This window comes from Anser brachyrhynchus (genome assembly GCF_964034855.1).
Source record: "Anser brachyrhynchus genome assembly, chromosome: 2".
NCBI lineage: Eukaryota > Metazoa > Chordata > Aves > Anseriformes > Anatidae > Anser > Anser brachyrhynchus.
Genome location: NC_137695.1, coordinates 154,743,316 through 154,815,404, shown reverse-complemented (window position 1 = coordinate 154,815,404; position 72,089 = coordinate 154,743,316). Strand labels below are relative to the sequence as shown.

General features: G+C 38.3%; 1 long non-coding RNA gene across 3 annotated transcripts; it reads left to right on the top strand.

Moving 5' to 3' along the window:
- Window positions 1–49,846: 49,846 nt before the first annotated feature.
- LOC308189093 lies at window positions 49,847–64,535 on the top strand. 3 transcript variants are annotated; one of them, XR_013946009.1, is made up of 5 exons: window positions 49,847–52,172; window positions 54,797–54,902; window positions 56,762–56,885; window positions 59,274–59,481; window positions 63,293–64,535. It is a non-coding gene; the product is annotated as an uncharacterized lncRNA (long non-coding RNA). The 3 variants fall into 3 exon arrangements; XR_013946010.1 differs by lacking the exon at window positions 63,293–64,535 and having other exon boundaries at window positions 49,876–52,172; window positions 59,274–59,574; XR_013946011.1 differs by lacking the exons at window positions 59,274–59,481; window positions 63,293–64,535 and having other exon boundaries at window positions 49,881–52,172; window positions 56,762–56,886.
- Window positions 64,536–72,089: the final 7,554 nt, after the last annotated feature.

Here is a 72,089-nt window from a genome sequence, read left to right as displayed (position 1 = left end):
CAGATGCAACAGCCGTGGAGAAATCAGATCATTAAAAGGATAATTTTCCACTGACTTGGACTGTTATCCATAACAGGGAATACTGAAAATATCATGCCAAAATATAATGCAGCTCCACCAGAAAACAAAGCACAAAGCAATCGGGCCCAGTCAGCATGGGTTTATGACAGGCAGGCCCTGCTTGACGAACCTGATCTCCTTCTATGACAAAGTGACACTCTTAGTGGATGAGGGAAAGGCTGTGGATGTGGTCTACCTTGACTTCAGTAAGGCTTTTGATACTGTTTCCCACAACATTCTCCTCAAGAAACTGGCTGCTCGTGGCTTGGGCTGGCGTACGCTTCGCTGGGTTGAACACTGTCTGTATAGCCGGGCCCAAAGAGTGGTGGTGAATGGAGTCAAATCCAGTTGGAGGCTGGTCACTAGTGGAGTCCCCCAGGGCTCAGTACTGGGGCCAGTCCTCTTCAATATCTTTATCGATGACCTGAATGAGGGGATTGAGTGCACCCTCAGTAAGTTTGCAGATGACACCAAGTTAGGTGCGTGTGTTGATCTGCTTGAGGGTAGGAAGGCTCTGCAGGAGGATCTGGATAGGCTGGATCGATGGGCTGAGGTCAACTGTATGAAGTTCAACAAGGCCAAGTGCCGGGTCCTGCACCTGGGGCGCAACAACTCCAAGCAGAGCTACAGGCTGGGAGATGAGTGGTTGGAAAGCTGCCTGGCCGAGAAGGACCTTGGAGTATTGGTTGATAGTCAGCTGAATATGAGCCAGCAGTGTGCTCAGGTGGCCAAGAAGGCCAACAGCATCCTGGCTTGTATAAGAAGTAGTGTGGCCAGCAGGGCTAGGGAAGTGATTGTCCCCCTGTACTCGGCTCTGGTGAGGCTGCACCTCAAGTACTGTGTTCAGTTTTGGGCCCCTCGCTACAGGAAGGACATGGAGGTGCTCGAGAGAGTCCAGAGAAGGGCGATGAAGCTGGTGAGGGGTCTGGAGAACAAGTCTTACGAGGAGCGGCTGAGGGAGCTGGGCTTGTTCAGCCTGGAGAAGAGGAGGCTCAGGGGCGACCTTATTGCTCTCTATAGGTACCTTAAAGGAGGCTGTAGCGAGGTAGGGGTTGGTCTGTTCTCCCACGTGCCTGGTGACAGGACGAGGAGGAATGGGCTAAAGTTGCGCCAGGGGAGGTTTAGGTTGGATGTTAGGAAGAACTTCTTTACTGAAAGGGTTGTTAGGCATTGGAATGGGCTGCCCAGGGAAGTGGTTGAGTCACCATCCCTGGAGGTCTTTAAGAAACATTTAGATGTTGAACTTAGTGATATGGTTTAGTGGAGGACTTGTTAGTGTTAGGTCAGAGGTTGGACTGGGTGATCTTGGAGGTCTCTTCCAACCTAGACGATTCTGTGATTCTGTGATTCTGTGATTCTGTAATTAGAGCTCAAGGAGCTAATTATTCACCAGCTATCTGTCTGTGAACCAAGGATAAAATTCTTGCTGGAAAACTATCGAGAGACCTAGAAAATCTGCCAATTGTTTTTTGTCCAGATTAAAGGGAAATAAAATGTTCTTCAGAACTTGTTACAAATTACTTCCTCAGTTCTATTTTTAATCCTTACTGTTCAGAAAGAAGCTTATGCATTTTAAGGTTTATACTTTGCTGTACCCTTTGTTAGGTTAACCAGACTTTGTATGACTCACTGCTAAACTACTTCAGTATTTAAATTTGTAGCTGTCTATTCTCTTGGCATCCTACACAGAGTAAAACATATAATGATAATCTGAGATGATCACCATATTTCAAATGAGGGAGGCAGCAAAGAAGGAGGAAAGGTTAACTGACATACACAATTACTTTTTTCTTTATGTTTTCTTGTCTTCTGTCAGTGCCAGCAGATGAAATTATTATCATTTTGTGGCTCTCAACTCTCCTACTGTCATTACTTTGCAGCTTCAGGTGTTTTTCATCAATACCTGACTGTATGTGTCTTCATATGTACTTCTAGATCTTAAAGTGCATCCTTCAGCCAACAAGTTTTACAGTTCCATCATTCTGCATTGCCTCATCAGTGACACTTATGGTATACACAGTCACCAATCCTGTTGTATTTACTTTTTGTGTGTGCATGTAAAAAAATTTTGTGAAGTAAATGGACTCTATCGGATGCAATTTGTCCAAGATTTTATTCTTCAGTTAGATTCTGTTACCTATTATTCATGCAAAGGTAGGGTATGCTCAATACTGGACATCTCCCCTGAAAATTACTGGGCCATTTACTTCAGGGGAAAAAAAAAAAAAGATTAAAAAGAAAAAAATCATAATCCCATATTTGTATCATCGTACTTTTAGGTACTTTTGAGATGCAACTGTACATTTGTTTCAATCTTCTTCCAAAAGGAAAGGTTTTAAAAAGGGAAATACTTAGTACCTTGATGCACAGCTTCCTTTAGATGGATTGGTCTTCACAGACTGTATTCCGTAGAAATTCAATCATTCTTAATACTTCAAGATCTCCTTCTCTGTCACTTAATCTCTATCAGATTGCTTTAACATGACAAAGTATTATTGAAGAATTCCAAAACACAAAATGGTAGAGACTGGTTTTTTGGTTTTTGGTTTTTGTTTTCTTTCCTATAAAATGTCAATATCTTACTTTAGTATACAATAGGAACAAAAGAAAATGGAAAGACTAAGCAGACTGCTTAGTCCTCCCACCCAGAACAGGTCTATCTCTACCCACAGAGCCCTGCTTTAACTTTACGTAAAATATATCGGCTGCAAAACATTCTAGATAAACAGAGAAGTTCATAGTTGACCAACTACTCAGAGGGAAGCTCGAATCAGTCTGATGAACAAAATTTCAATGAAAAACTTTCAAGGTTGTATCTGTCTATATTTCATATTTATAGGGTTTGTATTGTGTGCCCATGCCCTGGTGCTGGCTGGGTGCAGCCCCGTGCTAGACTCAGATGGTTCCAGTTAGCTCCAACGGCCTCATGGCAGGGCCCAGCTGAGCCCAGCACCAAGCTGGCAGCACCTCGGGGAGAACAGATTTCGAAAAGGGCAGAGCGGGCACAGGCCGAGGAGGAGGCCCAGGGTGAGGGAGAAGCAGCAGAGGGCCCAGGCCCCAGGAGGAGGAGGGCAGGAGGGGCTCCAGGCCCACAGGCAGCAGGGATTCCCCGGCAGCCCTGCAGAGCCCCCGCTGGAGCAGATCTCCACCCTGCAGCCCGGGGAGGGCCCACGCCGCAGCAGGGGGACATTTCCTGAGGGAGCTGCGGCCGTGGGGAACCCGTTTGGGAGCAGGGTGTTCCTGAAGGGCTGCAGCCCGGGGCAGGGCCCATGCTGGACCAGGGCCACCGGTGAGGAGGAAGGGGAGGCCAAGAGGGGCTGGGGGGACTGAGCACAGCCCCCATCCCATCCCATCCCATCCCATCCCATCCCATCCCATCCCATCCCATCCCATCCCATCCCATCCCATCCCATCCCATCCCATCCCATCCCATCCCATCCCATCCCATCCCATCCCCTGCGCTGCTGGGAGAAAGGGGGTGGGAGTGAAGGGGGACATTGGGCATAGGAATAAAAGCTGTGGGGCGATGCTCTTCCAGTGTTTTGTCTTTTATTTCCTGCTATTCTTATTACTCTTTTTTATTATTATTACTATTTTGTCAATAAAGTAAATTTTCACCAAGGCTCTTTTTGAGGGTAACTGATAAATCATCTCCCTGTATTTATCTTGACCCAGGGGCTCTTGCATCCTATTTTCTCTCCCTATATTGTTGAGGAGGAGGAATGAGAGAGCAGTTAGTTGGCATCTGGCAGTCAGCCAAAGTCAGCCCAGAACAGGAGAGAAACAGTTCTGTATGTTTGCACTGGGTTTTCATGGCAAGGCTTTTGTAGTGGCAGGAGCTGCAGGAGTGGCCCAGAAGCTGCCCCGTATCACAGAAGAGTCAGCTCCAGATGGCTCCAAAAGGGACACACTGCTGGCCAGGGCCGAGCCAATGAGCAATGCTGGTTAGTCCTCTGGGAGAGCAGATTACTGCTGTGCATCGGCAGCAGGGAGAGAGGAGTGAGAAAATGTAGAGAGGGACAACCCTGCAGCCCCCAAGGTGAGTGCAGCAGGAGGGCAGGAGGTGCTCCAGGCACGCAGCAGCAGTTCCCCTGCGGCCTGTGGAGAGGCCCCTGGTGGAGCAGGCTGTCCCCCTGCAGCCCACGGGTCCCACACGGAGCAGATCTCCACGCTGCAGCCCGTGGAGGAGCCCCCGGTGGAGCAGGTGGATGTGGCCTGGAGGAGGCTGCGGCCCATGGAGAGCCCCCGCAAGAGCAGGCCCCGGGCTGGAGCTGCAGCCCGTGGGGAGGAACCCACAGTGGAGCAGTGGCAGAGAGTGACAATGAAGAAATGGCAGAGATTAAGTGTTATGGTCTGACCACAACCCCTAATTCCCCCGTGACTCTCAGGGTGAAGAGATAGTACAGGGTTGACAGAGGGGGAAAGTAGTTTTCTACTATTTCTACTATTTTCTACTAGTATTTCTACTATCTACCTAAAAAAACTATTTTGCTCTAGTGTGTTGGCAGTTGGCAACAAAATTATATTAATCGTCCCCAAGCTGAGCTTGTTTTGCCTGTAACAGTAATTGAGTGAGTGATCACCCCACAAGCTTTTTTTCGTGGTATGTTTGTTTTAGGAAGAATGAGTGTACGACATGGTGGTGCTTAGGTGCCACTCAGTGTTGAAACACCACAACGCTTGATTAAGAAAAAGAATAAAAAGATGTTTATCTGCATCAGAACATTTTAGGAAGCCTTTGAAAAACTTTTAAAATGAAAAAAAAAAAAAAGAATATAAAAGAATATTGCTAACAAGATGCAAGGTGTTGTGGATAAGAATGCACACATATATGTATTCTACACTGAAAATCTGTCTGTGTTACTTACCATGTTTTTTATCAGAGATCTCTGCTCCTAAATTATGCAAAAAATACCTTTTAATTACCCCTTGAAGGACAAACACATTAGTCTTAAGAAAAAACAAAGTCTTTAAATGCTTTTAAATATGGATACATTCTGTTGGAATGAAAATATTTGTTTTCTCAATGAATAAAAAAGCAAAATAACAGCAGCACTTAAAAATAACTTAGAACCACACTTTCTTTGGCTAGAAGAAGACAGTGCAGATTTCTGATGTTCCTGTCACTTAAAAATTTGCTAATGTTTTACATTAAAAATGGAAATGAATATTTATTCTATCAAGAGTAAGTGTTGGGGTTGTAAAAACAGACATGTCTGAAGAAATCCAGTTTTAGAAGATCTCATCCAATATTTCCAACTTCTGTCAGCCTTGCAAATTAGCTGCTTCCCTCAGGTAGCTGTTCCTTGAGGAACTCATCCAACCAAAGACCAAAGATATCTGCAATACAGATCCACTTTTGTCATTGACCTGTTCCAAGGTCAGACAAGTTGACCTCCTCTTTTGCCTTTCCTCGTCCTTGATCAGTTTTACCTGAAGGAAAATGCATTATCAAATTACTGGGATATCAGGTTACATCAGGTAACAAACAGCAACTTTAGCCTTTTTGCTGCTGCTGTCAGACCACATGCACAGATAAGCACACATATATACCATACATCTGCTTGAAGTTAAGCCAGTGAACCCAGTTGTGAAATTATATCTAGTTTACAAGGGAAACAACATTTCACATATTTGAAACTGTAAGAATAGAAAGCGGAAATTAGTGGAGTTTAGTAGATTTATGCCTGTTAATATTCTAATAGAATGCAGTAGAAACAAAACAAAAACAAACAAACAAACAAAAATGCTGGAGAAAATGTCAATATTTAATTTATTCAAATAAACTGCTTCAGTCACGTCATGTTCTGAGAGTTTCTCCTACTAGCTCCAGTTAAAAGCTACAAATTAGACAGCATGCTTAAAGCATCAGTCAAAATGTTCCAAAATTTATTTTAATAAACTGATCTGGACTGAAAGACTTTCATTTTCCCCCCTAAACTGAGAGTTAGCAAAATGCTTTTATAAAAATTACAAAGTAATACCATCAAATGAACCAGGATAGTTTCTCTGTTGATTTCCCACAAGAATGAATTGACTTACTATGAATGTGTGATGGTGGAAAAACCATCGCTTAGAAATCTAATTTGTGTCATTAATTTTGACATAAAATTTAAGATTGTAGAGTCATAAAGCATAAATTAGGTGAGTGTCACCCTGCATCAATCCTTTAAAGAAAAGGAAGTTGGTCATTCTTGGTTTACCTCACTAGGAAATTATTTGCCTGGATTACTTCAATGTTTAATTAAATTGTCATATAACACATACAAAATAGCAAATAAAAAAGTCTTTTGCTGTGCCACTACATTAATTTTCTGTCATCAAAAATATTTGTCTTGTTAGCTAACTTCAACTTGCTCAGTATCAATTAAGCGTTATATCTGAATACATTTCAAATAAATTCCTTCAATGCACTCTTGTTAAACTTTTAATTTTCTTTTTGTTGTAATTAGCATTTGGTGAATTCAGTTTCTTTGATAGGCTCTCTATAATTTACATTTTATATTATTCTACTTGTTTGTCATGAGATCAGTCAAGCAACTCTGGATTTGTTTGATGGAAAAATGTTGTAGGAATTCTATACAATTCATGAAAGATTTCATTAGCTCTATTTCCTAGGGAGGCAAGGCTTACACATTATTTTTTTGGGTGTCGTCTCTATAGTCCCCACCCCCCTCATGTCTGAAAGCAGTATGAGCAGTCCTGGGCCAGAGCAGCTGGAGGAGGCAGCAGTGCTCTTCCTTCACTCAGTATTTTCCATCTCAGACTTTTGAAACATTAACGATAACTCAGCATCCTTGTGTCACCTTTTTAGAGAAAAAAAAATGCATTTTGACTGCATCCAGGTCTGGGGTCCCCAGCACAAGAAGGACATGGGGCTGTTAGAACGGGTCCAGAGGAGGGCCACAAAGATGACCAGAGGGCTGGAACACCTCTCCTACAAAGAAAGGCTGAGAGAGCTGGGGATGTTCAGCCTAGAGAAGAGAAGGCTCTGGGGTGACCTCATTGCAGCTTTTCAGTACTTAAAGGGGGCTTATAAAAAAGATGGAGAGCGATGCTTAGCTCAATCAGATAATGACAGGACAAGGGGGAATGGTTTTAAACTAAAAGAGGGGAGATTTAGATTAGATGTTAGGAGGAAATTCTTCACTCAGAGGTTGGTGAGGCACTGGAACGGTGTGCCCAGAGAGGTTGTCGATGCCCCATCCCTGGAGGTGTTCAAGGCCAGCTTGAATGAGCCTCGAGCAACCTGATCTAGTGTCTGGCATCCCTGCCTATGGAAGGGGGGTTGGAACTAGATGATCTTCAAGGTCCCTTCTAACCCAAGCCATTCTATATCATTGTCTTTGTTCACAGCTAGAATCTTTCAATATTCAGGTATGCTAACGGTTTTGGGGCTATGTTTATTTTTCTTTCTCATTGTAGGTTCTTTTAAAAGCATACAGAGCAAAGACCTTCTGCTGGTGCTTTAATATGAATTATTTTAGGTACATTTGAGAATAAGCATAGCTTGGACCCAGAATTGTGAAAGCATAGTGTTGGTTTTTTTGTTTGTTTGTTTGTTTAAGGCCACTTATAAGCAAAATTTGATTCACTAAACAGCAAAAACACTGCAATGTCTCCATAAACCAACCTCTTACCCAAGGAATCCTCCAACAGTTTTTTTCACCCGATCAGACCTTATCCAAGTAAGAAGGTCCTTTGAAATCTGTCTAATAGCCTCCCTTGCACTGCGTGAAGAGGCTTATTGGTAGCTCTGAGATAGCAGGATCAGGGTCCAGACAATATTCCTGTCATTGTTGCAACCCAGCTGCAAAGGTTTAATATAACTAATTGCAGCGGATGCTTTCTAATACTGAAAGGTCACTGAGTCACAGTAAGCCACCTGGCCCTACTGTATCTTTGCATCTCACAATCATTATCTATTATTTTTCTCTATTTGTAATAAATGCATGAAAATCTTGAAAAAAGGAATCCATCCAGAGACATGGGAATCTTTGCCAGAGATAAAATATGAAATTTAAATTAAAACCAGCAGCTGTTCCTAATCAGCAAGCCAAAAAGAAATAGCCAATCACAATAAAGTGACATCCAGATCATGCCTACATATCATGCAAATTTCAGACCTTAATGTGTCATTTTCTGAAATACTGGCTAAAAAGACAGACCACAACCAGTTCCTTGGAGTCCCTCATATTTAATCTGCCTTCCAGCACCAACTTTCTCTTCTATTTACAAGGACACTTCTACTTTTACCACCAGATTGCATTCTGGTCACCTTTAAGATGTAGTTTAATGTGCCATTCCTTGCAGTGCTGTAGTCCCTGGGGAGCAAGAGAACAGCATATAGCAACTAAATCTGCTTTCTTTCCAAAGCTGCCTTCTTTGATATTGCTGTTGTGAAGTTATTGAACAGCAGCTGGGAATACAACAAAAACCCCAGAGGTCAAATTTCAGTAGCTAAACACAGGTGCTAAATTCTGGCAGCTACCTCAACTTTCACTATCTCTTCAGTCAAGCTGGAGCACTTGATCTTTACATGTGTCGTTTGTGTGGCTGGTCGGGTTGTCTGAGGTAAGGAAAGTCCGTGTATAAAGTTGGGTACCGGAAGGATGACAGGGTCTCAATTGCCTAAGAATGTCTTAGATGTCAATTGAATGTCTGCTCTCTTCCCAATGGCTTCTTATATGCATTGAATAGAACAAAATGTGGTACGACTTTGAATTGTGTACAGAAATGTTCTTTGGGTTGAAGAACTATTGTACAGACCTATTCTCTGGGAATAATGAGCCAAGGAAAGAGTTTGATACATGCTCACAGCTTTACCATTTTACTGTTCCAGTCTGGTAGGAGGTTAATAACACCCAACCTTTGGTCAACCCTTAATACTGTCAAAGGTAAGAGCAAAGATCTAATAATATCAATATGGAAATCCACTTTTCATTCATGACTGTGTTTACTTTGATCATTCATATAGGAGTACAATGATTAACTCCAGCAAGTGCTGATAATTCGTGCTAATGACTTTCACAAATTACATGCGTTGTATGAAATTTTTCATCACTTTTTCAGCTTGTTTGCTGTTGAGTTTGCTGAGTTTCTCTTTGTTTTTGTATTATGGCAAAGTAGAGGAACTGTTTGGTTTTTTTTCTTCTCTTTTCTTTTTTTTCTTTTTTTGTGATACAAAAATTGATTCAAGGAAACTGCTTATTTATTAAGACTTTCCAGAATATTTTCACTTGTTTATTTGTATTTTTTTTCCCCAGTATTTTGTATGTGTAGGCTTGGCTTTTATAATTTTTTTTGTTCGTTTTATGGCATCCAATACTGTGAAGTCTTGATCTCCCTTCCAGTATCTAGGCACTACCTTAATATAAAAAAAACAAATCATCCAAAGGAGGAAAATTGCAATTTTGGTAACCTATTCCACAAATGCTGAATAGTGTCCAAATGCATCATTAAGGTCAGCACTCCCATATTTGTTTCTTTACTAAACCAATATAAAACTTAGCATTTCTTTCCTATTATCATCCTCTTTCCACAACATATTGTTGTTGCTTCAGGCTTTGTATCTATATGAAGCCATTTCAGCTCTAAATGTCTTTTAACATGTATGTAATCTTTGCTGGTTCTATTTATTTTTTTCCTCTAACTCACCATAATTTTAATAATACTCTTTGGCCATCTCTGCATTAGAGAACACTGTTCTTCCTTTTCCATTTTCATTTTGAAATGTTTCTTCCAGAAAAGCCTAAGTGCCAGTGAAAACAGTGTTTGAAAACTGCATGTGCCAATCTGAGATGTTCAGTAAATGGATGGTACTAACAGAGCCTAGAGGTTCAACATTTCAGCAGCTGAATGAGGCAATCAACCAGCTGCTGGCAGAATAACACCCGATCTGGTGACATTCCAAATGTGCCCTTTTTATTTGCTGGAGATCATCTGAATGTCAATCTGAGATAGATTTTGCACCAGCGCCTCTCCAGATTTTTGAAGGGAAAAAATGGTTGCTGTTTTTTTGTTTGTTTGTTTTGATTTTTGTTCTTGTTGTTGTTGTTATTTTAGTTTTCCGTTCCTCTTTTAGGGAAAGGTTCATTGAATGGCAATGTGCTATTACCTAAGTTAAATACAAATAAACAAGGCTCTTACTTTTTGTTTGTGTTTTTTTTTCATAAACTGATTTCAAAGTTAAACAATTCTTGTGTTATCACTAGCCTTGAAAAAAAAACTCTACCATTTCTCTCCATTTCTGTTTTTAACGTTCAGCATGCCATTATCACATTAAAGAAACCCCCAATTGTCCAAAAATACCGGTGTGGATGCACACAACAGAGATTTGAACATTATCCTGATTTTTACATCTAAGTGAAGAATTCTCATTTGTTTCTTATTTTTTCCTACTTCATTCTTAGTTTTTAACTAGTGCTTGCACTTTTATTGCATCTTATCTTCTTCACTACAGGTAGCTTATGGCAGCTGGAAGCACACCCAGGTCTGTTCCTGGGAAGCTGATGATACAATCTCTGTTTACTTTACTATAAGCAAGACTGGTTTGTGCTGAGTGAATACTGATTTATATTCAACCCCAACATAAGCTTCAATTTTAAAAGGTGTTGAGCATTCACAACTCAAGTCAAGGACTCAAGCTACCGTAAGAACAAGAGTTGTATAAAACCAAATGCAGTTATCAAATACCTTGAAGGAGTAGAGATTCATTCAGTGATGTGAATTAGGCATTTACAGTTGAAATGGATTAGATACTAGTAATCAACGTGGGTAACAGGATACTCTACCGGTAGAAAAAGGAGAATCAATGTTAGAAAGCTCGCATTTGGCCCTGTGTTTTTTTTCTGTATTTACTAAGTATTTGAGCAAGGCCGGGACAAGAAAGATCACTGAAAAGATAAAACACAGTAAGTATTTTGGGATAATTAAGAAATAGAGGGAAGTTTCTCTTTTGTAGAGTAACTCTGTAAAAATCTTTTTAAAGAAAATAAAAAAAAAAAAGGAAGGCGACGCTTTTTATATTGTATAATGACTACTTCAACGGATTTAAAAAATAATGTGCAAGACTGTAACAGAATATATTTCTGCTTTGGAATGTTGAAGCTTTTCTTTATCAAAGGCGTCAAACCTTTTTCTTTCATACATAAACAAAGAAATCTTTTGAGTTTTCTGTTTTCTATTTAGATTATGGGGCATATAAATACTGAAATACCAAAGTTTTAAAGTATGCTGAGTATAAAGGAGAAAATTGTGTGAAGTTTTATATTTACTCCCACACAAAAGCCCCATTCTATTGGCTAACAATTTTATTTAGCTTAGCAACTTGACAAGTCAGAAATTTCCACCATGACTAAAGCTCATAAGATTGAGAATAAAAAGAAAGATTTTCATTTCATGCTTTTCTATTTACAGCATAGTAATACATTGTATTTATTTAGCCATTTTCACCAGGCTAATATTAAATGAAATTAAACTAATTAAATTAAATTAAATATGTATTTCAGTGGCATTATCAATTAATCCTTATGTCATAGCACTAGATTTTAGATTTTTTCAGAACACTGACCACTTTTTCTTTTAACAAATAGTACCTCTAGAAAGTTTTTTGGGGTATGAAGCATGCACTCAGTAAAATTTGCCAACCATTAATCGTATATAATTTATTTGTGAAATGTTTTACTGGAACATTATCTTAATGTAAGATGTCAGTGCACTTGAGCTTTTTAAAATTCCTAATAGAAAGCTAAATACTGTCTACAGGAAGCTCTGTAACATTTGAGATATCAGAGTAAGTCTATAAATAAATGAAAATTCATGTTTAGAATGACTTGACATTTTAGAAATGTCTATTTGTCACTATCAATTTCCCTTTAAGACTTTCTTAGTACTACAAATTGCGAAGAGCAGCCAGGAAGTAGTTCAATATCTCTTCATTGCCATCACACAAATGGCTGTATTTTCATTTGGAAAAAATATCTTGTCAATTTTATTCCAGTTTAAGAAAGATAAAACATGCCTACATACTATTTTAATTAAAAATGCCTTTGTTTCCAGAGTCACTACTGTGTCCAGCGGTAAAGCTGATGAAGATGACTCCTGGGTTTCTTGGAGTCTAGATTAAAATGTTGAATTTTCTGTAACACCTTGATAAAATCTTTAAATCTAACATCTCCAAATCTTTCACCGTGTGAACCTGTGACACAGTGAGGAATACATTTTATGGTGCACAAATTCCCCCGACCCACCACCAAAGCAGAATAAGACTGAACAATGTAGCTGGAATTGGGCATTATATACTACCCTAACTGTAATACTTGACCATATACCTGACATCCTAAAGTATCCCAGATGTCTGTGTATGCTAGTAGACATAATGCGTGACCTACATGAGACTTGAATCCTGCGAGATCAGTGGCTGAAAGGCAGGCAGGATGGCATAAACATCTCAAACTGCTGTGGATATTTCTGTTCAGACAACTTTATCAGACTCTTTGGGTCAAGCAAGATAGCAGAAGATGCACTTGAAAGGAAGGCAGGAGTCAATTATGAAAATATACACCCTTCTATGACAATTAATTTATTTTGGTATATTGAGAGAATAATGTCATTGCTATCATCTGAACAGAAAGTCAATAAGCAATAAAGAATTTGTGAAGAAGTTTGCCTTCTCACAAGTGAATTTGAATCTTGTTGAGAGAATGTCAAATCTACTGATAAAGCATGATATCAGATTGGGAACTGCTGCACAAAACATCCAGAATTATTGCTTGCATTGTCACCTCAAATAGAGATACTGAAGTGCTTACATTTTCTCCTTGACTTTAGAAACAAATCAGACTTTCATTGTGCTACAATCACACAGACACTTACCAAGAGTCAACACTTGGAACAAAGGTACACCCAAAGTTTACCACATAAATCTCTGATGCTGCTAAAATTGAAGTACATATTGATTCCTGCATATGAATAGCCCCATTGAATCTGGACATGATTATTTGCAAGAAGGAAGTTCTAAGCTTTTGGAGTACATATAGTGAGACAAAAGCACTCATGCTGCAAAGGAAGGCAGAACCACTGTATACATCTATATACCTATCAGTGAAAAATGGCAAAACAAACATATGTTCATTTAATTAGAATAATTTTGCTGCCACAGTCATATTTATTTCTTCTCTTTCCCAAGCTAACTTGCTACATCAATCAGTCTGCACACAGCCATCTTCCCTGTCTTTGTGTAGTTTGTCACATGAGAAAGCTGGCATTTATGCCAGGTGACTATCTTTGCAGTAGTGGTCTATGTCTTGAGTTGTAGAGGAATATCTACAGTATAATGTAAATACCACTCAGAAAAACAGGTTGGCTTTTAAACAAACGATTGAAGCATTTTGTCTGTTTGGAGAAAACTGTTATTCTGAGCTCTCCCATTTTCATGTAGGTTGACTACATGAATTCTAATGTGAAGTAACACTAAAAATCTTCATAGCTTCCAAAAGAGAGACTTCAGAAAAGTAATGATTTTTTTTTTCCTCTCTCCATTTAATTTTTTTTTTTTTTTGCATGCTTCAGTGTGTTTTTTATGTCCTATTTATGTTCTTTTCTCTTCAAAGAGGTTTGCAGGTCATATGAATAATATGTTGAATGAGATTGGATCAGAGAAGAAAACCCCAGCTGCAAGAAGTCTCATCACTATCTCATCACTACTTTTTCACATGCTTTTCACACACATTGCAACAATCTCCAGCTTTTTTTTTTTTACCCTTTTACTCTGCACATTTTTTTCTTTTTTTTTTCTTTCCTTTTTTTTTTTTCCTGTATAAACAAAATGTTCCCATCTTCTTTGATCTCTTCCACTGTCACACCCCTCCCACCTCTTGGGCTCTCCCAGGACAGAAATTAAACCTGAAACAGCATCTTTTTTAAACAGAAAGTGTCTCTTAAAAATCTGAATAGGAAAACTACATCTTATTGCAGCATCAGTGCATGAATGGGACTGTGGGACTAAGATACTCCTTGCTGCTCAAATTGTCTTGAAATCTCTGTTTACATCTTCTGGCTTTGAAAATTTTGGAAGACTAAATGAAAAAGTATATTACAAATACCAAAAAGGAGAATGAGTTTTCTTTTCTTGCTGCTACCAGATAGCATTTGTAAACTGCTGAAGAGTGATGTTTTTTCTTCAGTATAAGATGCAGTGCTGGGCACTCTGGAGATGGTATTTTGTTATACTAAGTCTTATGGTGAAAGCATTGATAAAACTATGAGAAAACCCCAAAAGACAGCCCTGCCATTTCATAGCAAGCATTGCTTTGCTTTTGTCACTAATTACCTGGCATCCCATACATACATCACTGGCTTGGAAAAGTGAAACGCCAAATGGATATATTTGTTTTATTGGAAAATTGTGAAAGATGTAAGAAGTGAACAGATTATCTTAATCCATTTCTACAGTACAAACTCAAAAAAAAAAAAAGTTTTTCATATTTAAGACAACGATAAAAATAAAATATTTCATACACTAACTTGAATTTCGGGTGATTTTTTTGGCTTCGTTCATTACCCCTGCCCATCTCAAAAGAAAATAAAAGGTCAGAGAAGGATCTCTCTGCTAACTACAAAGCCCTACTGACTGGTCATTTTTCACAACATTCTCATAATCTCCTAGGAATAAATGGATGGGAAACAGGCAAGTAGGAATTGAAGACTTAGTTTCCAGGAGTGAGAAGAGTGGGTAACCAGTTACTCATGGCTTCAGTTGCATTCACAGCTTTGAGAAAGAGTGAAAGAAGCTACAGGGGAGTTTTTATGAACATGATACAGTCTAATTGAACAGGCTGGAAAATGCAGTTTTCATCATATATTTTCAACATCTGTTTTTGTGGGAAAAATAGTGAAATCTCAGATTGATTTTTGTACTTTGGAACATTGCAAACTATTGATATTTGACTTAAAATTAGAAACAAATAGTAAACTTATAAGAGGAATATCTAAGTAATCATGAGAAGTGTGCATCTATATATATAAATTCATGTTAAACCCATGACAATGAAACATTTTTTTAAATAGTTTTATTTTTCAGGACTGCTTCTGTGTTGGTGGAGTTTAAGTGACATCCTATGCATAGCGCATTGATTAGAGAATGAACATTGCCTCAGTAAAGACAATCAAAGCAAATGTTATGTGAGGAAAACCAACCAGCAGCACAAGGAAAGTAAAAATGGAGGGAATATTGTTTAACCCCTCATAAAGAACATCAGTGTTTTAAAAGCAATGCTTCTTGAGTCATGAAATTAGTACATTTGAATAATTCTTGTTAGTCGGTAATTCTACTGAAGTTTAAAACATTTACTTTTAAAGTCAATACCCTAAAATTCAGCACATATTTGTGCTACTCTGTAAAATATAGATGCCATCTTTTTAAAGGCTACCAACAAAACTTTGAAACTTCCTGGAAATATACTGGAAACTTGCTATGTGGATATATTAATTTATTTTAAAATATATACTTTTATTATAAGTGAGCCTCCTACATAATATGTTAATGTAAATTGTAGGTGGTAATAAATAAATTTAATACAAGATACAGAAATACTGGAATTTCCCGAATTTGAAATTTATCTTAGGAGAAATTTATTCAAAGTATCTATCTACTGAATACTGAGGAGTAAATAACTTTAATGACATTTGTTCCTTCTTTCCTCAATTGGTTTAGCATAGGAGAGAGTAGAAATACTTGTATAATAGCAAAGAACCAACAAAATGTGCATATCTATGTGTGCGTATAGAGATACACATAATAATATATGTAAATGATACACCTACACTTATCTATATATATAAATAGATATAGAGGGGAATAAAATTTGTTTTCGTGCATTTCAGGGCTTTGAGAGGAAGTTTAAACCGAAGTGTAATGCCTGAACACAAAATCCTTCTATTATAATTGTGACTGATTAATTGAGCTCCTTAAGGAATTGTAATAACAATGTTTATACAATGTGTTTTAAAACATATTCATCCTCTGTCGCCTTTTAAATGAGATCTGACCTCTGGTCTTTTCCCCTTCTACCTGAGGTCTACGTCAAACTTTGTTGCCCAGAGATGAAAGAGTAGCCCATCTGAATCTGAGGGGATTTCCTTCCCCTTCAGTAGCAGCCACAATTCATCCCAGTCTTCTGAAGTCTTGTTCTTATTGTAAGGTTTGGGGACTGATTCAAAACTAATCAGAATGAACTCATTGGTTCCAGTGGGCTTTGGGTCACTTTCATATTTTAGGCGGTACCGGCACCTGGGAGAAGCACATAATAAAACCATGCCTTAAACTTTTGCTTGCACCTTCACTTGCAGAAGAGGCAGTATTTGTCATTTTTCTAATGAGGACCTAATTTCTAAATCCATTTAAAGTCTCCATTGTCTAACACATCATTTTCCCTACTATTGGTTCTTTTGAAGTACAATGTTCTCATGTCCTCTTGAAAGATTTTTTTACTCTCGACCACATACTGGGCAGCACAGGTCTTCGGCCTCTGAAAGCACTCAAGGTTTATTATTTTTCCTTTGTGTGAATTTGTAGGTCATGTTCTTTTTTCAAGATTCAGTATGAATCAAATTTTCTCATCATATTAGCCAGATTCAGGTCACCACCTTCCTCAAACTGGAAATTATTTTAGATGTATTTCATAAATTCCTGAGCCCAAGAAAGAAAATAAGGTGGGATTTTTCCTCTCTTTTTGCATGTCTGGAAAGTTGAAGGAGAACACTGAAAACTCTTCTGGAGATTTTTGTTATATTAATTGGCTGTGATAATGAGTAGTAGAATAGATGGGTAGCTATTTAACCTCATTTTCCTGTTTGTTTGTTTGATGTTTTTGTTTGTTCATTTGTTTGTTGTTTGTTTTTTGTTTTCTATTACCTTTTCAGCTTTATTCAATATTTCCAGTTTTCAGTGTCTTAGAACCTTAAATTCACATTAATATGATCATGTATGTATTTTGTGCTAATTTTCACTGACAAAAAAAAAAAAAGATTCAATTTCTAAAGGGTGATAAAAATCCCACCAATACCTTTAACAACAAGTTAAGGTTCTCAGATTCTCTGATGAAAGAAGTAAAACTCCCTCCTGTCTATGATTATTACAGAACTCTTCACTTACTGTAGAAAGGTCCTTTCTGTTTGTTGACTGGTATTTTTCCTGATAGGTATTTTCCAGCAGGAATTTCTTCTTTGTTCCCAAATTCAAAGGATACCAGACAAATGTATTCCACGTCTTTGCATTTATTCTACTAAGGATAAATTTGTACTTTGTAATTTGATGTCACAGCTAAGTTACGGGTTTGCATTTCAGTCTGGAGTCAGCTCTGCAGTACAAATAAACCATTATCAAATTCCTTCTCTTCTTGTTACATACGGTGATTACACTAAACCCACTATATCATTCAAATTAAGAATGTTAATAGAGGAGATGCAGTGTAAATGTATGCAAAAAGTATCATAGATTTCCACTGCTGCTTCTCTCAAGCGGTCATAGAAGCAGGATTTTTGGTCAGGCCTGTCCTTGTCTTTTGCTTGTTTGTTTGTTTTTATTGTAAACGTGAAAGCCACAGAATTCAGAATGATTTATAAAAACATACAAAAATCTTAACTTGACACTTCAAATTGAGTGTGCACAATTCAATGTGTCAGTGCCAGGCTTTGAATCTTTTCTTTTTTGACCACTATTTGGAGGAATCATCATGTTCTTTTGCACTGAGCAAATTCATCCTCTTCTTTAAGAGCTGTTGTAAAATTTTGTTCCTTCCAGTGGTCTGTTCAGTACAGAAGATTGCTTCTATGCTCTTACCATAATTTTTATCTTATCCTTCCAGGATGAAGCAAAAAGAACAGAGAGAAAAGAGAAAATATCAAAGCCAATATCTGCAAATCATAGTAAAGACACAAAATAAACATGGTTTGTAAAGAGTCCCAGTTCCTATTCATTGTGTCTATTCATTGAGAGTCTATTCATTGTGAATTTCCACTGTCCTCCCTCAGCCAATGCTCTGTTAAGTATCGCCTGATATGCTGTGTATCCCCTGACATGCTGTGTCTTATTCAAAGTAAAAGCTCTTTCGAGTAAGTCCAGAGTATAAGTGACCTGCCTACAGTACTGCATGAAAAACAAAAACATCTCTAATGCATTGAATTGCAATCCATTCAAATATTTAAGCACATGTAAGTACACTATAATCACAAAAAGTCTAATTTCTGCAAATATTATAATCTATCTTTCACTTCCACTTTAACAGAAAAGATGCTGATTTTACAGGATAATAATAAAATACATCGTGAAGATTTCTTACTGGGGCAGGGGAGCAGAACACATGATTCCTTTGCAAGTATTTTGTTACATCAATTACATGAGTGGTTGCTGTCTTTTCTGTGTCTAGGACTTAAAATACAAAGGTGTTGGCATCTGGCCCTGAGGTCTCAGCCACCATGGCCACAACCCCTTTCAAAAATCTCTAAGGTTTTTATTCCCTAAGTGTTTGGGTAATATGTTCATGTCCTCAGCTATAATGATGATGTTTCTTAACTGTGGCAACATGTCTGCAGAGATGTGGGCTGAAACCACCAATTTAAGTCATGTAGGCCACAGTGCTTTCAGAAGGGGGACTGCTTTACTATTACTCTCTTGGATTGGTTTTGAACTGTGTCACCTAGAGGTTAAAAAGCTGCTACTGATCCCCAGAGCTCCTGATACCCTCCAAACGAGCATTTATTTGTACAGCAGCTAGTTCCCCATGTTTCTACTGTAAGTTAAAGGATGTCACTGAAACTCATGCCATGTGCAGCTATGCATCTAAGCAATGGCTGCTTTATTTCCCAGTAGTATAATGTATATTAGAAATATGAAGCTGTACTCACTGTGACTGGCTCTACAGTTTGATAAAAATATGCCAGTTGGGACAACAACTATCATGATGCTGGTGTTTTAGAGGGTAGTACATGCATTCTCTATCACTTTCATAGACACTTTTGTGTTATTAATGTCAAAGGATATAAACAAGTTTTCTAAAACTGGCTATATTTCTGACTTTCAGTTGCCATCACCTTATTAGATATCTTCAGGTCTTTTTTCTTCCTCAATTTGTTATTGATAGAGAAAACCAGGGAAGTTTCCTTAGAATATCTGAGAAGTGCTTTTAATCTATGTCTACACTCCCAGTGATGTGTGCATGGCTGGCTCTGCAGGTGGGTCTTTATCTAACCTTTTTTTATGCCTCCCTGATTCACAGTGTGCTTTTACCACTTTTCTTCTTTTGAGTGATCACATCTGCTTTCTCACCTTGGCTTGCACATAGTAATCTTTCTTTAACACAGTTTCTTTAGCTTACATACTTGTTTCATTGTTTCTTCTTCTTTTTTTTTTTTTTTTCTGTACCAGTATATCATTTTTTTTTTCCTTTTTCCCCAAAGTTCTTATTAATTTAAGTCTCTGGTTTTTGGTTTTTGGTTTTTGTTTTGTTTTGTTGTGTTTTGTTTTTCTGTCTCCCCTTAGGCTTCTGTAGCTATGATTTACTGAAGGCAGAAGGGGATAAAGATATACGCACAATGCTTCTCTGTCTATCTCCATTTTTCTCAGCAGTCACATAGCCTTCTTGGAGAGGAAACCCAAATTTTGTAAATTCGGGTGTATTTAGCCCCCCTGGATTTCTGAGTGGAGTCTGAACCACAGGAGACTTGGTCTACCAGTTTTTCCACACACTACATGGTTGTTTCCAAACTCCTTATTTTTTTTCATTGCTCCCTTTTTTTCTTCAATGTGTTAGTTTGCAAAGGGCAAGCTTCCTTGGGGTATAAATAACCGTGTCAAACTGACATCTTCCTTACTATAAGACGATTCTTCAGTTTCAGGATTCAAATCTGCATCCAAAATCTTACAGAATCATAAAATCATAGAATGGTTTGGATTGGAAGGTACCTCAAAGATCATCTAGTTCTAACACCCCTGCCATAGGCAGGGACACCTTCCACTAGACAAGATTGCTTAAAAGCCCCATCCAACCTGGCCTTGAAACTTTCACCTTTTTTTGTTTGTTTGGTTGGTTGGTTGGTTTGGTTTGAATAAAAGCTGATTTTAAATAGTTTGTATTTCCATAAACCAATATATCCAGTACTTCAGTGCAAGCCATACAGGAAAAAGCCAAATTACACCAGAGCAACCCACTACCGTGAGACTATATATAACAGTGGGGTACAAATGAACAAATCCACATAAATAATCAATAGTTTCCTTATGCAGCAATTTCTGAATGCTTGCTATATCATATCTGATTCTAGTGAAACAGGGATGCAGACAGTTTTTGCTCCTATCAACCTGAAATTAATGTTCCCTCTTCGCAAATTTGAAACTGCATGAAGAAATAGTATTATGTCAAGTGTTCACATTGCCACTTTCTTCATAAATTAAGGGGGTTAAATCAACAGTACCTCCTTTGCCATTAAGATGGTGGAGTGTGTTCTTCCTGGACCTAATTATCCATTTTCCAAGTAATTATTTGTTCTCCCATTTCTATAACTTAGATTTTTTATATATATATAATATTTATAATATATATATATATAATATTTATATATATATATATAAAAAGAATACATCTGTTTGATATGGTCCCACACAACATCCTTGTTTCTGAAGTGGCAAGCCAGGGATTGGATGGATGGACTGTTCAGCAGGTAAGGAGTTAGCTAGATGGCCACATCCAAAGAGTTGCGGTCAATGGCTCAATGTGTAGGAGGAGACCAGTGAGGAGTGGTGCCCCTCAGGAGTCCATATTGGGACCAGTACAGTTTAATATCTTCACTGGTGACATGGACAGTGGGATTGGGTTTATTCTGTATTTAGCCCCCATACCGTCTTGAAATATAATGGAGACATTAAAGCGTAAAACACCCTCTAATAATGACCGCGTGGCTTGCTGATAATTATAGAGGTAACGATTTTACACCAAACTGTCAACCCTCAGAGTGGCATGGATTCTGGACAAAGCTTGGTGTTAAAAATCTACAGTGAGGTAATGTAAAACGTGGATGAATTATTGTAAGATAAAAGCTGGTATAACTATAAGCATGAGCTGAGCAAGTTTCCGAAGAGCACTAGAATACTCTGCTTAATATTCTTCTGCTTCCCTGCCACTTTGAGCCTCTCCCAGTACAGCAGGAGCCAAAACCTGACTGTTTGAGTCAAAGCATTTATGTCTGGGCTCATGCAGGTTAAAAGGTTTTTCTCTTAGTGAACTACAGTGTTTCAGAACAGCGAAGAAGTCAGCTAACAGCAGTCTGACTGAAGCCCCCAAGCAGGACAGTGATTGAGTCCTTTCAAATATTTGGTCCAGTCCCTATAGACACTTAGATAACAAGGTTTGGTTTGTTTGTTCTTTTTGTTTGTTTTGTTTGTTTGTTGTTTTTGTTTGTTTGTTTGTTTGTTTGTTTCAGTTCGGTTTGGTTTTGGTTTTTGATTTCTTGTTTTTCTTTGATATTACACTGAGTAATGCAGTAATATTTGCGGATGGAATTCACCTTCTCCGTCCCTTGCCATACCAGTGTTAAAGACAGCTCAGGATGAAGGACCTACAGGAGACCCGCATCTTTCTGGACCAGTTTCTAGAGGTCAAGCAAAAAATCCTCAAACAGTTAAAATAGCACTAAAAGCCTAAGATTAGGTGAAATTCAAAATGTATTTTGAAAACACTCTCAGACATGCAGTTTGATTTTTGGGTGGTCCTTTGTGGAGCCAGGAGTTGGACTCAATGATCCCTGTGGATACTTTCCAACTCATGATACTCTATGATTCAATGATCTATATTAACTATTTGAGTCAGACCCTAAGAGTTCAAACATTAGACACATTATCAGAATGAAGTAAAAATCACATATACTTAGAAAACTCTAACTAATCTTAATATCTGATGAATGAAAAGAAGAGAAAATATTTTACCAAACAGAGAAAGAAAGAAAGGTGCTGTAAGCTAGTGAGTGTATATTTACATGAGTAAATTTGGGAGGAATAGGAACGCTACTCCGATTCCTCCACACCGAGACACCCATGTGTAAAGGTCTACCTTTGATCTAGATTTAAAGGACCTGATTGTGGTCAGTAGAAGACGAGATTTGGGTCTCCTTTCTCTGGAGTTCTTTCACTAGATTAGAGGACACAGAAGATGTTCTTCCAACACACCTTCATGAAAGGACCCTTGTAAACTTTGCCAGAGAAACTGAAACACTATAGATGAACAGGCTACTCTGAAAAGGCCCTTTTTGTTGAAGAAAAAATCTTTTTTTTTTTTTTTCTTTTTCTGTCACAACTTCAGCTATTATGGTATTATGGCAGGGGAAACATAGAGCAAATTTCAATAGCAGTCAATACAAGGTTAACTTCAGTTCTACTTCCTCCTTTGGGGGGTCATATTTTCAAGAAAGAAATTAAGTTTGTTGTATCAGTGAGAGAAGGAGGTCATAATAAATTTGGGAAGGGCTTTATCTCACGTTGAGCAGTACTGAACTGTAAATAGGATTCCTTAGTGTAAGTAATAACCCCTTAAGAAAAAATATTACTGGCTGCTTTTTTATTTTTCTTACTAATTTCTGGTTTAATCAGCTTAAAGATTAGACTGATTTTCAGACTTAATTAGTGCAAAACAAACAAACAAACAACCTGGCACCACACAGGTCTACGCAAAAAGTTTACATCATGTGACTAAGTGCACAGTCCAATCACTTCTTAAATTCAGACAGGCTTGGTGCAGTGACTACTTCACTGGGGAGCCTGTTCCAGTGTGCAGCCACCCTCTCGGTGAAGAACCTCTTCCTGATGTCCAGCCTAAACTTCCCCTGCCTCAGTTTAACACCATTCCCGCGAGTCCTATCACTGGTGATAACGGAGATTAGGTCACCTGCCCCTCCACTCCCCCTCGCGAGGAAGTTGTCGACTGCGATGAGGTTCCCCCCACAGCCTCCTCTTCTCCAGGCTGAACAGGCCCAGTGACCTCAGCCGCTCCACATATGTCTTCCCCTCTAGGCCCTTCACCATCTTTGTCGCCCTCCTCTGGACACTCTCGAACAGTTTAATGTCCTTTTTGTACTGTGGTGCCCAGAACTGCACACAGTACTCGAGGTGAGGCCACACTAGCACAGAGTAGAGCGGGACAATCACCTCCCTTGACTGACTAGCGATGCCGTGCTTGATGCATCCCAGGATACGGTTGGCCCTCCTGGCTGCCAGGGCACACTGCTGGCTCATATTCAACTTGCTGTCAAACACAACCCCCAGATCCCTCTCTGCGGGGCTGCTCTCCAGCATCTCGTCACCCACTCTGTACATATAGCCAGGGTTGCCCTGTCCCAGGTGCAAGACCCGGCACTTGCTTTTATTAAACTTCATGTGGTTGGTGATCGCCCAGCTCTCCAATCTGTCCAGATCTCTCTGCAAGGCCTTTCCACACTCATCCGAGTCCACAACTCCTCTAAGTTTGGTGTCGTTGGCAAATTTGCTCAAAACACCTTCTAGTCCTACATCCAAATCATTTATAAAAACATTGAAGAGGACTGGCCCTAAAATGGAGCCTTGAAGGACCCCACTAGTGACCATCTGCCAGCCAGATGTGGCCCCATTTACCACAACCCTTTGAGCCCTGCCCATCAGCCAATTGCTCACCCATCGTATGATGTTTTTGTTAAGTTGTATACTGGACATTTTGTCCAGTAGGATCCTATGGGAAACTGTATCAAAAGCTTTGCTGAAATCCAAAAAGATCACATCAGCTGGTTTCCCTTGATCGACTAGATGGGTGATCTTATCATAAAAGGAAATCAAATTTGTTAGGCAGGACCTACCCCTAACGAACCCATGTTGGCTGGGACCAATGACTGCATTGTCCCCCAGGTGCGCTTCAATAACTTCAAGGGTCATCCTCTCCATAATTTTACCAGGCACAGACGTGAGACTGACAAGCTTGTAATTGCTAGGGTCTTCTTTCTTACCTTTCTTGAAAATTGGCACAACATTTGCTAGCTTCCAGTCCAATGGGACCTCTCCAGTTTCCCAAGATCGTTGAAAAATAATTGAGAGAGGTCCCGCGATGATGTCAGCCAGCTCTTTAAGCGCCCTGGGATGAATCTCATCCGGACCCATGGACTTGTATGGATCCAGGTGGAGCAGCAAATCCCCCACACGTTCAGGGTTGGTTGGGAGTTTGTCATTCCCACCATCATGGTCCTCCAGCTCAGGGCACCCTGGGTTCCGAAGCCCATCATCAGTGTTGAAGACAGAGGCGAAGAAGGCATTAAACATCTCTGCTTTGCCTATGTCATTGTCTGTGAGGAGACCTTTCCCATCAAGTATCAGACCTATGTTTTCTTCGGTTCTCCTATTTCTGTTCACATATCTAAAAAAAACCTTTTTTATTGTCTCCCACAGACATGGCCAGCTTCAACTCTATTTGGGCTTTGGCCACACGAATTTTCTCCCTACAAACACTAACAGCATCCGTGTAGTCCTTCCTCATCGCCTGACCCTCCTTCCAGCAGCCGTACACTTTCTTTCTCCACCTAAGCTCCAGTAGAAGATCCCTGGTCAGCCAGGCCGGCCTTCTGCACCGCCTGCCTGCCTTCCGATATTTTGGAATTGCCTGATCTTGTGCTTTTAGGAGGCAGGGCTTAAAGACTGACCAGCACTGGTGGACGCCAATGCCTTCAAAAGCAGTTTCCCAGGGGACCTTGCTGACTAGTTTCCTGGGCAGCCTGAAGTCTGCTTTCCCCATATCCAGGGCTGAAGTTTTGGTGGCAGTTTTCCTTCTGTCACCATAAATTCTAAACTCAACCACTTCATCGCCACTATGACCGAGACAGCTGCCAATTGCCACCTCCCCCACAAGACCCTCTCTGTTCTCCAGCAACAGATCTAGGAGGGCACCTTTCCTAGTTGGCTCCCTAAACACCTGCACCAAGAAGTTATCATCTAGGTGCTTTATGAACCTCCTGGACTTGCTCGTGTCAGCTGTGTGGTGATCCCAGTTGACGTCTGGCAAGTTGAAATCCCCCATAAGGACAAGGGGAGTTGATCTTGAGGCATCTCTCAGTTCTGCAAAGAATAATTCATCGGCATTGTTGTCCTGGCCAGGTGGTCTGTAATAGACTCCCACGACGACATCCCCTTTATTTGTTCGTCCCTTAATCCTTACCCAGAGGCTCTCAACTTTGCCATCACCAACTTGAAGTTCCACACAGTCCAGCCCATGCTTCACACACATCGCCAAATTGTTCACAAAAACAAACAAATAAACAAAAACTATATCATACAGAAAGATTGGCTCCTAATGTGTTTTGTTTTTTTTTTTTGACAGCTGCATATAAAAGAGAGGTCTGGGGACACTGAAACAATGGCTAGAGAATCTCTTTGAATTTGTGAAAACCTGAAAAATTGTATGTTGGGAAGCATTTTAAAGACAGTGAGGATGCCACTAAAATTCCCTGTAGAAAGGCTTCTTAAAAATTACATTGATATTTCACAGCTATGTTGCCTGCTTGAAAAAAAAAAAAAAAAAAAAAGAAAGAAATGGCTATGATGGGTGAAACTAAAAAAGGCAACACTGTAAGATCTCAATTTGTTTGGTACTTTACAAATTTATTTTTTTTTTAATTTTATTTTTGGCGGGGGGGGGGGTCTTTGCCTAGATTCCCCATTGTCTACGTGCTGCCTAATTTTTCACAAGAAGCTGAAGGTAAAGCTCTCAGTTTTCACTTTCTGTTCTGAAATGGTCATTTGTGACATTTATAAATATGATAGTGGAGGTCAGAATCTCAAAAAGATAAAGCATTGATACACAATATCTTTTGCATTCATTTATTTACTTCTAGGATTTTAAAACACTTTGCAAGTTATATACAAGACAGAATATTTTTCCTTCCAAGATGGCCTGCAGTACAATCCATGTGTAGAACCTGAAAACTCTTAAAAATGGATAGTGAGACCATCCAGCAACTGAAGAATGAAAAACAGAGTTTCCACATTGCTTTAGGAACAGAATTTGAACTAGAGCCAGAGAAACCCCACCTGCAATAGCAATCAAATATAAAGATGAATTTTTAGTAATTTCTTTACTAAAATTTTTAGAGTTATCTGTCCTGGCCTTTTTTTCCCATTGACCAGTTTTATCTGGTGGTCAGTACTCTGCAGTCTGTTCCTCAGATCTGTTAACAAAGCAGTGTCACAAAAGTATAACCAGATGGGACCAAAGATTTTTCAGTCTGACAGTGACTGGCAGTGGATATTTAACGGTGAGTATAACAGTAAAGAAAATACATAATCATGACTCTCATAGTTTCTGGTAAACCATAGCTTAAGGATTTCTTGAACTGTAAGCTGACTCAGTCTTTGGTAGCCTTAGATAAAAGAATTCCCTTTTTTGTTTGTTTGTTTGTTTTGTAAATTCATGTTCTTTCACAATTCCCAATACCCAGTTTAAATGAGTTGCTCCATTAAAACCTGTGGTGTAAGAAAATCACTTCTTTTTTTTATAGTTTTTAAAGTGTTCACTGACAAGTTTTCTGGGGGGATATTCCTTCTTGTTCTGGTATTATGAATGCAGTAAATAAGTATTCTTTTTTGTCCTTTTTTTTTTTTTTTCCTCTCTTTCTTTCTCAACCTCTCCTCTCTCCCTTTCCAGGATGTCCATATTTTTATACTGACCAGAAATAGGCCATTATCTTAGATGACTTGTGAAATGCTTTCTTTTCTCGGATTCTGTAAAAAATGAAAATGGGAAAATGTACAGAGAGTTTTCAATAAATCAAGAAGCAGCTAAAACAATAGATAGCCTTCTCAGTGGGCATTAGCCATTATTTCTTTCTGGTCATTAGCATAGGAGAGCTGACTGTGCATGAATTCATACAGAAGAATTAATGGGCCACATCTGAAAAGATAATAGCTGAGCTATTATAGCCAAAAAAGAACCTAAGGGAGGATCAGGGAATGCTGAAGAAAGATTAGATGCAAAAATACTGCACCAGGGATTTTGTATATAAATATACATTCGTATCAGTGTTACAATGGGGTTGGAAGTATCTCCTTCCATTAGCTCACTCAGTTTCAGAATTTCAGAGCATTTGGGCTTGCAAAAAGAACATTGGCATTGAACCACGAGGTCTGTTTATGCCTCATCCAAAGCAATAGCCTACAGCAACTTTATGTGACCAAATGAATGGTTCTGCCAGGACACAGTGAAAAGTCAAATGGAAGGAGGAGGAGGTCACTACTGGGAATAAATAAATAGATAAATAAATAAATAAATAAATAAATGAAGTAGAATCCTGAGACAATTATACTAAACCTTCCAATGACTAGGTCAACTGGTTGCTTTCTCTTTCCTTCAGTAGCTTTCATTCACTATTTTAAATGTTAAAGTCTTGCTGGTCACAAAAGCCCAATGGAAGCTGAACTGACCTTTTCATGTTTGACTGTACAAGCTGTGCCTTGCTTTGCTGTCTCACCATAACTGAGGTTTTGTGCTAGTACTTTCCTCTAGCTGCTCGCCTCTCTAATAGGTGCTTCAGGTAATTTAAGAGATTTTCACAGTGTTTTTGCACAGTATTTGAAACTAAGCACAGATGAGCTATTACTTCTCTTGCCCCAGCTCTCAAATGACACCTTGAAAAATCACCACCTTCTTTTATCTCTGGTACTACACACACACCTTATATAAAAACATTTTTTTTTTTTTTCCTAAGCTGTAGAATTTGTCCTTTGTGCTGGAAAAAAATTGTTAGAGTTCATGGTAACTGTTCACTCCCTCCTGGATGCGTTTTACAGCAGACTTGGCTTGGACTTCTTTACTATAATTAAAAATGTTCTCTACTTTATAACATAACTGTTCCATGATTGCTTCTTTCTTGTTTGCTTGTTTTGTTTTTGTTGTTGTTGTTTTGTTTCTTTGTTTTAAGAAATAATTTCAAAAGTAATAACGCAACATGGGAAAAATATGCTTTGAGCATGCCCTTTTCTTTTCTATTTATTTACCTGTTTCTCCACTATCTGTTCCCAGAGCTTCCCTTCTCAGGTGCTCTCCCTTCCAGAGCAACTCTTGAGAGGAAGAAATATGAAGAGAGGCAAAATTATCATGGTACCCCTTGGCAATCAGGTCTATGTGGACAAGAAAGTCAGACAGGAATACAACACCTTGGTGAAATAGATCAGAATTTGCAACCCATTTTGTGCTTTAAAAATGTAAAGGAGAGTTGAAATATCTGCCCAAGATACCAAGTTCCCAGAAAGCACACAAACAGTATGGTAGTGAGGGTGTGATGTGAGAATCTGAACACAGGAAACATTACTAATTTGTTAAGGTAGGCATGTTGACAGTTAAATCAAGATAGTTTTTCCTTCAGACCAAGGTAAAAGGGAAGGAAACTATTTACCTATCAAAAGGGTGGGCAAATATTCTTAGCATCTCACATAGTCTTCTATGGTCAAAGGCAAACACTTCCAGAGCAAATTCACTGTGTCCCAAAATGGGCCCACAGAGCTGACTTTTATCTCTGACTTCAAAATAACCTGGGTGGGTTTTTTGTGGCTGTATGCTTCCCTCGTCGACTTTTAAGCTTGCTGACGTCTAGCACTATGTCAAATGCCTCGGGGTGTGCAAAAGAACAAGAGGTTATTGGGTGGCCTACAGGAATGATGGAAGACCTCTGCTCTTCTGGACATGCAGAGAAGTGTACTCAGATGTTTATAGGTACTTGTACATGTGTATATTATTTGATATTCTATAATATGTTAGACAAATGCCATCCTAACTGCAGCATTACAGATGGATAAAAATACAAGTATTCAAGAATACTAAGTTTTATATGACAGCATATATGAATGCAGTATGAGATTCACTATTATAATAATGGAATTATTCAATATAAATACACTTTTATTTCAGATCTGTTTATATTTTCATTTATTCATACGCAAGTGAATGCAGAGATGGAGTAGATTTTTATTTATGTTTTTAATTATACTCTACATTTTGAGAAGTGGAGAATTACTGAACACTATGCTCTGAGAGTCTGACCTAAGTATAAACTGCCTGAGTTTATTCTATGTAAACAGCTGTTTAATCCTCTCTGGCTGACCTTTGTCTGATTCAGTAAAAAATAAATAAATAATAAAACCAAATAAACATATTTAGACAGATAAGAAAAGTTATACACTCACTTAAATTCTTCCCTGAAATGAGATTAGCCCATGGTTATGCATTTTCTTGGTTCTTGGGCTACTAAAATGGCTTTTAACTTATAGTCATTGGTGTTTATTTTTCATATGTATTTGGATTTTACCAATAACTGAGCAGCAAAAAAAAAAATAAAAAAAAATCCTATAAGCCTTGTACAGAGGAAAGAATTAATGAAGGCCAGCAGGACAAAGACAACACTAAAATACCTCCACAAGGTTACAGGCTGTTTTTTAACTTGAAATGGGGGAATGGCCTGGGGAGGAGAGGCATAAGACTGCAAAGTTTTCTAGCCTCTGTTTTTTTAACTGGCCATAGAAATGGAAAATATTTTTAGGAATCTTTATAACTTACTTTACTGAACTCACTGAACTTCTCATTAACATTTTCTACATGACATAGACTATGACAAGTTATAACAGTAAGTGAAGATTTAGAAATAAATGTTCCCTGTTCTTTGTCTTTGCAAATGCATCCTGCTGTGCTGCGGAGTTTGCTCTGTCCCAGCTTTGCAAAATGTAAGCAGTGAGCTGCCTTCATTCATTTACTATTTGTCTGAAAGCTACAGCAAGTGACAGAGTCTAGTTATATGACCTACAGATTTTCAAGTGCTCAGCATCCTATGTTCCAACTACAGCCTTTTACACAGTTTTTTACAATGTGATCTACAAATATATCATGAATATATGTACAATGGAAAGTTATCTTTTCAAGGCAAATTTAAGAAAATTATTAGAAAATAAATTTGGGGGCTTGTTGACAGATATAAATTGGAGAGAAATATTTCCAACAACAACAACAACAGAAGTAGCTCTATGTGGAGTTGTACGTGTTCCCCATAGACTCATTAGTGTCAGTTGGAGTGATCACTAGATAGGTTATATTTCCCACAGCCCCCATTTTTTGCTTGTCTGTGGTTTTGAACATGGCAGTTGTTGTACAGCAAGAGTTTTCTAACTGATACAGAGTGGGAAATATACTTTACTTAAGATCACAGCCTATTAGAAGTACAGGTATAAGGAATGAAGAGGTCAAAGAATTTTCACAACTTCCTTTTGAAGAAAAGTCATTCCTTTATTTTAGTGTTTTGTGAATAAATAAAAAAAAATAAAATAAAAAAGTCATTTCCAAGAGAAAAAATACTTTAGAGTTTTCCACTCTGTAACTAACTTGCTTGCTCCATAATTATGTTGTTCAGTGCAGATGAAAACCATGCCCATAAATTCTGTATGCCTACAGAAAACTTGGAATTAGCTGTGCAACTGAAGTCCAGAAATCCCAGCCCATGCCTCTATTGACTATTTTTTTTCCCACCCACCTATGCACATTTCTTGTCACTTGACTAAATTTGTACACTTAGTTAGATGGGACCACTCAGCTTATAGGGCATCTAGAATTGCAGGGGACTACTGTATGCTTCTGGATGCTGTGAACTACTCTAAGTGGAAACATACAAAATAATTCACCAAGTTTTGAAATGTGTACAGCCAAACATATCTGTCCCAATGGCATCCTACAACAATTAATACATATACTCCCCTCAGTGCATTCAGAGTTGCTCTGATAAGAGGTGCTACATAAGACCTAAGCATTATTCATTTATCAGTCATGCTACCTCTGTTTATTTTACATGGAGACAAAACAGATAGTGAAAACCTGATTTTCTGTGCTTAGCATTGTTCACTCTTACTTTAGGCAGCTTTTACATTTCCCTGAATTTATTTCTAGGCACAACAAAATTGTTACTTAGGAAGAGATTAATGGACTAGCTGGAACAAGTCCCCATCTCTAACAGTTGTCAGTGAAGCTGCTTCAGAAGAGAGTGCAAAATTATTACAGTGAATCTGATTGTGTTGTATGATACCTCACAGGACAATTTTGTCTAACCTCAGTGGGTCACACTATACCTTAAAAATGAGATTGGATAGCTCTCATAGTTGTACTCTTGCTGTTGTAATACCACTGCTATTTGTGATTATTACATGTTCTAACTCTATTTTTAAATCTACAAAGCTACCCAGTGGTATTGACACAACACCTTCCTGTAGCAATGAATTATACTAGTGAGTTATCCAGTTTTCAATGAAAGACATTATTCTTTGAGCAATTTAAAAAGAAGAATATGTCTTTGAATTGAATTACATGCTTCTCCCTGAAATTTGGCTTGTTTATTTTTAGTAAGTACAAGGGAGAATCTCAGTGTGTCTTTTCTGTAACATCCTTTATGTACATTCTTCTGCAAGAGCCTCCTGACTCTAAGATCACTGAGCTTCTCACACACTGTCCTGCTAATGCTGGGAAACTCAGCAGCAGGGAGTTCCTTTGATCTTGAGCACAACTTTCTAATTGCCTTAAACTACTGTACTCCAGAACACTTGAATGAAGACTCACTGGAGGAACTGGTTTGCAGTGCCAAACTCATTTTATCCAAACCAGATGTGAAATTGGGTCCCCTGGGCTGCAGCTTGAATGCATTAGCTTGTTCTTAAGGGAATCCAATGCTTTTCAGCCACATGGAATATTCTTCAGAGCCATCATTTTAATATAGGCTGGATTTTCTCATGATATGTCTTGATGTTGACTTCAGTAATGCTACTCCACCAGAGGTATGCAGTATCCAAACACTTGCTTTCTAAGGTCCCATGGCAAACCCATTTAATTTGTCCTTTAAGTAACTTATTGTGTATTTCCTGGTAAGCATACTTTATGTTCCGCATAGCTTGGCACATGCTAAACTTTGCACCCGTCACCAGCCCCTGCCACTATATCTTTTATTTCCCCATACTTCCTTACATGTGACAGACAGAGAGGCCATTGCTGTTACAGTTCATCTGTCTAAAGATGTATTGCTTGAGTGTCTCATCAAGCAAAATCACTTTAGCAGCATAACACAGCAATATATTATCAGAGGAATGGTATTTTGATGATGTATTGCTGTGATACATCAGAGAAATGCAAAATGGCACAAAGGCTGTATGTATGGTCACCCTTATGAATGTAAAGTAAAAGGGACGTGACTTCAGCTGGCAAAATGTGGTGGTCTCAGCTGCTTTTATCAAGACTAACAAAGTGTCTTTTTATGGACACCTATATGCATCCATACAGAGACATTCCCTTTTGTTCTGTCCCCCTTCCCAGTCACCTTTGTGTGTTATATTCTTCATGACAATTATTCCAGAGTCTAGGTTTTCCCTACTAAATCTCGGAGCAACCTGTTTGTGACATTATAGTAATTTCTTTGGCAACAGATATCAAAGATGCAAAGAAGACAAGGGGACACGTTCGTCTGGTGATTGCACAGCTAGGCACTGTGGATTTCTGCTTGATGGATATTAGCTTGTACATGCTGAAAACTGAAATGATATGGATACATGACCTGCTTTAGTAAAATCAAAGGAAGAGTCTGTCTGCCTCCTTGTTGCATGTCAGGTCTACCTTGTTGCTTCCAGGGGAACAGTGTGAAAAGCAGAGGAGTTAGTTGTTTTCTGCGTAGAGCAGGGACTGTCTGTCTCTGCCAGAGACCTCATTTCTCCATCATTCTCTCTCTGTGGTCTCCCCTTGGGTGCTCCTCACGCTCCTCACATCCTCCTCACGCTTCTCTCTATCACTCCTAATCCCGTGGCATACATGGTACCATCCTCACCCTCAACAGAGCTACTTCCCATTAAACCTCTACTTCCCAAAGAGCTAAGGTGGCTCTGTGCAACTCCCTGGAACATCAGGTCAGTCACTCCAGGTATCCTCTCCAGTTCTGTGTTCACCTGGCTACAGGCAGAAAGAGAGGGAGAGTTTCCTGTAACTGCAAATCAAGTCTTTGGACTTAACACCACTGTCATTCATGCTTGGAGGTAAAAATAAATAAAAAAATCTAATTTTCAAAGTTGATTTTTAATGCACAGTGTTTTTCTTTTTTTTATTTATTTTTTTTTCTTTTCTGTATGAGTATGGAGTTTGGCTATGGGACAGTTTCTCTATTGAAAATGACAAAAATCACTGAAGGAAGCAACGAGCATAAGCTCCTCTTCTACTGCTAGATTGCAGATCTCTCTTTTCTACAGGTAATTTTGGCACCCAGAATGCCATACTGCGCCCCTTTCTTAGCACAGAATAACACTTTATATGAAACAGGAGGCATGAATCATTGCATTATAAAAATAGTTTCCTCGCCAAAAAGTCCTCACTAAGTAGGTTTCCTTGTAGTCAGATTGCAAAGCAGGAGGAAAAGGCATTCTGACTCACAGAGTGGAACCAAAATCAGCCCTCTTTTTCTGCTAATATTTGAAAGTCTTTATCCGATTATTCCCTACTGCTCTTCTGTGATTTAGCAGAAATGATCTCTCTGTCACTTTGGCCTTACAATACCTGCTCTGAGTTACCTTTACATGATGTAAATCCAACATATTCCTACTGAAGTGAGTGGAGATACACTGAAGTAAAACCAAGGGGAGATAAGAACTAGACCTACCACTGGTTCACTCCAGGTAATTTTAGAAAGGTTCCAATGACTGAAAATATTCTACCCCATTTATGCATAGATGCTTTTTCAAAGCTTATTACAGGATAACTGTCGAATCTGTTTAACCAGCTTCCATGACATCAGAAGGTACACTTTGATGTACTTCTTTCTTTGATGTTCAAAAAGATGATATTTACTGTCTTATAAGACACCATGATTAGGTTTCAACAAGATTTATATTCATGCCAAATCCTAGAGCTGATACCCTTTCAATGGGGCACCTTTCCTGGACATTAAAAAATAGTTACTTTTGCACTGCTTACACAATCAGGTGTGAATGATAATAGCATAAATGCAAACACAGTATCAGGCAATCTGCTGTTTTCAGAGCTCTGTCTCTCTTCACGTTTGTGAAAATCCCAGCACATCTTCCAAGGCCTGTTGAATCAGATCCTCTGCTGATGTAAACTGGTCTTACTCTATTGACTTCAATGGTGCTATGCCAATATACTCTAGCAGAGCATCCTCCATCATGTCTACATCTATAATTAATTCCAACTACTGCTCTTTCACTCTCATATATTGCTTTTCCAGCACTTCAGGTCAAGAGAATACCCTGTTTTTAATATATTACAAGTAATAATAAACAAGCAAGTAAGAAAAATAGTACTTCCAAAACAATGAGAGAAGATTATAATCAACTAGTGGATTATGAAGATGTTTGAATCCATCATTTGAATGCTAGCAAAACAGCAAGTTCAAGAGATGAGTACATTTCATGAAGTTTAAGTATTCTGTTATCATGAATCACCAAGTTTAAATATTAGAGCTCAAAGCCCTTTTTAGCCTATTCCTGAGACATATTCATCATTTTTTAACTGCAGTTTTTCATTTCTTATGGAATGGATTAGCCTGGAAAAAGATCTCTCCCTTCTAATTATAGGTATCCATCTAAAAGCAAATAGCAGGAGAAAAATGTTGGTTATCTGTTAACAAGTTCCTCTTAGAAGGTTACATTTGCTTAAAGATAGATCTGTTTATCTAGTGTATACTCTCCTTTCCTCTGGCAGAGAAAAATCAATTTGGAACAAATTGTAGCCGATAAGCTTTAGAGCAGCATCACCACGAACATTTGCTGGGAGAGGTTATTACAGTAGGGTACCCAGCTGAATCTGGGTGGGTGCAACAGCTGCACTTTCAGAAACTGAGCACCCAGCTAGTCCACTCCCCTCCCACTCTAGGCAACAATGAATTTCATTGTCAGAGGAGGGACAGTGGTATTGCCATACTGGAGTCCCCGTTAGTCTTCATAAAAGGAAGAGCAAATATATGGGATGGTGTCTCCAGATGGGTTACCCAATGAGCACAGGCATCTTCTCCCTTTAAGCTCTACTCTGCTACCCCAGACTTCAGACCACCTCAGAAACACCAGGCAGGAGTAACCAGAGACATTAGTCAGACTTTGAATTTGCTATGTTTGTTCCCAAAATGTCATTAATGGCCATTGTAATTCAAGCAAGTATATCTGTATTTTTGATTTATTTATACTTAACATAATATTGCATTACCTGTCAAGAGGGCAACATAATACTTCATCGTAAATGGATCGGCAAGAAAAATGTTTTTACAATGTCATGAATTGTTGATGGCTTCCTTTGCCAAAGCTGACATCTGGAAGTTTAATATAGCAGTATGTTACCAACAGTGTTTGCACTCCATAATGACCTTTTTTCAATTCTAGAACTAGTAGGCCATACTAAGATCAGCCACATCATAGTGCCCAAGGGAAAAATCCTAATTTGAAGAGAAAGCAATGAATTTACTGTGGCTATAGTTGCCTGTGCAAAGATCCCTGTTACTCTATTTTACTTTTAAAATGTTTGGATGATGTCCTCTTGGTTGGCAGAAATAGCAAATCACGGAGGAAGATACATTGTCCAAATATACATCGTCCAAATATACACTGATGAGGTAAATACATTGGTATCCAATAACACATACTGCTCTAGAGTGGATAGGTGAAAATACACTGAGATGCATATGCTGTGTGAGTGAACATGTGCAAATTCTCAGATAAACAAAAGACTGCTTATATCAAGAGATACACTATAAAGAGGATCAAGGTATAAGAAGCGAATTTCATCAGCTGTTACTGAAGAAAATCAGTTTCCAAAAACAATATATTAAACTGGATAGCAGTATCCAGCCATCCGATCAGATCCTAACTGTGGATAAAATTCATCTGAATTAGAAAATATGTCTACAGAATATTTGCCTATCTATACTTGACTCACTTCTGGTTTCCTCTATAATCAAAGGAGTTCAAGTCATCTTGGCTAGTGGGTGCCAATTTAGTACCAGAGTTGCTACCCGAATTTGTACTAAAAATTGAGAACTGGCTATAGAGACTACAAGACGTGTTCCAAGTTAGAGAGTTTTCACATAGTTCAGCATAGATTTGAACTCCCACCTTTCTGAAGTCTAATTCAGCACCTGTTGACAAGCCTAGCTTGCCAGACAAGGAAGATTCATCTACTTGCTAAAGGGTTGGATACTGAACACAACAGAATGAAATATCCCGTCTAAGCAAATAGACATTCTCATATTCTCAATGGCTTCCAAATATTTTTGTATATCCACTTGAATTTAACTTTTAAGAAAACGAGGCAGAAGAAATATTTTTTTCTTTGCATTGTTTTTTCTTCTAAAGTATGTTAAAAAGAAAAAAAAAAAGATTTCTGACAGCAGCTATACATCCATCCTAGTTTGTCTTACAAGATCACTTCATCCCTGAACCAGGAGAAATAAATGCATAAACCCTTTCATAGCGAGATATGCTAGAGATTAAAGAAATTACTATCTTTCATAATTCAAATATAACAGGGGTGAAAAATAATCTGTCATTACTTAGAGCAAAGAAAGTAATTTATACCCACACATAAATACTTAATCATTAAACCAAGTGATGTTGCCCATATTAATACAGACAAAATAAATCAGTCTTCAAATCTGCTGCATCCCTCAGTATAAAAGAAAAATAAATCAGCAGTTTGCCACTGTAAAAAAAAAAAAATCTTCTATAGAAATATTACAAAGTGATTTCCCCCAAAAATAGCACAGGAACGATATTAGACGGGAGAGTCAGTTTGATTACCACAAGGCAAATTAATTGTAAGAGTTTTCCCACTACCCACTTGTCTGCCACAACAATAGGACAGAAGGTCACATTTCTTTGTCTGGGGAGGGGATTGGTTTTGGTTTGGATCTCTTTTACAAAACAAAAATGTCCTGGAGCTAGTATGACAAAACATTATTTTCTGAGGTCTCACAGTCCTATTCAGTGCTATTGTTCATGAGGTAACTCAGCAACATCAATCAGAGTAAAGGGCCTCCAGTGGTCTTAAAGACAAAACCAGCCAAAACATGCTTTATGCTGGCACACACTGGCAAATGTGCAGGCTCTTTCAAGAAATAGCATTGTTCAGAAATGTGCTATAATTAAGCAAACTATTAGATAATTATTAGAGATGATAGCTACCTCATATGCTAGTAGACAGCCTCAATGAATCACAGAATCATAGAATCCCACACAGGAGATGAATGTGAATGTTTTTTGTTGTTGTTGTTTGTTTGTTTGTTTGTTTTGTTTGTTTGTGTATATTTTTTTTTTTCAAAAATCCACGTTCATAGTATTCCCCATTACAGTATTGGGGGATCAGGAATCCACTGGAAAAGAGATTTAATAGAATTGTCCTGCTTTGTCCCTCAGCTGTGAGTCATGCATCAGGAATAATAATGCCTTGGAAATATTATTCTTGACATATTTCTGTACCTGAATGAAATACTATCTTGGTACCTACAGTTCATGCTCCCAAGTAGTCAGAATAATTGTTACATATTCCTGCTGTATTTGTTCTTTAATTTGGACTTCAGGCTGCCAGGGACAGACTGCAAGCTTCCCAGGTACCTCTTCCAGATACAGACTGTGAATCTACATGTATGCTTTAGCTATTTATTTATACAGAGTCTATTACAGCCTCTGGCAAATTATAATCCTTTTTTTTTTTTTTCTCCTCTGTGTTCTATGCCGGATGTAGTCCAAACAGACTGGCAAATATAACTTCAGTGATTGGTGAATGTCTAATGCTTAATTTAAATCACATAAGGTGCTTCTAATTTTCAGACAACCTGATATAGACATTATTAGCAGAAGGTTTGGCTCCCGATTATGATGGTACACAGACAGACACACACAAACTGAAAGATTGTGTGAAACTCAAATCAATTGCACGTATTTAAAAAATAAATACATAATGTTAACCTTAGTGGAAGAAGATGGACTGATGTCAAGAAAGTGAATAGAGCTACCACATTTATAGTGAAGTCTGCCTCGTTTCCATGAACTCATGTACAAATGTAACATTAACAGAGCAGAGCTTCCTTCATATTATGTTAATATACCTTAATCATAATGAAGAGGGATGAAAGTTTATGGGAATGGGAAATGGGAAATACTTGACGCATATCCACTCAGTACTCTCTCAGAGGCACAGATAGGAAACAGCTAATTTTGTGTCTTTCTAGAATTCTTTTGTCTGTGTTCATAGAATACCTGCAACAGAGGTTCCTGGTCTGTGTTCTTAATAAACAAGAGCCTGACAGCACAAGGTAATGCTGGGAAGCTGGAGAAAGCCCAGTGAGGAAGATTCAGACTGGACATGAGCAGAGATGAAGTCTTCAAAATGTTCCAGATTGATTAAAGAACCTGTGAGCTTTCATGTCAAATATTCCCTCTAGTAAAAATTTCTTTTGAGAGTAGACTATAAAAAATATTAGGAAAATCTTAAAGATATTAATTAGAAAAACGCTTCCATATTGATAAGATCCAATACACTGTCCATATACGCTTGTGTATGTATTTGAAGTTATTAGCAATTGTACCATATTATCTATGTTACACTTGCACTGCATAAAAACAATGCTTCTGCAGTATTTCGATAGTCTGCAGGAAGACTAATGGGTTTACAGAGCAAAATGGAGCAGAGTTTTTTTGAGGTCATTTCTGGTTTAAGCATTTTTATGTTACTTATAAAAACAAAACAAACCATCAAAAAAACCCACAGCCTACTGCAAGCATACAAAAATCAGAAAGAAGAATTTACCACATGAGGCTCGTGCTTGTTTACAGTATTCAAACTCAGCTTGCAATGCCTACATCAGCAAAGACAAAAAAGATACTATTAGGAAACAGAGAAGAAACAAAACCAAAGCAGAGCACCAATGAAGAGTTCATACTGCAAATCATTTCAGTATTAAGCCTCAGAATATTTGGGCTTTAAGTGTTATTTTTGCATTCTATAGTTCATCATCATGAGACCAAGGGGACCGCTGGAAGGCAGTTTGATGCTGAAAAAGAAGTCTGTTACAATTTAACATCACAGAGTTTGTTCTTACTTACTTTTTATGAGATTAGTTAGGAACACTCCTATTAGATTCTTTGGGGAATTTTACAGGAGTCGAGCCAGAGACCTGCTTAAAGGAATTTGCTAACTTCAGAAGAACTCAGCAGATAACAAGGACTGAGGGGTGAGACCTTTGCCCTGTAAGAAACTGAAAAACATTTGGGATCAACTTTTCTTTTTTTTTTTGTTGTTTTTTGCATGCTTGGCAAAAATGTGCCTGGGACACTCCATTATCAGGAGAGAAAAAAGAGTGTGGCCTGTGTTCCTACACAAATGAATGTTTTGTTTTTCCTTAAGCTGTCTCTTTCAACATTGTTGAGATACATAAATATTTATGTTTATAATATTTATTATATTGTAACTTTTATAAAAAATAATAATCTCTTCACAGAATTTGTCTCCCTCTCTTCAACCCCTACATTTCCCCTTCAGTAATACATTTATTTTTCATCACTGCAGACTTAAGGCATTACATCTAGATCTAAACAGAAGATTACTTTTTAGCTTTCAGCAGAACCATGACCATTAACCTTGCTCGGCCTTTGAAAAGGAAGACACTACAGTTTATTTTTCCTTACATACTTGTAAGTATGTTTGGTGCTGTTACTTGTGCAGTGACAAAAATAGAACAGTAACTAAAAAAAGGAATTTGTTTCCACTGGGAAGAATTTAATTTTAAAAAACATTGATTTTATTGAGAAGTGTTTTTTTTAATTCCAATTTCTGAATTTACAAAGAAAATACCTCTTTGTACCTTCTTTTTTGTTCTTGCTGTTCTTCTAGAGATTGCATCTAAACATATACATTCTGAGTGTTTAAAACTGAGTGTTATATTTCTTACAACTGTGTCCTTTAACTTTGCTTAAAGCTTAAAAAATTACGAAAAATTACAACAGGAAAAAGGAAACCGTGCCACAAAACCCTATTTTGAGGGTCCCATGAGAGGCATACACTATTTGTGACTACAAAAGATTGTCCATGAGACAACACTCAGTACTTTCTCTCATATGTAAACACTCTGTTGTCACAATTTTAAAGAAAAAAAAAAAAAAAAAAAAAAGAAAGAAACCTTGAAAATGGGAAAGTCTCTTCATATGAACCCATTGCTCAGATACAACTGTTTGAAAACAAATGTTTTCAATAAATTAAGAGGAGCAAAACAAGGCTTGCCTCTTTGATTGGGCAGAAGAAGAGATGGAGAGGGTACAGGCAGAGCTCTCTGAGAAAAGCTGCTGTGACAAGAACCTCCCAGAAATGGAGCCAGGCTGACAGAAACCCTGCTTGGGTGTATAGAGCTGTTACTAAAGTCTTAGGTACCAGTGCATCCTCAAGTGCCCTGAATTCCAAGGGTGTTGCAGTGTTAGACTAAGACTGCAGTGTTTTGTTTGGTCGGTTGTTTTTCGTCTGTTTGTTTTTAGTAAGAATTATAAAAGTTCCTGTAGAATCCCAAAATACAGGAGGCATGCTGTGAAATAAAATAATTCTTTCCACCTTTTCATCCACTCCCGTCTCAAAAGAAATAAAGCCACTGAATAACTCACATAAGTAAAAAAATTTCCATTAAATACCCCTGGCAAATTCAGCGTCCTAGAGGTTATGTCTGTAGGAATATATCCAGAAGAAAAATGGTCTTCTTATGTGCGCATCCTGTGAAACTAATTATCACCATGAAACCTTGGATTGGTACATTTTTCAGGTAATACTGAAGACATTCTTACTAGCTAAGGAAATCTGACTGTGTGCAAGGCTGCTAGGATCTATGCTGCAGTTCTTGCCAGGATCACACTGACATCCCTCCCACAGTTTGCTCAGAGAGCAGATGAAATTTTTGTCACAAGCCACAACACCTGCCATAGCTTCCTACCTAAAAATAAAATTTGATCTTAGTATCTCACCTCTTTCTTTTCTCTTCTGATTTATGCATCAGGGGATGGCACCAGTGATGCAGATCAATCAGCTGTTTCACTAGAGCTTGCCAAAAAATATGGCTCTGCACACAGGCTTTCTAAAAAGGAGTAATATTCAAAGGTGAAATAACCCGGCTGGAATCTCAGGCATATTGAGTCTCATTGCATATTGCATAGTGGCAGTCTCATTGCATAGCCAGAGTCTCATTGCATATTGCATAGTGGCAGGGAGAAGCAAGAAATAGGCAGGAAAGGCTGAAGTGGGTGAATACTAAAGAGTAAGAAAGATATCATATCCCATGCAGTCACAGAAGGAGAAATCATGTTAGTCACAGAGAAAAAATAAATAAGTAAATAAATAAATAAAGAGGGAGAAGAAAAATCATAATTTTCCAAGACGATCAATTCTTATTCATGCAATGGCATGAACCTGTGACAGGGGAGGTTCAGGCTGGATGTTAGGAAAAGGTTCTTCAGCAAGAAGGCACTGGCACAGGCTCCCGAGGGAAGTGGTTGCAGAACTGAGCCTGCTAGAGTTCAAGAAGCATTTGGACAATGATCTCAGACACATTGTTCAGTTTTAATGTGGCCCTGTGTGGAGCCAGGAGTTGAACTTGATGATCCTTGTGGGTCCCTTCCAGGATATTCTATGATTCTGTGATTCTATCTTTTTACTGGCCATTTGTCCCCTCTCCAAACCTGGCACTCTGGTGTAATAAAAGAGGAATCTTAAATTAATAGAGCAAGAAGGTGTTTTCACATCTAGCTACCATGAAAAATTAAGTCTTATAAACAACTGAGAAAGGAAAAGTTAAGCTTAACTATGGAAGGTCTTCTCTATCTGTACAGTATAGACATCAGATTCTGATTAACTGTGATACAGAACTAATCTTTTCAATTAATGGAAATGAGCTGCACTTTTATGTAGACTATTACCAGAGGGCATTCAATGATATTTTTATTCACTACATTTGACCTTAAAAATGTTTTGTAGTCATCAAGGATACAATTTTTCACACAGTGGGGATGTAGGAACAGCTAATTAAGTGGTGTTTAATGACATTTGTTCCTTAAAGGAGGGCTGATTAAATGTAGCATGTAATTTTTTACCAAATCAAGCAATTCAGCCAATTTCCAAATGTGCTTAATAAGCTAGGCCTTAGTAATTACACATCTTCTGTAGATGCACCACTGTCACAATGGTTTCTGAGCTGGTAAATTTAGTTACTTATTTGTGAATCTTAGTACTTTAGAATTTAGAGTTCTGATTTCTTATTCCAACTGTATTTCTTTTCAAGAATAAAATAAATTATTTCAATGTTAGAGAGTCAAATACACTGTAAAACAACAACAACAATAAAACACTTGAATAGTCACTGTGAAGTTGACTCATATACTAGGCAAGCGGGAAAAATTGGAACAGGCAGCTTTTTTTCCATTGAAATATAAAACACACTCTTATCACCAAATTTAGGAAAGTTGAATAACTATTATTTCATTAAGAACATCTGAATTCAGATGCAAACTGTATTAAACGTGCTAGCATGTATATTCTTTTTTTTTCTGTCCACATATTCTTTTCACCCACCATGGTTGTGTGCTTCTTAGGACACCAGAGAGTACCTACCCCAGCTTTGTAACCACATCACTCCACTCACATATCCTGCCTGTTTCTCCAGAAAAACACAGGTCTCCTGTAAGTTTTGTATCATACATGAAGGTGTCATGCATACCTTTAGGGTTCTAAATAGTATCAGCACTCCTGTTCAGGCAGGAATAGCCTACAAGGCTATTACAGCATGATCTGAGTCATCCTCCTGGCTCTATTTACTGTAACAACTAAAGTTCAATTGATTGTATGTGAAGCAATCCAAGCTAATATTTGACTGAAAACTTCAGCCAATGTCAGAATGTGCTTCACTGACTCCAATTAGTTAGAGAAGCACACATATTCTATGAAAGTAACAGCAACACACACCCCTCCCCAACAAAATGTTTGATTTAAGGATCTATGAATAATCAACTGTAGGGTAGTGCATCTCCAATTTGTCAAATGAAAAGTATCTGAAATCCTCCTAGTGCTTGATAGTTGCATATCAGGGATAATGATACATAAATAAACTACTTAGTATGTTCATAATCAAAATGTTATTGCTTTACAAAAACGTTAATTTTATTGTTGTAATTACAAGCACTCTAATCATACAGTAACAGCCATCAAGGGTCATCTCCCATTTTTATCCACCAGCCAGCAGTCACATTTCTGCCAAATGCAGGAATGTATATGCAAGTGTGTTTTGAAAAGTGATGAAATTTTCACTTGCTTTCAAGACTCTTTCAAAAGTATTATGGGTCTGCAGTGGAATGAAGAGTTCTGGTTGAGTGGCACAGATAAAGAGGAATCATAACAGGAGCCTGGTTATACTGGAAACATAGCTTAAAATCTTGTTTTAGCTCTCTTGTAGTGATGGTAAGCACACAACAAGTAGTGTAACCTTGTAATGATAAACTGAAGAGACCTACATAATATTCACCAGATTTATTTACTGGATGACCTTTTTTTGAAATGCTAAAAGCATCCCAGACCTCCCCTTGTCATTGGAAATGACGGTATTAGTGGTTAATGTGTTTGTTGAGGGCCAATAGCCATAATGCAGGATCTCCACCTGTCTGACACTGTATTATCACACCCTGATGCCTAGCAATTCTCTGGGCTTTGCTTCACAGTCTATATGTGCCTGGTGATACCAAAAATAAGTATATTCTGTCAGAAGTTTGTTCCTTCAAGAAAAAGAAATGCTGAAAGTAAACAGATAAGGAGCATATTTTGAGATCTCTGTAATGAGAGATATCAAATACCAGTAATAGTTTCCAGGTAATATTTGAATTTCAATTCTTTTCAGCACAATAAAACCCACCTTGCATTCTCAATAACTAATTAAAGACTATGCAAATTGAGTTAAACGTTGGTATTTTCTGATTTAACTGTCTAATGTCATTCCCAGATGTGTTTTGTTGGTGTTGATGGTTAATTGGTTGTTGTTTTTTTTTTCTTTTGTTATTCACTACTCCAAATTTAAATCAAACCCCCACTTCCTTTTTTCCCCTTTTTGAGAGATTCAGATTTTCAGCTTCATTTTTGTTCTATGAGCTCCTTCTCACCAGTCTTTTTCTCGAATATCAATGGCAGAGAGCCCAGTATCTGTAAAAATCATCAATGCCATGAACTCACTTCTGCTTCATCATATAACAAAGTCTTTAGTTCCTTATAAACTGACAGACTTCCACAGTTTGAAACAAATAGCCAGACAACCGTTTTATTTTAATAAGAGCTTTGGTGGAACTAGACTCATTTTGGCTAATGAACTGGCTGACATTAGGGGCTAAGGTGCCAGTTCATCAGCAGAAGTGGCCAGTCAATACCATGTTTAGCATTTTGGAGAACTCATACATCAATGGCCATTGACTGCCAACAGCCAATAACAAGGACCTGCTCAATAGACACGCTGCACCTTGGTCTTCACAACTCTGCCTTATGAGTGACAAAAGAACAAATCAGAAATGTCCATACTATCGGCAGCTGCAAATTCCAACCATCCCAGTTCGTTTCTTTTCTTATTCCTGATACCAAACGCACCAGCCACACTTCCCTCCTTGCTGACAGTTGACTTTGTATTACAACTAATAGTTTAAGAAACAGATAAGAAAGAAAATTTCGATCTCTTCAACACAGTTAAACTTCCCATGACGTCTTTTTCACCTTTTCATGCTCAATTTTGGAAACATTTTTGAAAGGTTTTCTTTAAAAACAAAACATTTCCTTATGCTTTTGTTCCCTCCCAACTTCACGATCTGGTGTATTTTTGTTTCGGTCTCAACTCGGTGCACAGCATGGTGGTAAAATATGTGTTTTTTCTCTGGCTGGCAGTGGGATTTTTTGCTGTATCCATTAAGCATCTACATATTTATAACCTTCAAATATATATCAGAGAAAGGGAAGTAGAGGAAGAAAAGGGGAAGGAGAGCTGTAAAATAACATGAGAAGACAGAGACAGGAGAGAGACCTTGTAGGTCAGCTAATCTCTCTCTCTTTTAAGGAAATATTGCTCTCCACAATACATTTTTCTCAAGATCTGTCTAGTCTCATCCCAAAATGTTTCAAGCAATACCTTTTCTATCACGTTCCTTCTAAGATCCTTCCGCAGTTCCATAGTACTCATGGCTGGGAGCTAAGCCCTAATATACGAACTAATGTACTCTCTCCAATTTGCAAAAAAATTTTTTCATGAACACTTCAATACAATGATACAATACATCTAATAGTTGAGTTTGATATGATACATCTAACAGTTGAGTTCCTAGTGGGGTGAAATTCCCTGTATTTATATACATATACTATGTACATAAAAGAATCTATATACTTTTCTTATTATTATGTTGGTTTACAAGTTAGATTTTTTTTTCTTTTTTGTTTTTGTTTGCTTTATCAATGTGATCAACTCAATTGAATCAAAGCTACCAGCCGTCAAAATCATTTGGCATATTTATTTGTGTATTTTTTTGTAAGAACTTGTAAAATTTTGACTTTTAATTAAGGCTTTGGTTTAACGTTCCTTAAATTTGGCCAGGTATTTTCTGCCTCACTCTAGTTAATGCACATGAGACTCAGTGTCTCACCTGCAAAATGGGAGCAGTCTGTAAAATGAATGGAAAACATGTCTACATGAGCCTAGTTAAGTGGTTAACTCTCTAAAGAAGACTTTAATCTTCTAGAAGACTTTCTAAAGAAGTGGTTAACTTCTCTAAAGAAGAATTGAGAAATAGTCAAGAAATAACTACATGTTGGCAATAACCAAAAGTTGGAAAATGTTCACAGGATGGCATTAATTCTGAAGTCTTATTTTATTTGACAAGACATACTCACTACTTCTTGTAGAAAAAGTTTGTTTAATTCAGAAACAGAACAAAATCTTAATATTATATCTTTGTTTTAGAGTTTATTGCAGTAGCTTATCTAAATTTAATTTTCTTACAGTACAATAAAAACTATCAAAGTATTTCCTAATTTTTTCTGTTCCTATTATTTAGTGTAATTCAGGCTCAAAGTATAGGATGTTACTTACTGTGGCTGCCTTGTAGGATGCCACTCACTATGTATGGAGCTCAGATTATTCCCTTCAAATATACCAGTATTCAGATTCACTTCTCGTATTTTCTGGGAACTTTATTCAGCAAAGGACTCTCTTTGGCATAAGATAAAGCTTGGAGAAACTAGAACATCTCCCTTTCTGCCTCTCTTTCCCTCAAATAGGAGACATTTTCATTTATAAGAAAATTTCCCCATAGACAGGGAGAGGTGTAACATCCCTGGAACAGCTGAGATCTGGAATTGCCTCAGCAGTTTTCTTTTTCAACAGGTGGCCAAGCAGGATAACTTGACTTAATGATGCTGTTTCAGCACTAACTTATTTGGCAGTCATCAGAAACATTTTCAAGATAGGAAACAGGTGTTTCAACACGCTTCGCTGGGCAGAATGAAGAACAACTCCCTCCCTGGTGTCATTGTACATGATGTATTCAATGATTGCTACTTTCTGATCAAGAATACGTTCACTCATGTAGTAGAGAGCAATCCATCTGATTTTGTAGTCTGGAATGAGTTGTTGAAACAGAAAGTCATTACTTCTTTGGTGGGGAGGAGAAGAATAGTGTCTGGAAATAAGTCTGGCTGAACATGTTTTGCCTAATTTTAAAACCAGCTGAACACTGGAAATGTGGCTGACTAGAATATTTGTGGAGTTGCTTTTATCATATAGGGGAAGCACATGTAGATGGGAAAGAAGAAGAAGTTGAAAGATGAAAGGAAAACAAGTCCTAATTAAGGGGGGGAAAAGATAATCCATGAATCAAATTCTTGTCCATTGAATTTTATTGTTCCAGAGGCAATTAAGTTCTGCTGACTAATGCCAGGTGACAATTTAGCTGTGCAGATATAAAGACCGTTTGTAGAAAACTAGTTTCAGGCTCCTCTTACTGTTAATGCAGCAGTCACACCAGTCTACATTACCTTTACTTAATTGGAAATACACAATTTCCTCTTCCAAATATAGAAAAAGGTTTCAACATTTTAGCTACTGTCTTATGACAACTGTTGGCAAATGCTGTCCTTCCCTATGGTGATCACAGCATACAATCTAACACCTGCATTACCTAGAAAAGCTCAAAATTGGCTTTTGATGAGGAAAAGGGAGATTGATTTTGTAATGAATAGCATTTAGCACAATGCCATAGTGATGGTCACAGGAAAAGGCCCAGAACTGAACTAATTTTTGTACCTAACAAAAAAAGAAAATGTATTTCAAGTACATTAACTTTTACCTTCTATGGAGCGTGCCTAAGTTTAACTGTATTTTGTTCTTTTTCTAATAAATGGCTAGAAGTGACCATTTACTTATTTTGCTCAAGAATTATAGTAGAAAGAATTATAGTAGAAAGAATTATAGTAGAAAAATCAGTACTCCACCACTGTGAATTCAACCCAAATGGTAACAGGTCATATGTCAATATGATTCTATTGTGCTCTATAAAATATCTTCACGCCTCTATGAAATGTACTTTTTATACAGTAAATCTGGTATCTCAGACCTAAAATCTCTTTTTGCTTTCTGCTTATCCATTGTTTTCTTTTGTGCATATAAAGTCATTGAGTTACATCTGACAGGAGAAAAAATACAAATGAAAGCAACAAAAAGTTATAAAAACTAAATAAAAACTAAACTACTAAAATAGTATTTTAAACACTGCAGAAAACATTATTAAGATTATATGAATATTCTGAGTTAAATGACTTAAAAGGACACAGAGCAGTTTTGAATTTAATAGTTCAGAACACCACAGTGAGTACCTGAAGGATACCATCCTAAACTTGGAGGATGGATCAAAGCTCTGGACTTGTAAAATTCTGTGAATTCTAGAAAGCAAAAGGAAAGAGAAAAATGAATGGGGAGATAATATTCATTTTCTTAGCTTAATGGTGTCTTTGTGCTGACGGCAGAGGACAATTTATTTACCATAGACACATGACTGCTAGCAACTTAAATGCTATTATCAACACTTCCTTAGTCTTAGTGTATGTGGGAATCATGAGCTCTTACAGATTCAAGGATGACTAAAAAATCTTTAAACCAGTTTTGTTGTTATTTTGGAAGTACTACTCAGAAGGGGAAAAAAACAAATGAAGGTGAGTAAATTTGCACGAGGAGAAAACCAGATGGGTTAACCCTGGTAGATTTATCATGGTTATTGATATATCCTCAACAGTGAAACAAACAAACAAACGAAAACACAGATATGTTGTATAGTCTGGCTATTCTTAAAGCTGTGACCATAGAGATTATTTAGACAAGCAAACCAGCAACCATCCCTGAGAAATTCCCACCACAACCATAAATTGTCGAAGAGATGGACAATTCTTGTCTGGCATAGCCTTGAGTGATAAACCAAATAAATTCAAGAAGGCACTCACAAAAACCATTAAAGTCAATGTGAAAACTCTCATCACAAAACCAGATATCCCACGCTAGAGAACTGTCTGAAAAGTTGAAGATTTTAATATGACATTCAGCAGTCCATGATAGCATTCAGAGTGCTCCTTTGGTGAACGCATGGTTAACCCACAATTCAGATACCGTTTGCAGTTTCTGTTCCCCTCATTCAAAATGTATATTAGAAGGGGAAAAAAAATCAGGGAAAACAATAACTATGATCAAAGATATGGAAGAGTTTTAACAAGAGGAATGCTGGCACAATGACTTCTGTAGTGGCCTGCAATTCTCCTGTTTGGAAAAGAGGTCATTCAAAGGGGATATAACAGGTCTATAATGTCATTGACACAAAGCAAGACAGAGAGCAACTTTTGACCTTGTCTTCGGTATAAGAACTAGAGACGATCAAATGAAGCTAGTAAGAGAAAAGTTCAAAGGGAGCAAAGAAGGCGTTGGTTCTTCAAAAAATAGGTAGTAGATCTATGAAACTCCTTGAGAAAGGAAATTGATGAGTGCAAGAAGGTTTCACTAGCTTAAAGGGACACTGGACAAATAGAGGAGGGTCCCACTAGGGGTTACTGAATAGGCTAAACAAAGGTTTAGAACCAAGTATCGTAACTGCTTGCTCTGCTTGTACTTGTTCCCATTCATCCATTTTTAGCTGAAGTTGAAAACAAAATGGAGGATTAAACAGATAGTTTTCTGAACCAGCATGGCCACTTTTTGTGTCTGGGGATTTTTGCCACTGACATTTACAAGCAACAAGGCTGGCCTTTTAAACCATAGTTAACTGGAATCATAGAATCATAGAATGGTTTGGGTTGGAAGGGACCCTTAAGGATCACATAGTTACAACCCCCCCGACATGGGCAGGGACACTTTCCACTAGACCAGGTTGCCCAGAGCCCCATCCAACCTGTCCTTGAACACCTCCAGGGATGGGGCATCCACAGCTTCCCTGGGCAGCCTGTGCCAGTGCCTCTGAGTAAAGAATTTCTTCATTATAACTACTATAAACGTACCCCCTTTTAGTTTAAAGCCATTCCCCCTTGTCCTATCACTGCACTGCCTGACAAAGAGTCTCTCCCCAGCTTTCCTGTAGGCCCCCCTTTAGGTACTGGAAGGCCGCTGTAAGGTTTGCCTGGAACCTTCTCTTCTCCAGCCTTAACAACCCCAGCTCTCTCAGCCTCTTCTCACAGGAGAGGTGCTCCAGCCCTTTGATCAGCTTTGTGGCCCTCCTCTGGACTCACTCTAAAATGTCCATGTCCTTCTTGTGCTGGGAGCCCCAGAGCTGAACACAGTGCTCCAGGTGGAGTCTCACAAGAGCAGAGCAGAGGGGGAGAATCACCTCCCTTGTACTGCTGGCAACACTTTTTTCGATGCAGCCCAGGATACGGTTGGCTTTCTGGGCTGCGAGCGCATATTGCTGGCTCGTGTTGAGCTTCTCACCTACCAATACCCCCAGGTCCTTCTCCTCAGGGCTGCTCTCAATCCAGTCTGTAATTAATTTATTTATTTTATTCTGTGTTCATACAGAGGAAAATAACTAACTTCTCCTTCATTTGTGAATATGTTCTAGAAATATCAAAAGTTTACTTTTTTTTTTTTTTTTTTTCAGTCTAGTACAACTGCCTATAGAGGAAGAGAAATATTTCATTTTATTGTTTTGGACTTTATTGTAGAATAAGTTTGGTTAAGTAGAATACATTTTGTTACATGGATAATAGGAAAAGACTTCAGATGAAAAATGTAATCTAAGAAGTGTAACAGAGTACAGAGACGCTCATGATGTCATTTGTGGCTATACAATTCCTTTCCCATCAGCTTGTCAGCCTATATTAATGCTTGTTTTTGTCAGTGTGGAACTTGTTAAATATGGCAGGAAATTTGGGAGGGTGATATGTGCTGCAATTTATTCTTATCCCATTGCAGTTTGCAGTCAGAGTGACTTTATCCTTACACATCATATTTTCCCTTTTCTAAAATAAAGGAAGATGCTCTTTTTTTCCATTAAGTTAATGCAGAAGAATCTAATAAGACTTGCATTGTTCCTTGCAAAAGCATAAAAGCATAAATGGGATGTATCAGACAGACCCTGTTGTATATTCATGCAGACATCTACAGCCATTCTGGTGCATCATTATTAGCAAAACAACTGCATTGTTTACAGTAGTTTTTTATTAATATAAATGAGCAATTGAAACTATATCACTGAGGCGTGCTTTCTTCCTATTGCAGTTTGACTCACCCATATGTTCCAAAAAGGAGGTCTTTTCTTCTCAGTCTAAAAATCCTGGAGAGAAATAATTGATGAGATATTAATCACTTCATTTCTCTGAAAGAAAAGGGATTGGTTTTATACTCTTGCATCTTATGGACCTTCCTCACCTTTTATGACATTCACATGGTGCCACCTAGAATTAGTATCATGAGATACAGGAATAGTTTGAAACAATCAAAGCCTCTATTTTAGAAAAAAAAAATAAATACAGAAACTTAGACGGAGACAGACTATAAACATATGGTGTTTAGACAAGCACTCTGTAAAATACAGCTTTCCTCAGGTGAAGTTGCTGTCAATGCTTTTAATCAAAAGACTATAAAAACAGTATTGCTTGTCCTCTTTCTTTCCCCTACCTCATGTTCTTTTATTATTTTGTGAAAAGCTGAAAGTCATGTCCACCTTTTGTGTTTGCATCTGCGTGTTCTTCACAAAACAAAGGATAAAAGAGGGCACAGAAAGAAAAAGGATGAATTATCTTAAAAAAAAAAAAAAAGTGTATGAAATTTATGAAAATTATGAGGGCAACGAAGGTACAACTTATGTCTTCTGCCTGACCAAGGTAGAGAATACAAATGACTCAGTCCTTCAGTCACTGACAGACCCTGGAGTATTCATCAGCTCTGCTGCATCGTATTTTTGAGATAGATTACTCTTAATATAGATCAAGCTCTAGAGACACAGTTTAGCTGCTGAAACATAGGTCTCTAGTGCTATTTGAAACTTCTTTGTTTAACCTCCGTGGCTGGTAGGTACTGGCCATCCTGTAGCTCGATGTCACGTTTCCCTATGCCCTGGTGCTGGCTGGGGGCCGCAGGTCAGCAGTGGTGGCTCCAATGGCCCCATGGCAGGGCCCAGCTGAGCCCAGCACCAAGCTGGCAGCACCTCGGGGAAAACAGATTTCTGAAAGGGCAGAGCGGGCACAGGCCGAGGAGGAGGCCCAGGGCGAGGGAGAAGCAGCAGAGGGCCCAGGCCCCAGGAGGAGGAGGGCAGGAGGGGCTCCAGGCCCACAGGCAGCAGGGATTCCCCGGCAGCCCTGCAGAGCCCCCGCTGGAGCAGATCTCCACCCTGCAGCCCGGGGAGGGCCCACGCCGCAGCAGGGGGACATTTCCTGAGGGAGCTGCGGCCGTGGGGAGCCCCCGCGGGAGCAGGGTGTTCCTGAAGGGCTGCAGCCCGGGGCAGGGCCCCCGCTGGAGCAGGGCCACGGGTGGGGAGGAAGGGGCGGCCGAGAGGGGCTGGGGGGGCTGAGCGCAGCCCGCAGCCCAGCTCAGCCCCTGTGCTGCTGGGGGAGAGGGGGTGGGAGTGAAGGGGAGACATTGGGCCTGGGGGAAAAGGTATGGGAAAGAGGTGTTTTAATTTTCTTTTTATTTCTTATTATGTGGATCTTATTTAATCGGCAATAAATTAAATCAGTTTTCCCTAAGTTGAGCCTGCTTTGTCCATGATGCCACTTTATAAGTGATCTCTCTGTCTCAAACCGTGAGCTATTTCATCATATCTTCTGTCTCTGTCCTGTTGAGGAAGGGGAGTGAGAGAAAGCATCTGGCAGCCAGCCAGATCCAAAAACAAGGTCCTTTGTCTTGTCTTCCAACTCCACGTGGATGTCTCAGATGCTCTAAGGCATCTCAAAGGACACCAACTGCCTATGAATCTAAACTTATATTTAGCAAATTACAAAAATAGTTCTATCTGTCCTGCTTCCTCTTCATTCCTCCTAATGATGAAGAGAACTACTTCAAGCTGAAGAGATAAGAGACTCACTTGGAGTACCTTATTCCAAAACTGCACTTTGCTTCAAACCTGAATCTGATTGATATCTGGAAGCATCCCACGCTGTTAATATGTCCAGTTTCAACACTCAAGTTCCTCAGAGTGTTGAAATCTCACTTTAGCCTACAGGTGTCTCAGTCCTTCCATTTTCCTGTTAAATATTTTATTTGAAAGCTTTCCTCAAAAGAAAAGTACTAATCTGCAATCTTCTGTGATAATATGAATACTAACAACAGGCATAAAATATACCAGGGGCTGCCATTTTATTTGGAGAAAAGGAAGAGGAAATACAGTGTCCTGTGGTAAGATGACATCCTGATGCTTAAAATATGCAGTCAATCTGTTTAGACTGCTGCCTCTTCAGGATGAGATTTGCTTTATTTTTTTTGTCAGGGTTTCATATCCAGCCATATCTTTAGCACTTGTGTTATGCAAGTGATAAACAATTTTGTTCTCTCTCCATCCTTACTTTTTTTTTCTTTTTGCCATTTTTAAATTTATTTTTACAGTAGCTGGTTTTTCATTAACTGTCTGCAGTAACTGACGTACAGAAGTCCCATGTTGTTAATAAGCTGTTACTAAATGTGCATCTTCCTGTGATTCTTTTTTTTTTAATTGAGCATTTACCTCCTAACACAGCTTTTAGCATTTACTCAGAATTTGATTTGTCTGTCAAAAGCAGGGAGAAGAAAATCTCATCCGATTGTAGACTGTCTTTCAGTGTTTTGAGAACGTAGAAGGGAGAGCATAGAGCAGTTTATGCCAGCGTGCACAGCAGTGCTGGGAGGTTACCAAGCAACAAGACGGAGATGTGTCACAGGGGCAAGGGAGATGGGAAAGATGAACAAAAGTGTGGACAAAGGATTCGAGAAGATGAAGAGAGGCGTCACAATTGCCTGACCTCTTCCTTATGTCTTATATTGAGTTGCAACGCTGTCCGTAAATACAGGTTGTGTAAAGCTTCTCAATTTGTTTACACAGGCCCTTTAGAGGCAGAGGGGTTGGAGAAAGCCTGGCATGTGACCTAATCATCAAAGGGTTATCCTGTCAGTAGTCCACTGAGTAAGCAAAAGGGGACAAAATGTGCATATGGAAATGAAAAGTACGTGCTTTTCACAGGAAGAGAGGCAGTCACAGCGTGAACAAATCCTGTTGCGATGTACACAGAATCCAAAAAATATTGGTCAGACCCTGATTTCACTTTAAAAGGATGCACAGTCCATAACAAGACCTACATTTGGAAGTTAGATTTTCTTAAAATACATTCTTGCACCAATTTCCAACACTTCTGTCTTCATCCAAGTCATTTAAATGAAATCAGCCTTCTTCAAATTGAGAGATACAAAGGCAAAGCTAGGATATATAAACCTTATAGGTCTACGTTAATTTTTTCAAGAGAATTTAGGTCTATTGTCCCTTTAAAATATATTTGTTCATATTCTATTTATTCATAATTTATTCCCTTGTTAGGTCTCCAAAGGTTAAATGAACTGGGATAACAGCAAATTCTCAAGGAATCATACTCACAATTCAGATAGTAATACAGCAAAGAAGTGTCAACAGCTATATTCAGTTCTTCCTATGCTCTTTGAGCCAAATCCAACAATCCCACTATAAACACAGGAGCCAAATATTGAGTTTCCCTGAAAGGAAAAGTTTCCTTGCAGGCATACTAAATATGAAAGAAACAGGGAATAAGTGTTTTTCATAGCATTATTAGAACATTGTAAATTCTTGGGGTTTACTCGTCTATTCTAGGATATTAATTGCCACAATTTATAGCATTATTTCTAAAGATCAGCATAGAAAAAAATGTGTATTTTGTGTTGCCCAATGTTGTCCCAAGATGTTTATTCTGAATACTATAACTTATATGTAATGGTAAATGCAAAACATTTTGAAAGATGCTGAAGCTCATTTTATATTTTTTCCTGTCATGCCTTTTTCTTCAACTTTTGCCAGGATCTTCCTACAATACTGTGGAAAATTGAGCACCAATTTTTGAGCATTTGACAACAATGATCCAGTAATTCTTCTGAACAAATCATTTTTTTTTTCTAGGTCATTACAACAGAGTGATGTTTTCAGAGACTGGGGTTCAGAGAAGAATAGAGATTGCTTTCTCTTCACAAAGATAAAGCTGAAAAAGGACAATGACCATTTGAAGGTGCTGTTTTCCTCAGTAGTCCTCTTTTAGTGAAATATAAAAGTTTGAGTAAAGCAGTGGCTCTAAATTTAGCAAAATCAATGTCTGAAACACCACTGACATACAAAGAAGTGGCTTCCTTATTATACAGCTACCATCTCAAAGCATTTCCCCAAGGTTAGCTTGAGGGTGAGCTGTACCAGCAGGAGATTCCATCAGGTTGTGGTCTCAGCGTTTTTCTGCTATATCTTAGCGGAAATTCATGTCACACACTATTCATTATAGAGCTTGAGGGAGGACATTCGGAGTTAAGGTGTTTGTCTTCCCAAGTAAACGTTACGCATGATGAAGCCCTGCTTTCCTGGAAATGGCTGAACATCTGCCTGCCAATGGGAAGTAATGAATGAATTCCTGATTTTTCTTTGCTTGCTCATGCAGCTTCAGCTTTACCTAGAAAAATGCCTTTATCTCAACCCACGAGTCATCTCACTTTTATCTTGCCAGTTCTCTCCCCCAACCCACTGACAGGGAGTGAGCTAGAAGCTGTGTGGGGTTTGGCTGCCTACTGGGGTTAAACCACAGCATCCTTCTGAACTCAGTTTATGTGCAACCTTCTATACACAACAAGTTGTCATCTGATCACCCTGTTAAGTTTTCACAGATCCTACAGGGGAGCACACAAACATATATTTTTATCTTTTATATATATTCCCTCAGTAGCTGAAATTTTACTAAAGTTAAAAATGTGACATCAGCCAAAGAAAATGCATTTTTGAGGAGAAATAATCCATCGGCTTCATTTTAATTTGCTTAGTTTGCCACCAGGATGCAATTCAGACTGTGAGATGTCCTACTCAGATTGCAGTGCTTATTCATTTATCACTATGGGTTTATATACTGTGCACATATTCAAGCCATGCATATGGCCATCGAGATAATCAGTGTAGAAAGAAAAGTTACAGATTGAATCTGCCAGTGAAACAACCTCCTACCATCCTAATTAAAAATATAAATAAATAAAATAAAACCACAACTCAGTTACAACTTTGACTGAGTAAGTCATAGGCTGGTATTTGTTCTCAAACAAGATGATCATTAAGGCAATTTATGTTACTTAAGAAAATATATCTATTTTTGAGTTGAAATAACAGAAAAACAAACTGATCAAGTAAAACCTGTGGGAGTGAAAAAGAATATTGAAAAAGAATATTGTAATTTGGGAGACCAGTCTGAGTCTAGAAAGGCAACTATTTGGAGAACTTGTGGATACACCAAGTGTTCTCAGAGCTACACTGGGAAGAGTGTTTCTGGGAGAGCAGAGGTCACCAAAAAACTCGTGGATTTTCCAAAATGTGGATGCAAATTCAAGTGTTTTAAGTCATTCAAATTTAATAATGCCCTGAATGTGGGACTGGCAGTAAGGGATTTCCTTATTATATACCAAGCTGTAACTTTATAGAAAAGGACACAGCAGGGGACAGAGGAAACAGATGATCTCACATCTGCCTGTTGTGGAGATATTTTTGTAAAGGTTGCAAGATTACAGTTCTGATTATTGTCAGAAATGCAGAGAGCTGGTTAAGTCTTTTTAATGAAATTGTTCTCCTTAGAATATACTACTTGGTCATAACTGAACCACTTCATGACAAAATGTGTCAAATGAATTTTAATCAGAAAAGATTTCTTGAGTTCAGGGTAAAATTCCCAGTGAGAGAAAACCTACTTTATACTATCCAATATGCTGATGATTAGGCCTCTGTGATCTCTGTAGCTGAAGGAAACCTTGATTCTCTGTCCCAGTCTGACATTGTCTTTGTTCCCAGTGAATATTTTAACCAGAGACTAACCACATCACAGGCTTCTTGTTTCTTCTTTCTCAGGGCTGCACAAGGATTTCCAAAGACGCTTTTCCAGTCTGAGGCAGAAGAGCAAAATGCTGAACTTTTCCCCAGCCACAAGTAACAAGACAGATGCCCTGACATTTCCTAATTCCTGTCCTCCCAAGTCAGTACCATCCAGTACCTTACCAGACAATTCATTTACTGTCTTTATTTTCACTTTCATAAAATAAGGAGTATATGAGTGTAAAACAGCCACATCTTTTAAAAGTGGTATTGGAGTGTGCTTTATTCTTGTCATCTGGGGTGTGTTCCTCCTCAAATGGAACAAGACTTGATTTCACAATTAATCTCTGACTTTGTTGCGCTAAAATAACTATATAACATCAGAAGTCACAACTCCTGTCTGTATTTTGTTCCAGTAATTCAATTATAACACATGTGGAGCATCCATGCAACACAAGCGCTGTGTATCTGGGCCACTTGAAATATAAATGGATGCTATTAAAGAGTGGAGGCATCTAGATATAAATAATCAAGGAGCTCAATCAGCTTTAGAACATCAGCTTTAAAAAAGAAAACTTATCATTTGCTTACAAGTGCCTGTTTTCCATTTGCAACTCTTAGATTTGTAAGCTTTTTTTTCCTTCTTTGTTTTTAAAGCTTCGTTAACCCCATGTGAAGTGAAACTTGCTGTTGTCAGCTATTGCTGGGGAAAGGAGGGGAATCTCATTTCAGGTAAACTGGGTCAGTTCCCTCCTTTGTCATTATGAATAATTTAATTGCTACAGTTTGAAAAAGAAGTTATGTAAGCTGTCTGGATCATGGAGGTAGTCAATTCACATAGCAGCAAATGGCTAGAAAGTTTGTAGTGTTTCATCTCCCTATACACTACGTGAAAAAGTTATTTATTTCTCTGCAATTCAGCTTTTTTTTTCTTTTTTTTTTTTTTGTCCTTTTAAACATACTGTTTATAACATTAGTCAGTAAAATCAGTTCCACCAATATGGAAGAAATTCACACCTGTATCTAAAATGAGTTATGCTCAGAGCTATATATGAAAAATTCACCCTTTTTCACTGATGTAACATTTCTTTGTTTTACCCTCTGAGTTTAATTGAATTATTATCTGTGACAGTGTAATTCTTTAGACAATTCAAGGTAGAAGAGCATTAAAATATTGTGTAATTTAACACAAACATAAAATGCTACATTACTCTTCCCATAAGCCTGTTTATCTCTTGTGAGTCAGCATGTCACCAGTATTTTGACTTTCACACTCTTTGAGGGTTTATTTCTTTCCTTCCCAAATTTATGTTTGGTTGTGGGTTTGTTGTTGTAATATTGTTGTGGGTTTTTTTGTTGTTTATTTGTTTTCATTTTTTTTCCTGAAAATACATTATGTATGATCCTGAAGGTGTGGAAAGAAAATGAACAATGAGACTTAGAAAAAAACATGAGTTCCCTTTGGAACAGTTGTTCCTTACGGTTCAACAATACCAAAACACTTATGCATTGTCTTTGAGTTCCTAAGTTATCTTACTAAAATCTGTTTTGTGTTGTATGTTTGCAAGCAAAAGCTCTTCCAGAGTTTCTAACAAATCTTATTTTGAAATTCAGGCACTCATCAGAGATTTCAGTCTAATTGAAAATTATTTTTATTCATCAGACAAAAAAAATGGATATGAGAATTTCTTTGTATTGTTAAACATTTTCTTCATCCTTTTTTTAGGGGAAAAAATAAAATAAAATAAATCATGACTTTTCACCACTGCAATGAAAGTGTGGAATCAGCTTCGATCAAAGAGGAGAAAGATTTCCTGAACTTAAGGAACTACATCATAACTCAAGTGATTCAGATTTATTCTTTGGCTCTCATATAGACTACCAAATCACCCCTAGCTAATTACTTTCAGCTAAACTGTGGATCCATTACTTATGTGAATAGGACTGCACAACATGAATCTTCTCACTTATGCGAATAGAGTTGTTTGTGAATAATTCATATTGAGTATACTGAAACAATTTGTCATTTTCCTGGAAGGAAATACTTTTTATTATTATTTTTTTAAGGGGGAAACAAAACCTCACAGTCTGATCCAATTCCTGTTCTTTCTCTAAGTAGCATTTGCAATAGAAAAAGGATTTTGTTTTTATTTTAAAGGGTTTTGCTTAGAAATTAAGCTAAAGACTTCACTGAACTGTATTTTTTTCTCCACCATTAGCATATTTGTCTTTTTAATGTATTATGGAAAGTTATGTCTTGTGTGGTTTGCAAGATGTGGTCTCAAGAAGCAATGTTTTCAGCAATTCCTCTAGGAGACCTTAGCTGCAGTCTAATACACCACATTTATTCATGGCAACACTTCCTAAATATTTACATACTGCCATCATGCATATAACATTATGCCAAGCTTAAAATAAGACTTAGTGGAGCAGTTACCTTACTACGTCTTGGTTGCATATATACGTGCTAGTTAATTATTTTGGCCACTGAAAAGTTTAAAGAATGACCAAAAGTTTGTTTGTTTGTTTGTTTGTTTGTTTTCTCCAGGATAAAAAGCTTTAACACCTTCACTCCTCAGAACAGAAAGCACCTAACCTCAATCAGCAGTCTTATTAAGAGTTTCTAGCTTGGCCTAGTTGTGTAACAGAATCTTCCAAACAAGCTTTTTCATCCAAAACAGACATCAGTTCTTTGACTGTTCCCCTAGATGTCCTCACAGGCTATCCAAAGTCACTTGGAGACCTGTGGATGCCCAGTAAGCTTTACTTCTTTTCAGCACTATTATTTTACTACTGCTACACCCTGTCCTGACAGACATTGTTGCTAAGCCTAACTTTTCATTAAGCTCTGCAGAGAAGGTTGGTGTCTTATACACAGAAAGAAATAGACGGGAAGGTGGCTCAAACCTAACTAGACCAAATGGAGATTTAATCAGTGAAAAAATACATATATAGCAAGTCGGATATGTGAAAGAGGAGTGAGAGTTCCTGTGCTTTATGCAGTGCATTATATCATTCTGCCCCACACATCCAAATGAGTTCATGTAAAGCTGTTTTAGCTGTCTTTCCTGTAAAGCACTCTGTACAATGCAGAGTAGATATATCTCAAATATTAAAAGCTGAGATGGGCGTGTGGCTCTGTGTCAAGGGGAACTAGCACCCTGAAGGAAATGGTCAAGAGAAAACAAGGATAAGAAAAAACAGAATGGCTGGTGGACTAAAAAAAAGTGTTGGCACAGATATTAGGACCCATTTGTCATCAGCCTGATGGAAATCTGCATTATGACAAGTCTTTGAAGAGGAATGAGCAAAAGAAAAAATAAAATAAAATAAAATAAAATGTAGAGGCTTCCCTGATGTCCTGCCTCTTCAACAGATGCTCATCCACATGGGGAGAAATGAGTCCTTTGCTGCTGGGACCCCTCAGAATTAGCAGCCTTATACATTATTTCAGTGAAGTCTTGTTCATTTTCAGACCAAAGACTGACTACTTTCTAGAGAAGAAATACTGCCCATATCTCGGGATAATGACTTGAGCTTGAAAATATTTGTCCCACTAAGTGTTCCATAAGAAATTGAAACTAATCCTTTTGTTGACCAAATGAAACTAAATTATATGCTAACATTAAGTGCAGTAAGAAACTTCCAGGGAAGGCATCAAGGACTTGCATCTCACCTAGTGCTTTGCCACATTTGAATCAAAGAAGCCTTATCAATAGGTGCCATCAGGACCTATCCTCAGCTTCCTGCCCCAAACAGAACAAACAAACAACAACAACAACAAATCTATTACTGGGAATATCCTAAAAGGATCTTGTTATTCATTATCTACAGTTTCATCAGCACACTTACTGTCATGGAAGCCATTAAACGAGGCTGCATCTGAAGATGATCCACTGGATATATTAAAATGCTTCTGAAACACTACAGCACTTAACAGTGTTCTCTCAAAGTTAGCAAAACAGATGATTCATGCTCCATTCCTTGCCTTTAACTATGATGGACCTAATCCAATTTGGGGGTGGGGAGGAGTGAAGCAGACAGCACGATGATGCACAAACACCCAGGGCTCCTAGACATATCTAGGGAGGTAACTATCTGAGACTGGGAAACAGAAAAACAGGAGCACTGAAAAATTATCTCATGGGTAATGCAGTGAAGATGTAACTGCAGTGAACTCAAGCTAAGGAAAGCATTTTCCATTTTCTAAATTGTCATGTTCCCAAATTGACTCTTAAAGATGCTTTGCAATCTGAAAAAAAAAAAAAAAATTATAGGGCTTCAAAGGTCAATTATATTAAAAAATGCTGAATCCTTTTACATTAATGCCTTAATTGTTTTCATTCCAAAGGTTTTCACTCAGATGTCAAATCAATCTCTCTTTTTCTTCTCCTGGGTCGCAGATGCTTAATATTCCTTACTGAGACATAATGAACCTTTTTATTTCTCTTTAATCTGTAGCCTCTTTAAAATTAGTGTCTTTAGATGATTAGCTCGATCTATTGTTCGCTGGGTAGATGTCAAGGGTTGCTTTTTTTTTTTTTTTTCTTCTACATTTCCTACATTTCCTATTAGTTCTCCGCTATAACCAGTTAGTCTTAGGAAGAAATTAGACTGGGCAGTAGCACTCAAAGGTCAGCAAGCACCACCAACCCAGAAGTGTTGGGAAAATGAAATGTCAAAATCACTGATGTGTAGAATTTTGCTCATCTCTTCTTTGGAGAATCTATTTTCCTTTCCTTAATACAAAGTAAGATTCGCCAATGCCTGGAGTGTATTTACCTGGAAATATATTTTTGTCTTACAGTTGTGAGCTGTGGACTGCACAATATGCTGAAATTTTAGAGTGAAAACTGAAGCATCTAGAAAAAAAAAGAGAGATTCCCAAGTGTTTTGGAGAAGGATAACAGCTCCTGCACTAGTATATTTTTCTAGTATTATCAAGGGAAAAGGCAACTTTGATAAGTACTGCACTGAAAGTGTCTGGACAGCGTCAGATCTAAAAAGTTTTTCCCCTTCCAGATATTTTCTGCTGCTCAGCATTAACTATTCTCAACCCTTCTCCTTCTTTTGCCAATTGCATACACATCAAAAAAGATTAAAGCAGCAGGAAGAGAGGACAAAGGAGAGAACTGCAGAGAGAAATGCAATGTTCTGAAAATAATGCAGAAGGCAATGAAATTAAGCTAGCTGTATTCACCAGTAATGATCACCATGGACGCTTATCCTCATTGCAATATTTACTGTCTTTTTTATTTTCTTCATGTTGCTTTGGTCAGGACATCTGACAGACACGTATTTGTTTAAGCCTTCTCCACTTGGTATGGATCTTTATATTTCACTGTGTTCTTCTCATCATTCACCTGGGATGTAAGCATCTCACTGTGCTACTGTACGCTTGTTTTACTGTGAAAACAGAGCAGGTTCCTATACGAAACCCCCCAGCTGTTAGAACAGGTAGGTACTATTGATTAAGACAAAACATCTTGAAAAGCGTCAGGCTAGAGTGCCTGAAAATGCCAACTCAAGAGACTCGAAGAGCATCTGTTGCCAGCTGAGGTTTGTTTAGTGAGCTACATGGAACGAGGTGCTCGATGCGGTACACGTGAGCTCTGTCTGGCTACTCCCAGCAGTCTTTTATGTCAGATTCAGTGACAGCTTGATTGCACTGTGAGGAGTGGGAGTTTCCATGGTGCTTTGCCATTAGTTAGCTCAAATCCCACTGAAGTCCGTAGCAAACCTACTCAACCGACTACAGAAATTTGGTCAGCAATTGAAACACCCTGCAAAATTCTTGCCCAAGTCAGAGAAATCCTGTTGCTGGTTTCTCTAGTTCATATATTTGTTAGTAGTCTCAGCACCAAAGCTACGATGTGAGATACCCAGAAGCCTCTAAATTTTGCTCTCCTCTTACACATGATTTCCCCGTTTAAGAAACAAGCTTGTTACTGGGGTAAATTGTAATATCTCTGACAAATGAAGAAGGTATCATAGCTTTCAAAGAGCATCTTTTTTTTTTTTTTTTTTTTTTTTTGAATAATGAAGGGATTTAAGTCATAGGGAGGAAAAAAATGAAGAAAATGCTTCCAAGTCAATAAGTTAATACCTCTGGAAAGATTTTGCATTGTATTGAAGGCTTGCTGGGCTTATCTGAGTGTGTAGGTTGCTGCAAGTGAGCGAGTACGTGCTGAGCTGATCACTGGCAGTAACCAATGGTGGAATAATTGGTCTGAGAGAAATTCCTCCCACTCACAGACTTATTCTCTGCTCCTATCTCTTGGAGTGGATGGCCTAAGCGTGGCATGCTGAAGGAAGGAGGACTTTCCCTCTGCTACCCAGTCCTTGTAGATAGAAATGAACAAAACTACTCTCCAACAGATTCTTGCTGCATATTCAACATGTCACATTTTTGCAAGAAAATTACAAGATTGGTGATCATTTGTAGTCTATTTACAGGACAAAAAAAAAAAAATGAAAAGAGAAAAAAATATATTTTCCTGCTCTTTAAGAAATAAAAAGTATTTGCTACAGTGATTTAAAGAGTTTATCTTCTTTCTGCATTTACAGAGTGTTTAAGAAACCTGTGTAAAAAATGGTGGAGGGCAAGAAAACTGGAAATCTTTATATTGGCTGTCTACAACATTAACAGAAACATGACATATGATTGAAGAGTGACAGCACTGTCTGGAGCCAAGTCTTGTGTATGTAAACAGATCCCACCCAGAACCGGATGCTCAGATCAGCAAATACACTTGACTGGCCGTGCTCCTTCTTTCTCTCTCTCACAGCTGTCAAGCAGTAGGCTGAGAAAACTACAGATGCTCTGCATTCAGTGCAATGTCCCACTTTGCATATAATGTGAATTTTTATTGTCTTATTTACATAAGTTGCTTACCATCAGATCCTTCATTTTCTCACTTTTCCTCCCATTAAATCTCTCTCTCTTCTTCTGCAAGTTTCTGCTCCCCTGAAAGCTTCTGTCATCATTAGGAAACATCAGTCAGGAGCATCTTGGGGTCAAAGACCTCTACCTGGCCTGGGATGGGCTTAAATGCAGGCACAAGCACAGGTGGTAGGGATGCCTCTCCTGTGTGCCCAGTGGCAAGAATTTTACTCAGAGTAAAGACAGAGAGAACCAGACCTGGCAAAAGCGTCAGTACGCTGAGCTAGCTATTTTTCTATCCCATTTTGAGCAGTGAGATACTGAAGGCATTACTGTTTCTATGGCAGTTTTCAAAATATTTCAGTATTAGATATTAAGCTCTACAGATCAGATCCAAAGCTACTAAACAGCATATAGACAGAGAATGTAAAGGCCTTTCAAATGTCCTAGTCCATCACTTTTTTAATACAGAATTGTTCCTTGGATTTTGTCCAGTCTAGTCTTAATTGTCCCAGCACTTTCCTTTAGAGGCTGTTCTCCTGCCAAAGACATTCAGGCAGATGGTAATAGCAAGTCAGGGAAAAAGGGACATTTCCTATTTTGCGTTCCTCCAAAGATACATTGGGGCATTTTTTTTTTTTTGATATTTGGCCATGATATTTGATTTTTCTGCTGTTAAAATTTCATACAATTTAGTAGCAACACCCTCTTCTCTTAGCTCTCACCCCACACTCCCATCAACGCCTGTTCATACATTCACTTGATGGCAATCAAAAAGGAGCTATTTTGGAATTATGAAGTCTGACATGTGCTTGCACAATATTTTCTAATGTTTTATGAAATGTATTATAATTCATTATATGTATTATACTATTATTGCATTATATCACCCTATATTATTATAAATGCATGTAATTGTAATGTAAAGTATGTATTGTGCAATATTTATTGCAGTATGTATTATAATATGTATTATTTCATGACACAATACATGGATTTGCATATTCTTTGAAATATAAACACAGGCAAAAAGACAAAAACAACAACAACAAAAGAAAAAAACTACAAATAACAGAGGGAGTTTACTATCCAAGAGCTTAATTCTGACTCAATTAAATCAGTGGAAGTTCTGTCATTGCCTTCAGCAAGAGTAGAATGAGTCCCAGGGCAGGGAAAACATTATTTTCTTGCTCTAGGAAATCCCACAGCTTCTCCAACTTGTACTGCTCCACCTTAACCTCAGAGAAGTCTTTTTCACTGCACAAATCCATTGTTCCTCGGGTTACTTGTAGCCTGTAAACAAATTCACAGCAAACTGTTTCAAAACTGTTTGTTAGCATTAAAGTAATAGAAGCAACAAGTGGTGCAAAGACTAATGTTCTGGACCTGTAATGCCAACAGGAAAGCACCAAAAGGCATTTGTTCCCTGAGCACAAATATTAGCATCTTTGTTTATACTTATTGATAGGCAGACTCAAGGTACCTACCTGCATGTGTCTCAAAAGCCCTAGATCCAAATTCTTATGATTAAAGATAAATAAATAAATAATCCAATTGAGACGTTGGACGGGATCTGTCTACACCTGACAATGTATATAAGATGCTCTGCATCTGTATTCAGGCAGTTATATTGCTATTTCTACCCTCGGGTTACCTGTATCACTCATTCAGATAGCTGGCACTGTAGGTGCTGGCAAAAGTATCTGTAGGTCTAGCTATGCTCATGTGTGGCCTTATCATTTGCCTAATACAAGAAGATCAATCTTTAGTATTTGTGGTCAGTCAGCTAAATTACAATGTCGCTTCTCAGTATTAGCATTATTCATTATAGTCATTTACATTTCGGCATGTCAGTTCTTTAACATAAAAATCGTAGCATTTTTACCAGTACATTGTGTACAGTGTCAACAAATACAATTTCGGAGTTATTTCCTTTGACATCTTTGGGCACTTACAACAGCCAATCAGAAGTCAAATAAATCTGGAGTATAGAACTTCCAATTTCATTTTGCATCATCTTTCTTCACTGTATGCAATAAAAATGGAATACTGTAAATGTAATGGAACATGTGCCTTTTTATGTGCCTTGTGAAATCCATAAAATCCTATATTCTGAATGAAGAGATAATATTAGAATAGAATTACTTGCCTTTTTTTTTGTCCTGAGTGTAGCATATAAGTATTAGATTATATGATTTTCCTTATTTTAAAATAATTATTTCAGTTCCTTATTAACATTATACGTTCTTTGTTCTTTTGATTCTTTGTTTTTCTTTTATTTGAGGATAAAGTAATTTGTGAAGGAAAAAAAAAATGAAGCATTTATTCTCAAATTCATTGTAGCTGATATATTCAACAATCTAAAGTCTAAGCTATGGCACCTAAGGTCTCTTTAGGAAAAAAAGAAAAAAAAAAAAACCTTTTACATGAACAGCAAGTTTAAAATCTTAATTACCTGTGGACTCTCAGACGGTGTTTCAGACATTCACGCAGGTGAAGGGGGGTTGTTCATGTCACCTTCCTGTAATTATATGAAGACAGGAGTGGAAACCGATACACGGCAAATGAAAACCAGTCTTGAAGAGGGCACTGTGATAAAGAATCAGTGAAGTATGCACCACTAGGCTTTGACCTTCATGCAGCAGGAGGCAATGAAACAAAATTCTTTGATTTAAGAGAGAGTTTTAAAGAGAGAATTAGATAGTTTATGAATCACAGAGGGTCTGGATTGCAGCTAGTACTGCATGGGTGCGCAAGCAGATGAGAAAACGTTGCAAGGAGCCTTCCCTCTCTTTGCGTTATACTTGGTCCTTGGACCTTGTGAATGTGAAGACTTAAGGAGAGATAAAGGACTTGAAACCCCAAGGAGTGTAGAAAAATGTAATAGTCCTTTTATTTTCTGGGCTAGCTGACAAAGCAAGGTCAAGGGGGAGACAGAGCACAGTGGATGATGAGAAAGAGAAGCAGGTCACCTTTACTTTAAATGCTCTAACACAGTATTTCCAGTCCCCATAGACTCCCTAAATTCCTACCCCACTGTAACCCAAAACCAGAATCTCTGTAATGGCAAATGTTTAATACTATTTTTCAAGATGTGTGCTGCAGCCTTCTGCAGGTCTGTGAAGTACAAAATAGAGCTAAGAAAATTAAACCTGCTTTCAGTCAGCTTAAATTTTCAGGATAGCATTTGGATAATTTGAAGACCGATGAGTCAGGAGAGATTGACAGCCAGCATCCTGACCTAATATTTAGCAGTTGAAAAGCTGTAAGTCGCCTTTATCTTTTATTCCTTTATGCCTACTCAGTGCTGTCTGTGTCTTCTGGGCACAATCTTAGGATATATTTCAGATTCTCTTGCATATCTTTGCTGGGAATCAGCCTACAGACTACCAGTCTTCCCTTCCAAGGTTGTCCCATTACTTGTGAGCAATAACAAGGAAAGGATGGATGGGAAATTTCTGGCTAAAGGTCAGAACAGGATATTTCATGATTGCTGCTGGAGAGCTCTCCGTGGTTCAAACATGTATTTGAGGAGAGTTACAGACAGACAACCAAGAAGCACTGGGCTGAGATCTGAGCAGAGAGTGAGATGCTGATCTACAACAAGGAAAGTGCCCAGGACTGTGTTGAGCAGGTAATGGCCAAGCAAGAGAATTACAGCAAAGATCATCAGCAGATATGGTCTTAAATCTTCCTCTGATTATCAGTCTGATCTTCAAGCCAGAATACAGACTTGTTTGCTTTACATGACACTATTCTTAAATCCTTTACTAAAATTGCATTGTGTACAGGGAGAAACAAGTCTTTGCTAGTCCCAGTACAAACAAAGAATGAATAACAATAAAGTTTTATTAACTCACCCTTGGAGAATGAGTTAACCCACCAAAATGTCATTGTGAAAGTGGAAATGCCACACCAACCCTCACTGCACTTATCATCAGTTAATGATCTTTGTACACTGTAAATTTACTGCTAGAATTGAACATGCCAGAGTGAATTTTTAGGAGGATAGCATGTTGCCAGGTTACATTTAGATTAAGTGACCAAAGGATGGACATCTCATTACCCCAGTGTCTAGTGGTCTATACTTCAAAGGGCTACAAAAGCACTGTGCCAATCTGTGGCTTTGGTTCCTCTCTTTGCTTCCTCTTCCTCATTCTGAACAATTTTTGTTACACCTCTATAAGATGGCAAACCTCATTATTTTAGTTGGCATTACATGCCATTTTAATAACCTTATGTTTGCCTTGATTTTCAAGCATTAGGAACAGTGTTTGACTCTGTGACTTCCTCCACAAATGTTCCACCAGTTGACAAATTGTGAATTTCTTTATCCATATGGGATAAGTCAGCCCCTTAGCCCCATACATGTTTAGGTTTACTTTAGTTATTCCTGTTTTACTTTCACACTTGACATGGATATCCTGCTACTTAATGCTCCAGCACTTCTTTCTCCCTTGGTTCTTAACTACAACAATAAACAACCCAGCACATTCAAAATGCTACAGTCAGAGAGGAACGTATAAATATTTCATCATGCATTGGCTCTTAGAAAAATGTGAACAAATTAAGGCTCTCATGTCTTGCTTGCGAGATCAGTATTTTATCTTCTCTCTATTAAAAAAGTAATAATCAGAGAAATGCTGTAAACTAACATGAGGTCTCCTGAGCAACATGCAGCATGTCATTAGTCTGCTATTTATATCACACACACAGCCCCAGAAGTCATGGTATAAGGAGGGGTATGCAATAATTAGTGCCGGAAGAGTACCGAGTTCAACGTGCAAATGAAACAAGTACTAATCATCCAGATGGTGTCATCTCTCCAGAGTTTCACTCTGACTGAAGATTATTAATCTTTTTCTTTTTTTTTTAATTTTTGTTATTTTTAATGCAGCCCACAGAAAACTAAATGCAGAGGGTTAAGAGGCAATACAGTATCATTTATTACTGCTGTTAATTAGTTGTGTGATGATGATGCCTGGAGATCTAAGAGAACAGAGAGCAGGTCCCTATTGTGCCGAAGTCTCTACAAATATGAAGAGATGGTCCCAGTTAAGAATCATGAAAGGGAGTACCAGCAAAGTGGCTTAGACATAGAGCTAGGGACATCTGAAGTCCCTGCCACGTGATTAACATTTTCTGACATCTTTTTCATTTCTGCCATTACTGTTAACCATTCTTCTGCCCATCCTCACTTCTCACCCTTCTAACTTCTTTTTCTCTTCTCATTTCCTTCCCTGACATTCTGCTCCATGCCTGTGACCTTGGATTTCTGTAAGACTCCTGATTATGTTCCCTTCTTCCCTCTCAAAAGCTCTTTTGAAAACAGCACTTTTCCAACCAATTCCTTCCTGCTTCACAGAATCCACAAGCCCATTAGCAATTTATAGCACTGTATAAGTATATGATCAGAGTCATCTGTGAGGCTAAAATCTGCTTTTAGAAACCAATATTCTGTTTTTTCTAAAGTCAGAGCAAAATGGTTTTTAATAAGGACAGGTTCTGATGCATGTGCTTTTCTGTATTTTCAGTCACTTTAAAACCAGATTTAGCACCTCCTACTGTGATATACTACCATCAACAAAATGTAGGATAGAATATCCTTTGCCTTAAGCTGTGTGTCAACTTTAGCTTTATTTGTCCCTTACTAAAATTGAAGATGCTATTAATGTTGTTGTTGTTGTTACCATTACTGTTAATATCTTTATTAACTGTTTTATCTATATATTCTACTTTTTGTTGGCAACAGTACTGATTTCTTCAGCAGGGATTACCTATTCCTATGCAAGACCCAAAACTGAATTTCTTGATCAGAACAGACACTTCATAACAAGTGTTACTTTTTTCTACGAGATGACATCAAGTGCCAGTTTGTTTGCTTTTTGTTATTCATCTTGTTCATATGTTTAGAAGAACATCAATAAAGCTGTAGGCCCGACTCTCCAGTTAAGTCAGCATTACCCACGTATAGCTCTACTGCTTTCAACGTATGTACTCATACCAGTGAAAACAATGGAGAATCAACCTAAAAGTCATGGGTTTGTTGACGAGATCAGAATTTAACCTTCTACCATCTAAAATATTTTTTTTCATGTTTAAAAGGAAAGGCCTAAATTCTGGGCTATTATGATGGGATGCCACAAGGAAAAGAAAGGAACTGAACTGTTGGCTGGACATTTCTTTTCACAAGATGCTTTTGCTGAACCACTAGTCTCCTCAGAGTTTTGAGGATCTGGTTGTCATTTCTTTAGCTCTAAAATGAGAAGGCGCTGCAGACATAGATATTTAAAGATATGAGCTGCTGTGACCCTAAAGTAGGAAGAGACCGTAAAAGTCTTTCAGAGGAATGCAGCAAGGGCAGCTTCTCAACACCTAAGCCTTAGTAGACTCTCAGCCAAATTGCCAAGCCTGAATTAGATGCCCGAGCTTCTTGTACAATGCCTGGGGAACAATTAGAAACTAGTTCCACAAAGCTGAGAGAGGAATAGGAATTTCTGAGGAAAGATCTGTAAAATATTCCCTGGAATTTAGAAGCTTTTAGGCTTAAGTCATCCTTAGGGTTCATCCAGCAATTACTTCCTATTGGAGACACAATGGGATGTGGGTTGTGAGCCACAACCTGGAGCCTGCACCTGGAGACATGCATACACCAGCTGTTTCTCTGGAGAGAGAAGAGGTGCTATTAGTAAAATTCAAAATTTCCGGAACAGTACAAGAGCTCAATTTGAATACCTGTCTTAGTCTGGATGCTTTTCTTATATGGGGAGGAATTACTACACAAGGACTTCAGCATATGTCTCTCCCCATTAACTATGCACTAACCAGGCATCCTGCATAATCCTAAAACACTACTTTCCTCTGGGAATGATGTACAACACTAGCTATGGGACTAGGGAATGAAGAATGGGCTAAAACCGCTTATTGTTGCTAATGCTTCTGATTAGCAGTGCAGTGAACTGTTCATCTTGTCAGCAAACACGGGGGTACAAAAGGCCGGTGAGTTTACTGCCATTCGCCCGGAGAGATCAGTCTTCTGCGCCAAGCCTCACTGCATCCATTAAGCACTTTGCCTTCTATCATGTGAGGGGCTGAGTAACCTCTGTTCTCCAGTGAGGCTGTGGGACTTTAAGGTTATTTGAAGGTGGGAATTCAAAAGGCTGTCTTTTCATGGGAACACGCAGTTTCTAACTGCCACTTGCATGAAGAAAAGTCTCTCCTAGATCTCCAGAAACACGTTTGTTTGCTTTCCTTTTTCAGGAAAGAACAAGGAATTGAGTGAGTAAAAACCTTCAATATATGAGTGATGCCTATCTCTCAGATGACTTTTGGTAGGGATAGCAGGAATAAAATAGGTTTACTGTTCATACTTTCTGTATGCAGAGTTTTCTTCCATTGCAGCTCTTGTTACTGATTTATGAGTAGTTCAGGTCCACAAGTATCATCTCTCTGTCTTCCCCTTTCTCCTTCCACGCTGGAATACTCAGCTTGCATGTTTGCAAGAAGCACAAAGGTGGTATTCCCCACCTAGCACCTTGGCACCTCAGACCCACTTATAATTGGGGTGTTCCTTTGGTTCATCAATGTAGGGTTCTGGGACAAACAAATGACAAACAAATGACCCCCACCTTCCATTCCTTCTGCTTTGCAATATAACCAGAGCATAACATAACACCTACATTTTTTCATAATGGCTTTCAAAAGAGTCACCTTTAGGTCTCACTTTTCTGTCATCAGTGGAGGAGTCAGCAAGACAAGCAAGTTGTGCTATGCTTATCCATTACCTCATTTCTTTTCTTTCTTTTCCACCATGTGCAGCCTTCAATCTCTTGGCGCTTCATATGTCAGGAGCAGGAAGTAAGTGGGGCGTAGGATTTTCCTTTCAGCATTGTTCAGGCAATGACAGGATGCTGCACAGATGGAAGAGAAGCTTGTTTATACTGAATGAGCTGGAGTTATCAATAAAGGACAGTTCTATCCCTCTGTGAACAACACCCTCTGTCCTGGTATCTTGAACAGGTGCCATGAGTTCCGCTCCAAAATTATCCATAACCTGCAGACAAACAACTATCTCACACACAATCGCTTTGAAATAAAAGTCCTGGGTTTCCCATTTCTTTTTCTCTATTTTTTTCTTTTACTATTTTTCCCTTTTCTCTTTTTCTCTTTTTCTCTTTTTCTTTTTTTCTCTTTTTTTGTTCTCTCCTTCTCCTTCTCCTTCTCCTTCTCCTTCTCCTTCTCCTTCTCCTTCTCCTTCTCCTTCTCCTTCTCCTTCTCCTTCTCCTTCTCCTTCTCCTTCTCCTTCTCCTTCTCCTTCTCCTTCTCCTTCTCCTTCTCCTTCTCCTTCTCCTTCTCCTTCTCCTTCTCCTTCTCCTTCTCCTTCTCCTTCTCTTCTCCTTCTCCTTCTCCTTCTCTTCTCCTTCTCTTCTCCTTCTCCTTCTCTTCCTTCCTCCCCCCCTTCCTCCCTCCCCCCCTTCCTCC